Source organism: Nicotiana tomentosiformis, chromosome 11 (genome assembly GCF_000390325.3).
Source record: "Nicotiana tomentosiformis chromosome 11, ASM39032v3, whole genome shotgun sequence".
Taxonomy (NCBI): domain Eukaryota; kingdom Viridiplantae; phylum Streptophyta; class Magnoliopsida; order Solanales; family Solanaceae; genus Nicotiana; species Nicotiana tomentosiformis.
The window spans coordinates 7,898,321-7,970,409 of NC_090822.1; the positions used below are offsets into that span (position 1 = coordinate 7,898,321).

A 72,089-nucleotide genomic window follows, 5' to 3' on the forward strand; every position below is an offset into this window, starting at 1 on the left:
CACTAAACATACTAGCTAACTAGACTAGGGGCCCAACAGATCAGGCAGCACAACATCTGAAATACTAAGCTTGGACCGTAAGGTTATGACATGAATAACAATAAGCCATATAAACATAGGTAAACAAAGCCAAAATAATAAAATATTAGCTGGCCGACGAGGCCGCGACTGAAGACATACATTCCTACACACCTATAAATACATGCCAAGCCTATGGGCTGGAGACTGAAAGCAGCAAAAAAAGAAACCCAGAATATTGTGTCCACAATAGCCTCTAAGAGAGTCATAAGCACTGTCGGGATAAGGCCCCGACTATACCCAAACTGTACAACAAAAGTAACCATCCTATGAAAGCTCCAGGAAGAGGTGGAGCTTACCAACTCACAGCTGAACCTCGAAATCCTAGCGGAGGGGTCGATCAGAGTCCCTACCTGGACTTGCACGCACGAAACAAAAATGCAGTGTCCCCAGGCAACGGGGCATCAGTACGAATAAAAATGTACGGGTATGTAAGGCAGAAAGTAGAATCATACATAGCTGATGTAAAAAGGTAATAAAGATACCACCTGACACTGAAACTCTCATAGCCTCCATGGCCGACATCCGACCTCATAGTAATAAAATATGCATGGTATGCTCGTGTAATCGCATGTCGTGAGTACATATATATATATATATATATATATATATATATATATATATATATATATATATATATATATATATATATATATATATATATATATATATATATATATATAAATGCATGACATACCCAACCAAATGCTAGCAATGGCGGTCTCTCCCGGTAGCTAACCGGTATCATATTGCCAACCTGTGGCCATCTGTACAATATATATAGTCTTTCGGGCAAATAGGCCCCTTACCTCCGATTATAGCTCGAAGTCCATGCATAATATGTCATGTATGATATGAACTTTGAATGCACATAATAGGCCATAACAAGAACTTAGCCAACCTTGGCTCATTGGTACTCTTATTCTCATAATCTCATAATCACCTTCGTATCGCATACAAATGTCTCGTGGAACCTCATATCTTTTTTAATAAGTTTGAAAACTTAACTCGACTTTTAGAAAGATAACTTAACTCTGAATATGTTCATAAAAAGCTTAAGGTGCTTCACTTAGTCCTTATACCTGATTTCTTGATAATTAGTAAAAGAAAGTATTTAAAAAAAAAAATCAAATATTTTAGTAGTTTAAACATAAAAATTATATTTGAAAATTTTGAAATCGACGTGTCACTTTAGAGATTTTAAAATACTCTTTAACAAGGAAGAAGGACTGATCGCAAATACTAAATGCCTTTATTTTTAAGTCACACAACCCAAAGACGAATAAGAATTCATATATATGAACATATATTTAAGAAAGCCGACAAAATGACATATATAGATGTCGAATATCCTTTTTAACCGAACGAGTGGAATATCAACCTAATAGCATCATGAAAATACTTCAGCTACGATATCAATGCCTTTCACAGAAGGTCTTTCTAGCAACAGAATAGTAAAATATCACATTTGGCGTCTTAGGAATTTCCCAAAATTCGTGCTAAAAGGAAGGACAAAGCTTAGCCTTAACATACCTCTCCAACGAACGTCTGAATGCCTGTAGTTCCTTCACGAAAGTTGTTCCTTACATCCTAAGCTTCGAAACCACTATATATGTGCAGCTTATACGCACTTATAAATAGTTCATAAATGAGTTTAAATTGGCAGATTTGCCATATGACCCTAACTTGACGAAACGCCCGTAGAACTTTGTAAAAACGATCATAAAAGAGTCCCAAGATAATTACCTTGGCAAACCAATTATAAATCCTGAAAAATCAGCAAGAACAACAATTTCCTATCTTCCAAAAATAGGTCCAAACACAGCTAATAGAAGGGAAAAACGATTGCAAAGCGTAGAGATTGCGCTTCTAGGCACGGAGGCAAACTTTAACGATAGAAATCGTTAAAAACGCACCTTAATCACTCAAGAACACCATGAAACCCTCTCTTAAGCTTTCTCACTGTTTTGGGATGAAGATGAAATATTTTGGGGTCTTAAAAATCGGATTTTCCGACTTATACCACTTGTTTGACCCGACCCGGTTCGCGACCCGATTTCAGCCCGGACAGTCCGCGATAAAACAGTCATAACTTTTTACTTCAATGTCAGTTTGATGTGAGATTTCTTTGGTTGCAAACTAGACTCAGAGACCTTCGATTTGGTAGGTTGTGGGTCCCATAACTCTTTATATATTGGGAGAAATGATCTGATACATTTGACCCAAAGTTTAAAAAATTTATTAGAGAAGTTTACGATAACTTTTGCCGACCTTTATTTCGCAACTTGCTTGACTCCAAAACTTAACACGTGACCAGTCTGATATTATAATACCTCATAACACATTATTCTTAGCATATTATACACTCTTAGTCTTATCCCACAGGTGCAAGTTAACTTAAATCTTCCGAACGCGCGAGGTGCTACCCGAGCCATTTCTTTAACCATGAACCTTTGTTTAAGGGATTCCTTTGAATTAAAACTTTAGTTTAGTTCCTTGATATTACCACACATTTTCAGTCTTATTCTCCCAATGTGCTATACCCAATCATATATACCTAATATAACCACGTCACGTTACGTATATTATGTAAGAGAAGAGAGAAACACTTGGGGTCTCACAGTCTCCCCTCCTTAAGAACATTCGTCCGCGAATGGGTCAAGTCAATTCCTTGGTTTTATTTCTTGTCCGCTAATACATTGTTTGCGAGGCTATATTTGTTACATTTGCAAAGCATAAATCAAATTCTGAAGATTCCAACTACTAGGCTTCGTATAGCTATCTCGCAATAAAAAAAAATTAAAATTGCACTTTCAAGTCATTTAAAATCCAATTAAGTTGCTGTAAAGAAATAATTGGCAATTATTTAAATGCGACTCACCTTAAGTCGTAAATAGTTGGGGGTACTTCTTCCTCATTTCCTCCTCAGCTTCCCAGGTCATTTTCTCGATGTTGTTATTTCGCCATAACACTTTCACGGAAGCCACTTCTTTAGTTCGAAGCTTCCTTACCTGCCGATCTAAAATAACTACTGGTACCTCTGCTAAGATAAGTCTTCAACAATGTGAATATCCTCAATAAGCGTAATACGTGAAGGATCTCCAATGCACTTCTGCAATATAGATACATGAAACACAGGATGGACTGCTTCCAATTCTAAAGGCAAATCAAGCTCGTACGCCACCCTACCAATCCTCCGAATAATATTATACGGTCCAACGTACCTGGGGCTGAGCTTCCCCTTCTTTCCAAATCGCATGACACCCTTCATAGGTGATACTTTCAGGAAAACCCAATCTTCTACATCAAACTCTAAGTCTCGTCGTCAAACATCTGCATAAGACTTTTGTCGACTTTATGTTGTACGCAGCCGGTCTCTAATAAGTTTTACCTTTTCCATTGCTTGCTGGACTAAGTTAGGACCTAGAAACTCTGCTTCCCCGACCTCGAACCAACCGATCGGCGACCTACACTTCCGCCCGTATAGTGCTTCGTAAGGAGCCATCTGAATACTAGCTTGGAAGCTGTTATTATAAGCGAACTCAATAAGAGGTAGATGATCATCCCAACTTCCTTTAAAATCTAGCACGCATGCACGTAATATATCCTCAACTGTCTGAATAGTACGCTCTGACTGTCCATCAGTTTGTGGATGAAAAGCGGTGCTAAGATTTACCTGCGTGCCTAGACCCTTCTGAAAAGATTTCCAAAAATATGTTGTAAATTGAGCCCCTCGATCAGAGATAATAGATAATGGCACTCCGTGAAGGCGAACAATCTCTCGAATGTAAAGTTTGGCATAATCCTCGACTGAATATGTCGTCCTGACTGGCAGGAACTGAGCAGATTTTGTAAGCTTATCAATAATTACCCAAATAGAATCATACCTCCGTGGAGTGCGAGGCAAATCAGTGATGAGTCCATATTTATCATGTCCCATTTCCATAATGGAAGCTCAATACACTGAGTTAGGCCTCTGATGTTCGGCTTTAACCAGGGGCGGCTCAACGAAGTTGGTGGCCTAAAGCCAAATTGTATTAAGAGGCCTATTTTACAAAATTCATGTAACAGTTAGACACAAAAGAGCTTCTGTTCTAATTAATGAGTCAATTAAATATGAGAAAGTAGCTAAATCAAAGAAACAGAGTTTGAAATTGGAAAGAGAAATCTCAAAGTCATGTAAAAGAAAGGAGGAAAAATTAGAACGAAAGAGGAAAATAAGTATGCTACTAATAAGACGGATATTTATCGCTCTTTACTCACTCATTTTTACATTCTTAACCAAATAAACAAATATTAAAATTTGGTCTCTTAAGAGTAATCGCATAAGATATATAATACATAATAATATAGTATAATATTTTTGGGGCCCTCTAGAATTTGGGGCCCAATGCAATGGCTTAAGCAGCCTTACCCTCCAACCCGGCCCTGGCTTTAACTTGCTGGCAGTTGGGACATTGGGCTACCATCTCCGCGATATCTTTTTTCATTCCATTCCACCAATAGATCTGTCGAAGGTCCCGATACATCTTTGTCGCTCCGGGATGAACTGCATATCTAGAATAATGGGCCTCCGAAAGAATCTTGGCACGGAGCTCTCCTACTGACGGTACACATAAGCGGCCCTGGTATCTAAGGACTCCATCTCCAGTTAGCTCAAATAAAGGTTGTCGCTGCTGTGGAATACTTTCCCTCAGTTTTATAAGCTCAGGATCCTCGTGTTGTCGCTCTTTCACTTCAGTAACAAAAGAAGATTTTGCCGTATTCTGAACGAGAATGCGTCCACCCTCTGCATCTACCAAACACACCCACAAACTAGCTAGTTGGCATAGGTATTTGGTCATCTTGACCTTATCAGCTTCAACATGGCTTAGACTCCCCATGGACTTCCGGCTAAGGGCATCAACAACAATATTAGCTTTGCCGGGATGATATAAAATATCAATATCATAGTCCTTTAGTAATTCTAGCCATCTTCTTTGTCGTAGATTCAGCTCCCTCTGTTTAAATAAATACTGAAGGCTCTGGTGGTCGGTGAAAACATCAATATGAACCCCATATAGATAATGCCGCCAAATCTTTAGGGCAAATACAACTGCAGCTAACTCAAGATCGTGCGTAGGATAGTTCTGTTCATGTTTTCGCAACTGTCTGGAGGCGTACGCGATAACCTTACCATGCTGCATAAGAACACAACCTAGGCCAATTCTCGAGGCATCATAATATACAACATAACCCTCGGTGCCATCCGTAAGAGTCAAGACAGGTGTCGTAGTAAGCCTTTTCTTTAGTTCCTAAAAACTTTGTTCACATGCCTCAGTCCACTGAAACTTAGCTCCCTTATGTGTCAGTTTCGTCAATGGTGCAGAGATAGAGGAAAATCCCTCCACAAACCTTCGGCAATACCCTGCCAAGCCTAAAAAGCTACGAACCTCTGTCGGATTCAAGGGCCTCGGCCAAGTCATCACAGCTTCAATCTTTTGGCCATCAACCTTGATACCATCGTCGGTAATAACATGACCAAGAAAAGCTACATAAGTTAGCCAAAATTTACATTTAGAGAATTTAGCATATAACCTGTAGTCCTGGAGAGTATGCAATATAGCTCGCAAGTGGTCCGCATGCTCAGCTTCCGATCGCGAATATATCAGGATGTCGTCAATAAACACAATCACAAATTCATCCAAGAATGGTTTGAATACCCGGTTCATAAGATCCATAAAGGCTGCTGGGGCATTTGTAAGCCCGAAAGACATGACAAGGAATTCAAAATGGCCATACCTCGTCCTAAATGCTGTTTTTGGGATATCAATATCCCTGACTCGTAGCTGATGATAACCGGATCGCAAGTTGATCTTCGAAAAGCATTTGGCACCTTGTAACTGGTCGAACAAGTCATCAATCCGTGGAAGAGGATACTTATCCTTGATAGTGACTTTATTTAGTTGCTTGTAGTCAATGCACATCCGCAAGGACCCAACTTTCTTTCGAACAAAGAGCACCGGAGCACCCCATGGGGATGTACTTGGCCTAATCAAGCCTTTATCGAGCAAGTCCTTCAGTTGTTCCTTCAATTCCCTTAGCTCTACAGGAGCCATTCTGTAGGGAGGAATGGATATAGGCTGCGCATCAGGAAGCAAATCTATAGCGAAATCGATTTCCCTTTCGGGGGAATTCCTGGAAGCTCGTCAGGGAATACCGTCGGGAATTCATTCACAATAGGAACCGACTGAAGGGTCGCTGGCTCCTTATCTATATCCCTAACATGAACTAGATGGTATATACAACCTTTAACAATAAACTTCCGAGCCCTAAGGTATGAAATAAACTTACCATTGGGCGTGGTTGCATTACCTTTCCATTCAAGGACAGGCTCACCAGGAAAATGAAATCGGACCAACTTTGCACGACAATCAATATTAGCATAACAAGCTGTCAACTAATCCATACCCATAATGACATCGAAGTCTAGCATAACCAATTCAACTAAATCAACAGAGGTTGGACGGTCATTAATTAACACTGTACAATCTCGATAGACATGATTAGCTACAATAGAGTCGCCAACTGGCGTAGACACCTCAACTGGCTGTGGCAACAACTCAGATCTCATGTCAAGCTTACCAGCAATAAATGGAGTAATATATGAAAATGTAGAGCCGGGATCCATCAATGCATAAATGGCATGAGAATGTATTGTCAATATACCTGTGACAACATCTGGGGATGCCTCTGAATCTTGTCGGCCTGTGAGTGCATAAAAGCGGTTCTGGCCATTACTAGAACCTGAGGTGTCTCCTCCACCTCTCCCCCTACCACGGCCCAAAGTAGACTGTGGACCTGGTCGGGGAGCACGGACTGAGGGCGAAAAGGCTACTGTGAATCCTGAAGGCTGAGCTGGTGTACCTCTGCCTAACCCCGGGCACCGACTAATATAATGTCTTGTCTGCCCACAATGAAAACATGCACTCGAACCCTGTCTACATTGCCCGGTGTGCAGCTTACCGCACTGAGTACATGGAGGAGTAAGCTGTCTCATTTGTGCAGAACGCTCCTGTCGACGGCCCTCAGGCTGGCCTGAGCTCTGCCCCGGTCCTGACTGAATATAACGATCAAACCGCTGGCCCTACATCTGTGGTGGGAAACTACCTGCTGACCGAGGTGGATATCGATGGAGTGTGGGCCTAAAATCAACTCGTGGCTCCCTATAAGACCCCATAGTACGAGCTCTCTTATTCTGCTCCCTATCCCTACGAGTATCACGAATCCGACGGGAAAAGTCCTCTGTAGTCTGAGCGAAAGCCTGTATGCGGGAAATATCTACATCATCCGATAGGGATGCAACCCTACAGTCTCTAATCAGATGATCCCATAAACCATCCACATAATGATGAACTCTAGCCCTCATGGTACGTACTATATCTGGTGCATACCTTGCAAAAGAATTAAACTTATGGCTATAATCCCTCACACTCATATCCCCCTGCTTTAAGCTAAGAAACTGGTCAAGACGGGCCTCCCGAACCTCCCGTGGCAAATAATGGGATAAAAAAGCCTCAGAGAAGTCCTCCCACTCTGCTGGCGGAGCATCAGGTCCTCTAGATCTTTTCCATGCCTCATACCATAGGACGGCTACATCACGTAGTCGAAAAGAAGCCAACTCCACAGCCTCGGTGATGGAGGCATGCATCACCCTCAATACTCTATACATATGGTCTATAAAGTCCTGGGGATCCTCAGTGGAACTGGATCCTGTAAATAATGGAGGGGCCAAGTGAAGAAACTCTCGTACCGTCGAGCTTCCTATCCGATCTCTCCGGGCATCTACTCCTGACTCTTGCTGTCGCTCATGAATAGTAACCATCCTAGTCAGCAACTGAACAGCCTCCCTCATCCCCTGCTCCCCAGTCTCTAATGGGGGAGCAATAGGTGCTGGAGGTCCTGTGTCTCTAGCTGCCTCATGTACCAATGGAACTGGTGAGGCTGGGGGTACTGCATCTCCCTGGGCTCCAACAAGTGCTGGGGAAGCTGAAACTAGGGGTACTAGAGACTCACTGTGAGCCTCTAAGGGAAATCTATCCCTCTGACCCGGTGGGGAACGACTGGTACCTTCTCCCGGATCCATACCTATCTCTCGCTGTGCCATCTCCTGAGCGTAGGTAGCCTGTTAGATAGGAAACACAAAGCATGATTTAGATTTCATATGTTCTTATAACTTCGCTCTATAGCACGATCTATTAATTGAAAGAAATATAACCATTCCTAAATGCCTCATAGCCTCCTGATTATAAGTGTGGTGCACAACACACCCATAAGCAAGACTCTACTAGACACGGCTTGTGGACTCCCTGGGATACGACCTACTCTGATACCAAGTTTGTCACGCCCCAAACTAGGGGAGGCACGACTGGCACTCGATATTGTATTCAATCGAGTTAGCCACTAAACATACTAGCTAACTAGAGTGGGGGCCCAACAGATCAGGCAGCACAACATCTGAAGTACTAAGCCTGGACCGTAAGGTTATGACATGAATAACAATAAGCCATATAAACATAGGTAGACAAAGCCAAAATAATAAAATACTAGCTGGCCGACGAGGCCGCGACTGAAGACATACATTCCTACACACCTATAAATACATACCAAGCCTATGGGCTGGAGACTGAAAGCAGCAAAAAAAGAAACCCAGAATATTGTGTCCACAATAGCCTCTAAGAGTGTCATAAGCACTGTCGGGATAAGGCCCCGACTATACCCAAACTGTACAACAAAAGTAACCATCCTATGAAAGCTCCAAGAAGAGGTGGAGCTTACCAACTCACAGCTGAACCCCGAAATCCTAGCGGAAGGGTCGATCAGAGTCCCTACCTGGACTTGCACGCATGAAACAAAAATGCAGTGTCCCCAGGCAACGGGACATCAGTAGGAATAAAAATGTACTGGTATGTAAGGCAGAAAGTAGAATCATACATAGCTGATGTAAAAAGGTAATAAAGATACCACCTGACACTGAAACTCTCATAGCCTCCATGGCCGACATCCGACCTCATAGTAATAAAATATGCATGGTATGCTCGTGTAATCGTATGTCGTGAGTACATATATATATATATATATATATATGTCGTGAATACATATATATATATTGATGTAAATGCATGACATACCCAACCAAATGCTAGCAATGGCGGTCTCTCCCGGTACCTAACCGGTATCATATTGCCAACCTGTGGCCATCTGTACAATATATATAGTCTTTCGGGAAAATAGGCCCCTTACCTCTGATTATAGCTCGAAGTCCATGCATAATATGTCATGTATGATATGAACTTTGAATGCACATAATAGGCCATAACAAGAACTTAGCCAACCTTGGCTCATTGGTACTCTTATTCTCATAATCTCATAATCACCTTCGTATCGCATACAAATGTCTCGTGGAACCTCATATCTTTTTTAATAAGTTTGAAAACTTAACTCGACTTTTAAAAAAATAACTTAACTCTGAATATGTTCATAAAAAGCTTAAGGTGCTTCACTTAGTCCTTATACCTGATTTCTTGATAATTAGTAAAAGAAAGTATTTAAAAAAAATCAAATATTTTAGTAGTTTAAACATAAAAATTATATTTGAAAATTTTGAAATCGACGTGTCACTTTAGAGATTTTAAAATACACTTTAAGAAGGAAGAAGGACTGATCGCAAATACTAAATGCCTTTATTTTTAAGTCACATAACCCAAAGACGAATAAGAATTCATATATATGAACATATATTTAAGAAAGCCGACAAAATGACATATATAGATATCGAACACCCTTTTTAACCGAACGAGTGGAATATCAACCTAATAGCATCATGAAAATACTTCAGCTACGATACCAATGCCTTTCACAGAAGGTCTTTCCAGCAACAGAATAGTAAAATATCACATTTGGCGTCTTAGGAATTTTCCAAAATTCGTGCTAAAAGGAAGGACGAAGCTTAGCCTTAACATACCTCTCCAACGAACGTCTGAATGCCTGTAGTTCCTTCACGAAAGTTGTTCCTTACGTCCTAAGCTTCGAAACCACTATATATATGCAGCTTATACGCACCTATAAATAGTTCATAAATGAGTTTAAATTGGCAGATTTGCCATATGACCCTAACTTGACGAAACGCCCGTAGAACTTTGTAAAAACGATCATAAAAGAGTCCCAAGATGATTACCTTGGCAAACCAAGTATAAATCCTGAAGAACCAGCAAGAATAATAATTTCCTATCTTTAAAAAATAGGTCCAAACACATCTAATAGAAGGGAAAAACGATTGCAAAGCGTAGAGATTGCGCTTCTAGGCACGGGGGCAAACTTTAACGATAGAAATCGTTAAAAACGCACCTTAATCACTCAAGAATACCATGAAACCCTCTCTTAAGCTTTTTCACTGTTTTGGGACGAAGATGAAATATTTTGGGGTCTTAAAAGTCGGATTTTCCGACTTATACCACTTGTTTGACCCGACCCGGTTCGCGACCCGATTTCAGCCCGGACAGTCCGCGGTAAAACAGTCATAACATTTTATTTCAATATCGGTTTGATGTGAGATTTCTTTGGTTGCAAACTAGACTCGGAGACCTTCGATTTGGTAGGTTGTGGGTCCCATAACTCTTTATATATTGGGAGAAATGATCTGATACATTTGACCCAAAGTTTAGAAAATTTATTAGAGAAGTTTACGATAACTTTTGCCGACCTTTATTTCGCAACTTGCTTGACTCCAAAACTTAACACGTGACCAGTCTCATATTATAATACCTCATAACACATTATTCTTAGCATATTATACACTCTTAGTCTTATCCCACAGGTGCAAGTTAACTTAAACCTTTCGAATGCGCGGGGTGCTACCCGAGCCATTTCTTTAACCATGAACCTTTGTTTAAGGGATTCCTTTGACTTAAAGCTTTAGTTTAGTTCCTTGATATTACCACACATTTTCAGTCTTATTCTCCCAATGTGCTATACCCAATCATATATACCTAATATAATCACGCCACGTTACGTATATTACGTAAGAGAAGAGAGAAACACCTGGGGTCTCACACCTATATAGTGGATTTCCTTCTACCTTAGAAGGGTACAGTGATGCAAATTGGATCTCTGATTCAGATGAAACAAAATCTACTAGTGGTTATGCATTCACCCTTGGTGGTGGTGCAATATCGTGGAAATCAGCTAAACAGGCGATCATTGCTAGATCGACTATGGAATTAGAGTTTGTAGCTCTGGAGTTAGCTGGTTCTGAGGCTGAGTGGCTAAGAAACTTCTTAGCTAATATCCCTTTGATAAAGGACATATTGCCTCTTGTGTCTATACACTGTGATTGCCAAGCGGCAATAGCTATAGCAAAGAATAAACCTTATAATTGTAAAAGTAGACATATGAAATTGAGACATGATGTCATAAAACAACTGTTGAGTGATAGAATAATTTTCATTGACTTTGTGAAGTCAAAGATAAATTTGGCCGATCCTCTGACTAAACTTGTGGGAAGAAAATTAATTCTTCAAACCTCAAAAGAAATGGGGTTAAGACTAACATGTTGTCAATAGAGATGGTAACCCAACCTATGTGATTGGAGATTCCATAAAGTAGGTTCATGTGGGTAATAACAAGTTGATACTGACATTGAAGCACTAAAAGAGAGTGTTTGACTGCTACTAATTGAGAGTTTGAGTTATAACTCTTAAATGAATTCATATTCCTTATGGATGGTGTATTTAAAAGCAATATACACTTGATGAATTCACCTATATGAGAGTGGAGTGAGGCCGCTCCTATGAGATTTTGGCCCAGTCTGTAGAGCTCTCATGAATAACCATACACGCGCATGGCCTAGTGGCGCAAAACCGCGTTGAACAGCAAAATCGTGACAGTCGAAATGTGATTGATAAAATCTCTGACTTACAATATGAATTATTGGTTCATAAAAATATTATGTTTCACCAGTAATTCTGTGAGTTAAATTTTATCTGTCTAAGTTTGGTTCATAGTCCAAAAGACACCAAACCTATCGCATTTGGACCATACAAATTCAACAAGTTTATTTTTAAAAGTCTTTAAAATAGCGGGGGATTGTAGCAATATTTTAAAGCCTTTTGGACAAATATCTTAGCCATTCTAGAAGGTTATGTTAAGTGGCAAAAGAAGTGTAAAAAGTGGCAAATCCTCTGCCACGTTTTTGCCATGCAAAAATAAAGTTCCATGCAATTAAACTATAAATAACCACCATTGGTTACACAATTCTCAATCATCAGAAACAAAAAGCTCTTTCTACTTAGCTTTCTTCTCTTTCTTGCCTAGCTTCTCTTATTTCCAATTTTATTTATAAATTTTCTTTGTCCTTATTCTCTTTTCAATCTTGTTGGATTATTGTAATACAAATATTTTGTTGATTCTTGTATCCCCTAAATAAAATAAAGTTAAGTTTGTTTAATCATGGAGAAATATTTTACATCGTTAAAATAGTTTTTAGGACAGTACCCAACACGACTCAAGCTAATTCGTGTATTTGCTCACAAATAATATTATCGCAGTATTGTTGTTATTATTCAGTGTCATTTACCTACAGATATAAGTATATGTTGAAATTTCTCATGTTTTTTCATTGTTGAACTTCACCAACATAACCTTATGGAAAAAATAGAATTTTGCCAGAAAAAAAATCGGTCGAGTTAAAAATGTAATTGGTGTCTTTTGCAGTGGATGGGTTTAAGGAGAAAGAATGAAGAAGAAAAGAAAGGATTTCTTTTATATTAAAAAAATTATTCGCTTTGAAGTGTATTAAATAAGTATAACTTTTGAGTAGTGTAAGTGTTCAATAGGGACAAATCCAAACTCTAGTGTCGAAATAAAAAAATGGACAAATTTAGAGGATGCTTTAACTTTAGCCTAAGGTAAATAAATGATCTTTTAATTTGAGGGTGGAATTGCTCACCTAAATATGGATTAGGTCCATTTTGAATTAATCCATTTAATATCCAATCACTAGTGATAACATTTTATACCTAAATAATTAGTGATATGTCACTGTTTAAATTTTCCCATCTTGTTTAACTAGCAATAAACCAAATAAAGTGAAAGCATGTGAATAAGATTGAAATCGGGGGTTTTAAAATTTTAAACAAAACTTTAGGGGATAAAAAGAAAATTTGTCCTTCTTTCTTTCTTTACTTTCAATTGAGCGAAAAAATAAAATATAGCATGGTTTATAACTGCTAATTGAAAAATAGCTATAGTTTCAAAACTAATCGAAATTTAATAAATATTTTTTGCAAAAATAAAATCTGAACAAAAATACCCTTAAAAATCAGAAAATTCCAGCATAATATGCTGGAGTTCAATTTTTTTTTACATATGAGATTCCATCATAATATATTGGAGTTCCAACATAATATGTAGGAAGTTTATATGCAAGAGCTCCATAATCCAACATATTATGCTGGAACTTTTTGTGTTTTAGCTAAGGTATTTTTGTCTAGATTTTATCTCCGCATGAGATAGTGACTATTTTTCATTGACTTTGCAAATTCTGGCTATTTTTCAATTAGCAGTTTGAAAACTTGCTAGCCCATTCTATTTTCTATCCAAAGGCCCGGGCCATACAGCCCAATCCAATACCAATTTGTCTTTATTGGGCTTGGACCTTTGCACTGATCTAAGCCCAATTACTTCTATTTTGGCAGAAACTCTAAAACTTTCATTACTAGCCTGACTATTAGAAATATAATACAAAAGAATAGCATCGGTTAATGATTAACAAGTATGGCAGTAAAATATTTTTATATATAGCAGATTCCAATAAATTATGATATGATAATAATAAATTTCAAGCGACAATTAAGCTACTACTAAATATACTCCTAATACTTTCTAATATCTTTTCATATATCTTCTCTTGAAACCAATCCATTCCCTTAACACATTTAAATGGTTAGAAACTATTTCATTCCATAACGTAATATATTTTTCTATTTTTATGTTGAAAACTTTCCATAACAAATTTTCTACTTTCCATACATTGGAATGTTTACCAGTAAAAAAAAAAAATACATGGGCTATATATATAACATAACTCTAATGAAATTATATATCGTAGATTCTGAAAGAAATAAAATATATATATTATGTGAAAAATATAATGTATATTTGAGATATATGTACATTATAAATCATGTATTTTTTAAGGAAAATCATGTATATGTACATATGTTGCTTATACTCTTATTTATATTTAAATATATATCATCAATATTCATTTATATTTTTCACTAATATAACATATATATTTGTATACATTATGTTGTTGTAATAATTTCTATACACATATTTATGGCATATTAAAATTTTAGATTTTTTTTTGGTAAGGTATTTGCTAGTAATATACTTTGAATAATACAAGTTGTGTGAGAGAGAAAGAAATAAATGTCAAGATGAGAAAATAATTGAAAAGAAAAACTCAGTTGAAAAGATTTGGGAAAAGATTTATTGTAGATTCAATTATAATATTGAAGGCTCCACATGAGAGAAATTAGCTACTACTTAATTGTGATTTTTGAAAAAATCGAAAAGTCAAAGCCGTTACTCATCAATCATCAATCAATGCTAGATTAGAAGCACGAATGCCCTTAACGAAATGTCGTTCGCCTTTTTTACCCATTAAAAATAGAGCTCACATTGAATAAAATAGTTATTTTATTAATTTTCTAATATTTAGAATTTTGAAATCAACTAAAACTTTATTTATCATAGTAGAAAATCTCAATATTTAGGACATTTAAATAAACTAGAATTTTTTTTTATAATTCAAAATCCTAATATTTAGGAATCAAATCTAAGAACTATTTTTTTTTACGTTAAAATACATTTTAGGAATTCAAATTTCAAAGTTTAAATATGTCACCACTAAGCGTTAGATTTGGGTTCAAGACATACTACTTTTTAATTTAAAGTATTGATTCGTCCATTTTTTTTTTGTCCAGTACTATTAATTATCCTAAAAGTAAAGCTAGATGAGGAATTAGAGTTAAAAAAAGCCAATATACGACTAATATAAGGGAATTAATTTTTGCTTCCTCCGTCTCAAATTATTTATCGTAATTTCTAAAAATAGATAATTTAAATTATTTGTCATTTTAGAAGTTCAAGACAAAATTAATTAATTTTTTCCACTTTATCCTTAGTAGTAATTGTTCTTGAAGATGGAGATGGCACATAAATAAAGTAAATGTTCAATGAAGATAGATTATATTAAAGATATAAATAAGGGTAAAATAATTAAATTCCTTCTAACTAATTTTTTTAAGGGCATATCAAATAGAAATACGACAAATAATTTGAGATGGATGAGATATTTATTAGTAATCAAGAACCTTTAAATAGGTAGAAAGATGGTGAGTTTGTTAATGTTATGAAAGATTCATTTTAATAATAAGAACGTAACTCCAACCAAACAAATAATTGGTCAATGGCAGAAATTTCATCAATTGATAAATGATGATGAACGATTACAATTACATATTTATTAGTACAGAAGTTGCACTCATCTACAATGTCATTCGTCTTTTTTACCCTTTAAAAATAAATTTCGCATTGGACAAATATGTAATTTAAGTTACTTTTCCAATATTTAGGACTATAAAATCAAGTATTTTTTATTATTATTGCCTAATATTTAGGAGTTCGAGATCAACTAAATAAGAATAAAATACATTAAGAAAAAATAAGAGAATATAAAAAGTAAAAAGTAAGTTTCATTTCAACGAAAGACAAAAAATATTATATATTCGTGTAATTTTTTGTGCCTATATCGTACAAGGAAAATTTTATCGTGCAAGATTAATTTTGATCCTTTATTTTTATTTCCATACAAAAATATTTTCTTGATTGTTTAAATTATATTTTATTAAATTATTTCACACCTATAATTATTTCATGTGTTAATTTTCCTAATATTTACCTATTTATGATTTTCAAATCAGTTTTATTTATCGAATATGTATTGTTTGAACCATGTCAGAAGTCTTAATATGTAAAATTTAAAATCAATTAAAATTTTAATCATCTTTTACAAATTATTTCCTTAAGCAAATATTTAATTTATTTTGATATAAATTTCTATTTTTTTAATAATTTGTTCTTCTTACATATAAATATATTTATTAATTGACGCGACACACACATGTAACACACATACATTAAAACTAGTAAGGTTAAAAGTAGATCCCATAATTTATGTCTTCCGTTCACTCATTAATGCTGTGCATAAATTTTACAATATGCTAGTATTGGAAAAACAATTACTATTATTTATGGAATAAACTAAAATTAATGTTAGGCGTGTAAAAATCTCATCTCCGAGTAACCCCAGCCGAGTAGCTGCCAAAAAAAAAAAACAAAAAACTCTCTCAAAATAACCAGTAAAACCCCTGTCGAAAATCAAAGTCTCAAATTCTCAAAACCCTACACCGGGGCTACGTTGACGGGAATGGTCGGTTACTCCCCGCCGGCGAATTCATAGCTTGGTAATATGCTCTTGCTTTTCCCTTTTCGCAGCATTGAATAATGTTCGTGTCATTTTTTTAAATCTTCTTCATGCAGTTATGTCGTTTTTGAGGTTTGTATAACGAAATTGCTCATACATTTGTTCAATTTTTCTTTTAGGTGGAATTTTGAAATAAATCGAAAATTGAAGAAGGCATTGCCTATTGAAGATTGTGGGTGTTGTTACAAGTCACAAAAATGGTACTTACTACTCATGTTTCAGTTTATTGATACTTTTTTGTTTCAATTGACAATATTGTTTTGCATAATTTTAGTGGGTAAGATTTTACTATATGGAATTCTGTCCATTTCTTGATTATGTGCATGTCCATGTTAATCTTCTCTGTATTTTACCAATTTTAACTTTTCCCACATTTTAAAATACTCCCTTTGTTTCAATTTATATGACGGAGTTTGACTTGGTACCGAGTTTAAGAAGGAAAAAAAAGACTTTTGAAATTTGTGTGTCCTACAAGCTTAAAGAGTAAAAGCTTTGTGAGTTCATAACATTTGTTAGCTATAAAAGCTTCTCATTAAGGGTAAAATGGAAAGTGTAAAGTTAAATTATTTTCAAATATAGAAAAGTGTCATTTGATTTGAAGTGTGTTATATAAATTGAAGTGGAGGGAATATAAACAATTACTCCTCAGTCCCAAACAAGTTGAGGTTTGCTATATGAATACTCACTGTACATGTTCCATTGTATTATGAGGATTCATTGTGATTTGGCCAGTTTTATGCTGGCCGGTAGACCTACCATAACCCTCCTCCTTTATCCGGAATTGGGACCGCCGATAGAGTTTAAAATGCTTAAATAAATCAAAGTCAAAAAATTTCTCCACCAAAAATCTTCCCTTTATTATGAAGATTAATCATGATTTGGCTAGTTTTGTGCTGGCTGCTAGACTGCCGCAACCTTCTTCCTTTATCTGGGCTTGGGACCGGCAACAATGTGAGCAAGCTCACACTGGCAGAGTTTAAAATCCTTAATTAAATCAAATTAATTCTCCACCTAACTAACTATCGAAGTACTATTCAGCATTTTCATCCACTACTTATATAATAAATACTAGTATCTTAAACTCCATACACAATTATATTTTTGTACTTTGAGACAATTCAACTTGTCCTCAATACCAAGCACGTACTGTTGACACATACACAGTAGTAAAAGAACACACACTTAGCATATGGCAAGTGTTAAGTTGTAGTTTCTGGGATTTCCAGATTGAAGTATGTGATGAATTTTGTGCCTGTCAAATATTTGGAATTTGAGATGCATGGTTTTAAGGGTTTGATAGTATAGTTCTGTGTAATACAGTCAGATATCAGAAAATGGTTCATGAAGCAGCATGACAAAGGTACGGGTAATGGGAGCATGTCCAAGAATGCTCCAGAAAAGCCTTCAGCAGAAAAGCCTTCTCCAGAAAACCTGGTAAGTATTTTGTATCTAGATCATTCTTCCGATTTCACTTACTTTCTCGTTGCACTCTCGTATGGTTTAAGTGTTTGATAATGTTGTTACCTATTTCTTGTTTCTTGGAACCTGTTCCGATTGCCTGGAATGGTGGGGCTGGCTTGTTGCTTCTTTTTGAGATTTCCTGAGACTAATTTCTTTTCTATCGATTTCCTTGACCATGGCCTTCTACTTCAATTATTTAACGAGCAACCGAAAGAAAGAAATGGAATGGCGTCATTTGAGGGAGAAACAAATTACTAGTTAGAGTGGCTTTTTTGAAACATGAAAGCAACAAATCTATGAATCTAACAGATGAGTCAGAATAGATTTACTTTCCCCCTTACTTGGTATGTTTTTTTTTCTTCTTGTGGATTGGGTGCAAATAGCTAAACACGTTTAAAAGGGAAGAAAAAGGTGTAAAGCTTGGAAAAGACGGAAAGTGAAATATGATATCAAGTCTAGGTGTAATTTTTCATTTTAGCTGCCGCTCTTAACTTTGTTAAAACTTGAATAAGTTCATGTAATTTACCATCCTAGTGTCAGGAAAGGTCTGAAGCACTTTAAGACAAACATGAGCTATAAAGAAAGAGAATGAATGGTAACAATCCCTGTGGGGTTTGTCAAAATTTCAGGGGCAGTTAGTCACCAGAACTGAGACTGACACCAATTCGGGGTTTGGGACACCGCTAGTAGTTCCAGAAAATCATTGAAAGCTGACATTTTTTTACCTTTATAGCTTTTAACTCTACCCATCCATAACCAATATACATATCGAATAAAGAAATATACTTGATAAGGGGAAATAGTGGAAAGGAATCTACTCTAGAGAGTTTCTGTCTTTCTCTCTTATACTTGGGGCCTTTCTTATTAACTGCAATTCTGCTCCTTATGTATTTCTTCACGTTGTTGAATGATGGCTCCAACTATTTTGAGTTATGACTATAAAATCTGCAAATAATTTGCATATATGGCTGTATCTGCTGGCTTCAGCTCTTGAGCTCTTCCTTTTGTATGCACGTGATTTAGTTCATCGCTTACCTAACCATTTAAGATAGAGAAGGATATCTTGATTACTTATTTCTGGGAAAATCTTACATGTCAAGTGCTTGATAAAAACTTCAGCATCAAGACTCTTGGCAAATCTCGCCTTCTAGGTAGTGGCTCTTTCAGCTGCTCCTAGAACCATTAGGGTTATACAAAGTATGATAGAAAATTAGGGGGAGATGAACTAATCTGAAGATCATTCGGAACTACCATGAAAACTTAGTGTTTTCACCTATATTAAGAATTCTAAACTTCTGAACTTTAACTCCTTGTTTCTATCTTATGCAGTAAAATAAAAGTTGGTCACCATCAATAAGTCCTGTAGAATATTGTTGATCTTTAGCTTTTTATTGTTATTTTCTCATTGTTGGGGTTTTTAGCTAGTAGGTAGAGTTTTTGAGATGGTGGAATGTTTCTACTGGATTATCAAATGCAATTTCTGAACTTTGAGAACCTACGGACGACAACCTCTTTTGTTTTGTTAATCTTATTTATTGCATCTAATGGACACTAGGTACAAGAGGGACAAGAGACTGCCGGCAGAAGGAAAACTAGTAAATATTTTGCTACAGACAAGGTGAAGGCAAAAGAAGAAAAAGTAGAGGCAGTATCAGCAAAAAGAAAAGCTCAAAATGCTGGTGGAAGTTCATCAGTTAATGAGAAGCCACCAGCTGCGAAAAGAATTCACAAAGCTGAGGATGACGATGACTTTGTACTGCCTGCATCTGCAATGGGATCCAGAGGTGCCACTCCCACCAAAAAGTCGGCAAGTGGCTCTGGAAGGGGACCTGCACGGAAGTCTGTGATCAGTGATGAAAGTGACGATGATCTTAAGGATACAAAATCTGATCTCAAACCTACTGGAAGAGGGCGTGGTGGACGAGCAGCTCAGACTGGTGGAAAAGGCATCCCTCTTGATGAAAGTGATGATGATGCCTCAGCTGATAAGGACACCAAATCTGGTGGACGAGGCCGTGGTGGTAAAGGACCATCTGCAGCACCAAGTGGTGGACGAGGCAGAGGCGGTGGAGGACGGGGCGGTTTCATGAATTTTGGTGAAAGAAAAGACCCTCCTCACAAGGGGGAAAAGGTAGAAGCGTTGCTGAAGTTAATTTCTTTTACAAGAAGTTGTCTGAGTTAATAAAATTGTGGTCTTTCCACTTTGCAGGAAGTTCCTGAAGGTGCCTCAAACTGTTTAGCTGGTTTGACTTTTGTAATTAGTGGAACTCTGGACAGGTACCTCATTGAGTCTGTTTGTAAATTTTTGAAGAGATATTATGGGGATAAACCCAGGGATGTATTTGCATAAATATCTTTATTGCTTATAAGCATGTAAGACTCACTGCAACTGATGCACTATGTAGAAGGCCAAGTCTTTTCGTCTATATGTTACCTTTTTTAACTTCTCTCAGTATTGGATCTGTAAATATAAAGCTAGACATTCATTTGGTTCTCATGCTTTCAGTTTAGAAAGAGAAGAAGCTGAGGATTTGATTAAACGCCATGGTGGTCGTGTCACAGGATCTGTTAGCAAGAAAACGGTATTGTCCGTGCTTATAAATTTTTGCTAAACTTAATTGTTTTACGGTGTTTTTCACGCTGTTCTGTTGCAGAATTATCTTTTATGCGATGAAGACATCGAGGGACGGAAATCCTCTAAAGCCAAGGAACTCGGGTTTGTTTCCAATGTCAATGCATTTTCTCATTTTCCTTTTTCATTTGGTTCCTGAACTAATATTGGTATCCTATACTTTTGCAACTAGAACTGCATTTCTCACTGAGGATGGTTTGTTCAATATGATCCGGTCATCAAAGAAATCAAAACCAGCTACACAACCCGAGTCAAAGAAATCGGTGGACACTGTTGTTTCTCCTGCAAAGAGAAATTCACAAAATACAAGTAATTCTAAGACTCATTTGCTTTCCCTTTTCATTTTCAATGACTTGTTTATTTCTGGTGATGTACTCATTCTTAAATGAAAGATGAATGGGTTTATGCTATTTTTGAACAGTGCCTCTAAAGTTCTGTATGCACTTCAAAAAGAAGAGAAGTAGGAGAATGTTGGGTATATTGTGCCTATATATTGTGGACGGAACTCTTGAAAACAAGAATTACTTGGGAATGCCAAACAGTCTGAATGGCTTACAGAAAGAAATAATAGCATAATATTTTTCTTGATCCAAAAAAAATGAAAACAGTATCAGCAATTTCCATTGCCATATAAATGACTGGGACCATAAAAACCATCATTTACATTCTAATTAGGACTGTGCAAGTTAAGACTCTTAGAATTGATTCAATAAGAAAAGACAATGCTAGAAGCTTTTAGATGGCAATTTTTTTTTATTGATAAGTCAAGGCTTGCAAGGAAAAGGTGAAAGCTTGTTTTAAGTATTAATCCTTCAAAAGTGGCACGGAGATGTGCTGTCAGTTGTACTAAGGTACAAAAAGTATAATGTCACTAACTGATTTAAAAAAAAAGGTATAATGTTCCTACGACTACCAATCTTTTTTTGGGGTTGATCAATAGGTATATGTTATTAACAAAACCCCAGGGGTGCAAGGTTACGATGTTAGAAGAACGCTGGACTAACTCCATTTGGAAATCCACCTTTGCGTCCTAATGATTCAGTTTTCTATTTGGTCAGTAAGTTGGCAAGGTTAATTAATGATAATAGCCTGCCAGCACTAATATGGTGCCTGGTGTATACAAAAGTAGACTCTCCCTTTTACAAAAGAACAAAAGAAAGGACCTCCTCTATAAAGTTACTCCTTAATGAGCTAATGAAATCTATCATTTTATGCACATCATATACATCCTGTGGCCTACACCATAAAGCCAGTAAACACAAACATCTGTCCTTAAAATTGTATATTGAACTTGCTTTGCACACAAAGCACCTAGCATTCCTTTCATTGCCTTCCCAACGTGATAGCAAGTCTTTCAGTCTTTGGCATCACCCATTTAAGCCCAAAATAGCCCCAGAAGCAGATCCCAAAGTTGTTTAGCCATCATAAAAATGGATGAAAATATGATTTCATGTTTCTTCCTCTCTATTGCACAAAAAAGCCATCGCTTTGTCGCTTATACCGAAGAAGTGATGGCGGAGCGGGGGTTATCGTTTTCTGGATGAAGCCATGCGCTTTGGAAAAGTGTGGCTTTAAACTTGACACACTAAATGACCCAAATGAGAAGCGGTTGATTCTTTGAATCACAACTTTGAGTAGTTGGATTAATATCAACTTTATTGTATAGTGGATACTTGAAATTAGTTATTCTCATTGCAATTTGATTATTATAATACTAAATTCGTATATGTTTGGTATTGTTTCATCTTTAGTAAATTGTGCTCTTCTCTTCAAAGAAGCTTGCGCTTCACTTCTCGCTTTTCGCTTCAAGCTCGTGGACCTTGTCGCTTTTTTGCGCTTTTTGCTTTTAAAAACTCTGGATTTCTGCCACAAAATTTGTTTGTTACAAAGCACCAGAACTAAAAGTATTTCCTTCTAAAAAAAGTATATACATCAATTTAGGCTCCTGTATTGAAGGTAATAGGGATATAAGTGCTGAAAGTTAATATATAATCCCTCCATCTTATTTTGTGGGGGGCTGTTTGACCGAGCACAAAGTTTATGAAACAAAGGAAGATTGTTGAGACGTAAGCTGAAAGTACCTAAATTACCCGACTATCAAATAATTAAGTGAGGTGGTGAGAGATCCATTTGTCTTTTCATATTCCTCTCATAAATATTTGAACTTTATATCAACTGGGTCCCAACAAGTCATGCTATTAAGGGTAAAATGGTGATGATAAGATTTATGAGTTTCCAAATACAGAGATGTGATTTTTCAAGATAAATTAACATGGAAAGTGTGCCACACAAAATCGGATAGAAGAAACACTAAATAGCTGAGTGGTGTATGTAGAAACGGAAACGTGGTTGGCATCCTGGACGGGGAAGGGAGCAGCCTGTACATAGACTAGACATCTGAGTGATGTTAGCTTACTTCCATGTACAGTAGGAGAAAATGCATCTGATCTCTTTTTTTAGATTGGTGAAACCGTGAAAAATGGGGAATGTCAAGTCCGTTAGACAATTGAGCATTGTGTTTCTGGTGCCTCTTATACTGAAGTGATACTTTCACATTCTTGACTTTGAGCCTTCATGGCCTAAAATGTGGCAATGTCATTTTTTAGGTGATGGAACTGGAAGCACTGCCACAAAGATTTTAGCTGCCAAAGAATTGACACCTAGTGCATCTCCTGCCAAGAGGAAAGGCCAAGCTAAAGAGTCTTCACTACCATGGACAGAAAAATACAGGCCCAAAGCTATTGTAGACATAATAGGGAATAAGTCACTGGTATTCTTCTATGTTGCTTTCTTCTTTAATGGCTACACTTCTGAATTAAAAGATATCACCTGGAGTAACTTTACTTTCTATATGGTGCACGATCAGGTAGAACAGATTCAGCGTTGGCTGGAGAGCTGGGATGAGCATTTTCTAAATGCAGCTAGTAAGGGGAAGGGGAAAAAACAGAATGACTCTGGTGCTAAAAAGGCAGTTCTGTTGAGTGGTATGCCGGGTATAGGGAAGACTACATCAGCAAAGGTGGTTAGTCAGCTACTGGGTTTCCAAACTATCGAGGTATTTTCCTTTTAAATGGTGAAAATTCTCGAACTGTCATCTAATCATTTTTCACTTACTCTTTCTTTCCTGTTGGATGTTGGATTAATATAACAGTACCTTTATTTGTTTAGGTAAATGCTAGTGATAGTCGTGGAAAGGCTGATTCAAAAATTGAGAAAGGAATTGGTGGTAGTACTGCTAATTCCATAAAAGAACTAGTTAGCAATGAATCACTAGGTGCTAATATTGGCAGGTAAACCTCTACTCTCTTGAATGTTTGTATCAGAAGTATGATATGCCATAATCCATGTTGATGATTGCAGATCGCACCATCAGAAGACTGTTCTGATTATGGATGAGGTTGATGGCATGTCTGCTGGAGATAGAGGTGGTGTTGCCGATCTTATTGCTAGCATCAAGTTATCCAAAATTCCTATTATCTGCATTTGTAATGATCGCTACAGTCAGAAATTGAAGAGCCTTGTCAATTATTGCTTACCAATTGTCTTCCGAAAACCGACTAAACAGCAGGTCATTTCCACAGTTATTCTTGTCATCTAACAATTCCTTCTTTGGGTAAGAGCAATAATAGGATGGTATAAGTAAAGAAGGAATTGTTAGATGGCATATTCTTCTTGCACTTAGTTATCTTTACTTGATTTATATTTTAGTGCTGAATTTCTCCAAATTATGCAGTACACTAATGAATATATGCAATATACTTATGCTAGTCAGTGTACCTTCCACAGTGTCCTGTTATGGACAAGATCCAAGCTACCCTTAGCTCCAGTAATGTTTCTGGTGTTCCTTGCTGGATCTTTTATAGTAGATATAAGAGGTGAAATTTTTTGTTGAAATTATTACAGCTAATAGTGAGAGTATGTTTTGACAGATGGCAAAGAGGTTAAAGCAAGTGGCAAATGCTGAAGGCCTTCAAGTCAATGAGGTTTTATTCTCTTTCAACAACTTGCATAAGTTCTTCTTACATGTTGAAGAAAATGTATTTAGTAATATTTGGAACTATCCTATCGCATTCAAAAGCCATCATCCCCGATAAAATGTGAAAATTGGTTTCACTTGTCAACATTTGTGGACTGTTGTACTTAGTTTGATATGGCTGGTTTCTTGAAGTGCATGTAGTAAAGTAATCCAGATCTGAAACACCAAGATGAAGACCTATGAATTTTGTTGTGGAGAAAGTAAGAGTTCATTTTTTTCTGATCAAGTAAGGAATGTCCAAAAATATGAGTTGTTTTATGCAAGTAAATCCCTAGTTGTTCAATTAAAACATCTCAATTTCTATTTCTTGTGGAAATAGTGACGTGTATTTGTGTCAATATATATTTGTTTGAGTACTTTCCTGCTTAAATTTGTCGGTAGCATGTATAATTTGGTGGTGCACCTACAAAACATTCGGAAAACATGTCCTTTGTTGTTGTCAGTGTTTTGGATAGCGTGTGGCGACAAATAGCGACAAATAGCGACGAGGGCCCGCTTCACTGAGGCGATAGGCGCGCAGCGAAGCGCTCGCCTTTTTTATGTGAAGCGACAATTTATACAAAAAACTAAAATATTATATATATAACTAAAAACTCAATAACAATAATAGATTAATAAATATATCAATTCACAATATGCAATTAATTCTACTCTATAACTGAAAAAGGAGGAAATTTCAGGTTTGAAGTTAGAAGTTCTCTGCCTTTGCCTCTGCAAAAACAGGGTGCAGTACTGCTGCTCAATCAAAAACAGAGCCAAAAAAAATAAAGAGAAGATCAGAAGAAGAAGAAAGACGAAAAAATAAAACAGAGCATAAACATACTCTCTGTTTTGTTTTTTGCTACACTGTTGCTTGACAAAAAACAGAGCAAAAAAAATAGAAAGAAGAAGAGAAGGTCAGAAGAAGAAGAAAAACTAAAAAAAACAGAGCAACAGACTCTCTGCTCTGCACTGTTGCTCGACAAAAAACAGAGCAAAAAAAATAGTTAGAAGAAGAGAAGAAGAAGGAAAAGGAAGAAAGAAAGAAAGAAAGGAGAAAGAAGAAAGAAGAAAGAAGAAGAAGAAGAAGAAGAAGAAGAAGAAGAAGAAGAAGAAAGGAAGTCGAAGAAGAAGAGAAGCTTACCTGGGCTGGGTGGTCTTGGCTGCTCTGTTGTTAGAAGGTTGAAGAAGAAAGAAACATGAAATCGCTGCAAGCCCTAATGTTTTAAGTCGTTGGTCTTTTTTTTAAATATCTAAGCCTTTTTCTTTCTTTATTTTCAAAAAGCAACGCCAGCGCCTCTCGCTACGCAGGCAAAGGCGCTCGCCTTTTACAATCGCAACGCAACAGAACCAAAATAGCGCAGGCTGCTCGCCTCGCCTCGCCTCGCCTCACGCTATTAGTGCTGAGGCGAGCGCTATTTATAACACTGGTTGTTGTCTGGGCATCCATCTGCAAACTTTCTGAGATTCATGATTGATTTTCTTCTTCTATTTCTTTTTATAGATTGCTCTTGAGGAATTGGCAGAACGTGTTGGTGGCGATATGCGTATGGCTCTAAATCAATTGCAATACATGAGTCTCTCCAAGTCTGTGATCCAATACGATGATATAAGACAGCGCCTTCTAAGCAGTTCAAAGGATGAAGACATCTCACCCTTCAAAGCTGTCGAACTGTATGCATGTCTTCGATTCAACCTCTCTTTTAGCATTTTACCAAATTGATGTCTAATTTTTCCCCACATATGGATTGAACTACGTTGGATTTTGTAGTTGCTTTGTGTCCAAATATGTGGTAGTGACTATTCCACTACCTTATATGCTGTTGAGCAGCTTAATCAAAAATTAGTAATATTTGGAATAAAAGCACCTAAAACTAATCCGCAATATCATTTAATTAGCCACCTTCCTACTTGTTGTCCATAATTCATTACGGGATCCATATTTATATATCACCATAAGCCATAGCAGTGTAAATATTTGGTTATTGTTCTCTTTTTTCCCTTTTCACCTTTGATCTATGAATTTCTTTTACAACGTCAATGTATAACTCTGTCTCATGGGAAATAAGTTGAAAGAGGTGGATGTCAATTTTCCTTACTCAGCTTTATATGCGAATCTTCATTTTGACAGAGTGGGTGAGAATGGATTATGGGAAATAAGGAGTGAGGTTTAACAAAGAAGAAAGCAGAAGCATTTTCTTTTGCTTGCTTTCGAGGGTGGGAATGCGGAGGGCATTTAAGAAGATTCAGCATACCAGTATGCTTGAAACTAAGCAGTGATCCCCTATAACTTATCCTATGGGAGTATAGAGTTGAGTAGTCAGCTTCTTTGAACACTGTTCTCTGATAGAATTTGTATATTTGTCACTTGCTTTGGATATTGCAGTTTGTTACAAATTACACATTCTTGAGATATGGACTCCTCTTTTTTTTTATTGCTTTTACTTCAAATTCTGCCATAAAATAGCTTGCATTGCCTAGTGAATGATCTCACTAAAAAAAGAAAGGATCTCACTTTAGTACTTTCATCTGACTACAGCATTCACTGCTATCACATTGGATAATTACTTTCACGCTCAGGCCTCGACATAAATATGATTTTTTTACTGACCAGTTATGTTTGTTCCTGTGTTTATAGGCTGTTTGATTTTAATGCCAAGAACTTGAAAATAGATCGAAGAATTGATCTAAGTATGAGTGACCTAGATCTTGTCCCGCTTCTTATACAGGTACTCTAGATCCATAAGGTTACTATTTGTGCTTGAGATTTACTCTCGTCTGAGTTAATTTTCCTTTTATATGTCCCTGTCTATTTTTCTCTATATCACTTTGAGACCTTGCAGAATGGAGTGTATTCATTCAAGTAGAATAATATCAATTGGAACTGATCGCTTTGCTGTTTTCTTTTTTTCTTTTCAGTTTTCACACTCCATGTTTTATTTCCTAATTAATTTCTCTTTTGGATTAATTTTCCAAGTTTGGTACCTGATGATCTAACTTATAATGACATGCCCCGAAAAAACCATTATGCAGTAATCTTGTATCTTATTTTAAGCTAGTATATTTAAGCTCTCTTGGTTAGTTGTTCTTATCCTCTAGAAATTCTGCTTTATATGGTAGCTTTGGGATATGTGTTTACTTTAATGGTCTTGCTTCCATCCATAATTTATGTCTTACATGCTCATTTGTGTTCTTTAGATTGCTATATTTCCACATGTTGAGAACTTCATTGTGTTCGAGAGAAGACAGTTGCTTGAGAAGTGCTGAAGGGCTTTGTTTCTGTGTGATGTTTGGGTAGTGTTGCATTAGGATCTATGCTAAAAAGCTGACTGTATGCTTCAGATGGTTTACTTTATTTCTTTTCCTTTTTCCTTTTTTTTTTTGGGGCATGATCATGCTTGTCAGCAGTCTGTGTACCTCCTCTTTCTGTTACTTGATATTGTTCTTGGTTGTCGTTTATACCGTCTATGCCATATCAATTGCCTCATTAAACGAGTCATACACAACATAAGGCTAAAAATTGACTTTGTATCGATTTCACATTGGTATAGTAGGATTGAAAAGCTTCTGAGAAAGTATCAGTATGGTTTAAAATATTTTATGAGTAGGCCTCCATATTATTTGGTAAAATGATTTCCCCATGTGATGGCAGGAGAACTATCTCAATTACAAGCCAAGTTCTCTTGGCAAAGATGATGATGGTTTAAAGCGGATGAGCCTAATCGCGCGTGCTGCTGACTCTATTGCAAATGGTGATTTAATAAATGTACAGATTCGTAGATACCAGCAGTGGCAACTATCTCCAGCTGGTTGCCTTTCGTCTTGCATAATTCCGTAAGACAATTTCTAAGCTTCTCAAGTTCAGTTGCATTTAAGTTAAACTTTTTTCTTATAATGCTGGCTACTTATATAATTTCTTGTTTTTTTTCCTACCTCATTGTAGTGCTTCGTTGTTGCATGGACAGAGGCAGACTCTTGAGCAGGTGACTGGTGCTTCTTATTCTCCATCTCTAAGATCTGATGGCTGAGCAATGCATAGCTTTGCTTTCATTTTAAGCACAATATGTTGTGCCTTTCTCTCAAATCTGATGGCTGGATCTAAGTTTGTCTAGAGATCATCATGTTATACTAGTAGTTTTCTACATTAGATAATTACAGGTGGTTCAGTATTGGTATTAGATGTCGAAAAGTTGTGAGCTGTTTCCAGAGATGTGGTCTCAGTATATTTTACATCTTATGGTTTCTAATTCTTTGCCTGTCATTTATTAGCTTTCCAGGAGTTTTCACTTGAATATATTTTAATTTTCATCCAATCAGGACTTATTTGAGACGACTGAAATTAAAGTGAGGGTTAAATTTTGCAGGGAGAACGCAACTTTAATAGGTTTGGTGGCTGGCTAGGAAAGAACTCTACAATGGGAAAGAATTACCGAATTTTGGAGGACTTGCATGTTCACCTACTCGCTTCTCGTGAATCATATTTGGGAAGGTACTTTCCTTTCGTGTTCAGTTTGACATATTAGTTTTCTTCTCATTTTTCATCTAACCTGATACATGTTCATTTCATCGATCTGTATCTTGTAATCTTACATTAATTTTCAAAGACTGAGTGTCTTCAGTTATCCACTCAATTAGGGCATGTGTTTCTTTTATTGTTATGTATTCAGTATTTTCTTATTTTCTCCAGCTTATGATTCGTTTCTAATTCTTTGTTATTTCTCAGAATACAAATAATAAGATCTGGTATACAGCGCATGTCCTGATTTCAGACGATTGTTCTAGATTCAGAACTTGTGAAAATTCTTTTTCAATACCTGCATAAGTATAGATGAAGTCAACTGTGTACATAATCTTCTAAAGCGACTGGTGTTTCCACGATGCAATGTCTTGTCCTATTCCCCCTTTTCTGCCTGTGCCCCCTTCCGTGGTTAGTGTTAATCAATTGTTTAAGAATTAATAGTTGACAAAAAAACTATTGAAGTGTTACTATAGCAGGGTTCTCCTGTTTTGTGTACACTTTTTCTTCCAAAATTTGGAACTCAGTCAAAGTTTCAACCACTTCTTCCTGCACATTGCCTGTAAACAGTCTTTATGCATTCGTGGTAGCTGTGTAATATATCTTCTCATACATTTCAGGGCAAACCTGAGACTTGACTACTTTACTCTTCTTACAAAGAAGTTGACAGATCCATTAAAACTGCTACCTAAGGTGATTATTCATCCTTAACCCGAATTTCGTTGTGTATATCTGTTTGCATGGTTAACTATGAATGTTATTGCCAGGATGAAGCTGTCGAGAACGTTGTGGATTTCATGGATTCATACTCTATAAGCCAGGATGACTTCGATAATATTGTGGAGATATCAAAATTCAAGGTATACCATTGTTTTAATCTCTTCTCCTAATTCCTCTGATGCACTTTTAAAATCTGTTCATGTGTTGACTTGACTGCATTTGCACCAGGGACATCCAAATCCACTGGATGGTGTTCAGCCTGTTGTGAAAGCTGCACTGACAAGGGCATACAACAAAGGAAGCAAATCACGTGTTATTCGCACAGCAGATTTAATATCCCTTCCTGGAATTAAAAAAGCTCCCAAGAAGCGGGTTGCAGCGATGCTGGAGCCACTAGATGAAGGCTTAGCTGAAGAAAATGGTGAAGCAATTGCTGAAGATGAAGAGAACTCATCAGAGACAGAGGATATAGGTACACCCCTTCTCAAATTACCCCATTAAAAGGGAGGATGATAATGTGCCATTCAATAATTTTACCAGAGCAGTTGACTGGAAAATCTTAAAGATAGATAATTCCATCGATATGAGCTCCATAGTTAAGAAATGTTGTTCTACATTTGGTAGCAATAGCGGTTGCGAAGAAATCATGCACATTATAGTTTGTGTTTCCTATGTGCCTCTGCAGTAAACATTTTCTATTTGCTCTTATTTCAATGTTAGTACTTCTCATTAGGGAAAAGTGATGACATTTCTCTAATATAGAACGGTGTAATTCTTTTAGAATAATTTGGAGCAGTATTTGATGATGTTATTGCTTGTTTCGGTCAACTCTGCAGATGTTGAGAAAAAGTTGGAGTCAGATCTTCAGAGTCTCAATTTGAAGGGTTAGTGACGCTCAAGAACAATTGCGTTGCATGTATTTACCGTCTGACCGTCTTCTACCTACCTGTTAACACTCTTTCCCGTCTTTCCTTTTATCTGCTTTTGCTTTACAACAGGAATCCAAGTAAATGTAGATCTGAAGGGTGCTGGTGGAAAGAAGCCGTCTGCTGGAAGAGGAAGAGGAAGTTCTAGTAGCAGCAGGGAGAAAGGAGGCGCTGAATCCTCGGGCAAGAGAGGTGGCCGGGGTTCTGGAGCTACCAAGAGAAAGAGGTGAAACCCGAAAACATCTTCCTGACCTGACCTGACTTAATGTTGTCTGTTACAACCATCAGAAACTTTGTTTAGCTATTTGTGTAAAGAAAAGGGGGTCTTAAGTTGATCGGTGTACATTCAACCTACTTGAAACTAACGAGTAACTATTTTCTGTCTTTATTTTTGTTTTGTATTCAAATTTTGGCATCTCGTGTCAGTGTCGCGTTAATTCTGTTCCACTATCCTATGACACTTCGTTTACTGCTAAGTTACAACTTAGTAATTCTGCTGGGAATGCCAACTTCAAATCCCCGTATTGTTTTGGCAGCTGACTGCATGTTTTAATTCTTAACCCTGAATCAAAGGGGCCTGAAACGTCACTTGAAAAAGAGCAGCTCGGTACACTAAGCTCCCGGTATGCGCGGGGTCCGGGGAAGGGCCGGACTATAAGGGTACGTACAATCTTGCAAGATGCCGTTCTCACGGCTTGAACCATTGACCTCCTGGTCACATTGGCAAAATCGTCACTTGAAAGGCTTGATTAAATAGGTGCTGATATACATGTGAAAACAGCTAATATGGGGTTTGGATTTATTAAAAAACTAGAAAGCAGTTAGTTTTTACTTTACGATGATTCAAAATTAAATTTCGACGAATATTCTTAATACCTGAAGTTGTTAAGCTCTCGATAGCTAGTTTGCTTGGTTCTGGTATTTAGTAGGCCATATTCAAATGATAAAAATTTACACTTGGTATTTACATCAACCTAAGCGGTTACAGAGTCAGAATTTAAACAACAGGATTTAAAAGAATAAAAAAATGTCACATATGATATTTGATCTTGTGATCTAAAGCAGTACATGAATTCATTTGCCACTTTGCTAGACTTTTCCCTTGTATCAAAGGAATTCCACAACTTACATATAATAAATGAATCGTTGTGCTATTTGTACAATATAAATTTTCGATGAAGGAGATTGAATTGGATGCCCTTCCCTCCACTTAGCTCCGCCATTGAACCAAAGTAATATATGACACATATCTGCACGTACGCTTACAACTAACCATAGAAATTAATACACATTTCACCTTAGTTTTAACTAAATTATGATAGATTAGAATGATTTAGAGTAAACACCGAGTGCGGATATGCAAACTTTAGACTTGAGAGGGTCTTTGGGCGATCCAATGACCATTTCTATATTAGGCTAACTCACACAAGTCTATCAAGAGAAGATGAGAATATTCAAAACTAGAGAAAAACTGTAATAAGAAAAAAATGGTTACCCCTCATGAGAAATTCATTAAGTCCATTTTAATTAGATGTGCTTTTTTGGATGAAAAACTAGTTGAAGATACTATGGAGAGACAACAGATAAAATATTTTATAATATTGTAAAGAATATGGTTAAAATAATTTTAAAAATGTATATACGTTAGGGGGCAAATAAGTAATCATAGGACAAAGTGCATCTCAAAAAATGATGCAGATAGTAGTAAGTAATCATAAAAGCATAGTGTGTGAATCAGAAAATGATACACCCAAGAGTATAATGTGATGAGCTCAAAAGTGAAAGATAAACAAGTGATTTCTTCCATTTTGTAAACTTGATTTGCCCCTATGTTTTTTTTTTTTTTTTCTCTCCAAATTTTTGTAAGTTTAACTTCAACAGGATTATGTTCGAGATGTCAATTTGAAATCTCGATGAATCGAGGAGAAAAGCATCTACCCTTTCGAAAAAGGATGGAATGGCGACCTGTGGTAAGAGAGCCTTTAGCACAAGAGCTTTTTATGTGACACTACTATGGTGAAGAGTGAACCGAGACGACTAGAAGGGAAAGGCGAAGGTACAAAAGAGGTGTTTTGAGTGTGGGAGGAGGGCAAGGACTTCCTCTTCCGGGCCCTTCAAACTCCTCATCGGAAGATTTATTCGGGCTCCAGGTCCTGTCGGAGCGTCCGTCTGTTGATGGCTAGCTCGTACACGTAAATATTGGACCTAGGTTTGTTGATGGATCTGGTCTTGTCGAACAGGTCCGGATTCGAGGTTCGAACACAAAAGCCCACTGGCCGAGCCTTTGCTCCTCTGGGCGCTAGGCGCTCCCGTGGTTCGCGTCATCGATGGAAATCCGATAAACTTTTCTTTTTGCTCCTCGAGCAAGGAGCGAGCTAAGTAAATCTTTTATGAGGGTAGGGAGTTTGGGTTGGTGTTCAGTGTACCGCACTTTCGGCTTTTCTTCGGGAAATCGAGTTCGCTAGGCTGGTTCCTTGTCCCCGAATTCTCTTCCCACGTAGCGCTAAGAAGCAAGTTCCGACAGCCTATGATGAAATAGCACAAAAAAAAAGTGCAGGATAACCCCAAGGGGTTGTGGGCTTTTTTCTACCAATTAGGGCTCTCCCTTCACCACCCCCATGGGGATCAGTACCACGTCCAGGATCTTAGGAAAGGGAAAAATATTCTCATCACTGAGGCCATACAAATTGAACATTCCAGAAGCTTCTAGAGACCGGCGCCTGGGCTTACGCGGTGATAACAAAATGGTGACCATGTCTAGAAGGGCTTTTCCCTCCATGAGATCACCCCAATGCATATGAGATTGATGCTTCGAATGCCCAGTTTTCAGGGGTTATGATAGAAGGAGCTGTGGCACTTTCGGAAGGGGGAATCAGCCCTTAGTTTTTAAATTACCAGAATCTCACTGATAATTTGACTCATTCAAGACAGTGGATTCTTGTTCAAAAGAAAAAAAGACGTGGGTGGCATTATGACTGCCTGTATGAAAAAACAAACTTTGCAAAACCCTTTCACCGAATCGATCGTGGTGAAGTCAGCAATGGATTCGGCGGATCGGGAGGGAGGTGCGGCGGGGGAAGAAAAACGCTTTCGGAGATCGATATTTTTTTTTCATCGAAAACGAAGAAGGAAATCTACCAAAGCTAGGCAGATAGATAGACTCCGTCTCCTTGTCCTGGAGGCTCTCCGGCCGAGGAGACCTTCTTACCATTTAGCTATTTTTCCCATCGAGAAAGAGATCGAGGATAGGTCGGAAGCTTCTCTTTCATTACTTCATTCTTTCCATATCCCTCTCCTTTGCCACTCCGAAGTTTAGGATTTAGTTTCGAACCGCACTGCGAGGTGGGTAGTTTATCTGGGGCGGATACCTCCTAAGCGGGGAAACATCCTTTTTCTGTCTTCTCTCCACAGAGGAAGGAAAACACCTATTTATGTTTTCTTCTAGGTCGGCTGACCCTGGTCTTCTTTGAGTTTATGATATTCCCCACTCGTCCGAGTTATGTCCTTGATTTGAAGAAAACAGGGAACCTGTCACGAACTGGTTCAAAAAAGGACCTCGAACTACATGAAGTCTGATGCCCATTGTTCTGTTCCCGCCACGAGAAAGACGCACAGAAGAGGTATTCCCAGGGGGTGGAGGTCCCGTGGTTTGGTAGAATAGACACTTCCAAGGATAGTCTACACACACCCCCAATCTTCACTTTACGCCACGCCGACTCCCCTTTCGTCATAAGGCGTGGAATTAGACCAAGGTGGGAACCTCAAAGTGGCTCCCTTACATCCCTCATTTCAGAGGGAACCTCAAAGTGGCTCCACCTTGCGTCCCAACCTTCTCGACTTTCTTTGGTGCCAAAGACCTTCCCGAATAAATTCCTTTCTCTTCCCCGGACACCGAACAAAGGGAACCCTGGCTTCACTTATCGTAGTAAGACCACCCCTCTATAAGCTTTGTCGTACTTAGAAAAGGATGGTTCTAAAGTAGGTGTCAAGCTGAGAAGACGAGAAAATGAAAAGTGATCCTTCCGTGTGGAAGGGAAGGAAGAAAGAAGGCGAACCCAGTTCCTTCGGAATCGGTAGTCAATCCTATTTCCGATAGTTCGTGGATTATTGAATGAATCTGGGAATGTGTTAGAATTAAGAAATTCTATGGCTCGGATCTTTAGTTTGGTTGCACTTGGGCTTAAAAGTGACTTTCCAATCTTAAGGCTATTGGTATTGCTTCAACCCACTTGGTGAAGTAGTCTTACGTGGTGATAACAAAATGGTGACCACGACTAGAAGGGAAAGGCGGAGGTACGAAAGGCTTCCAGAGCTTATTCTTTATCAACTACAAATAGTACAAAGGAAAAGAAAAGGCTGCTCCCAGATCGACATGTCGGAGCCTTGGCCCCCGACTCACAATATAGCAAGTACGAAAGCCAGGATCTTTCAGAAAACGGATTCCTATTCCCATATGGAGTTCGGAACCCAAAGGCAATCGTTGAGTGAACTGTATCTTTTTTGTATAGAATTAGGTTATTTAAACAATTATAACTAATTTCACGGGTTCGAGTCGTAAAAATAGTCATTTATACTTGGTAAACTGTCTATATCATATCTCTTGGATACGGGACTTCTCTCGACCCTGCTTGGACGGGGCTGCCTTTTTTAAAAAAAAAATATTAATTGATAATTTTAAATAAATAATAAATAAGCTATTAAATTATAGTGGTATAAAAAATTTATTACAATACAATGAATTTATATTCCCTATCTATAATTCTCCCACTTTTGGGAAAATTTCTTCTACATAATCCGTATATAGTAAAACCAAAACCCCTTCTAAAACCCCCTCTCCCCACACAACCAACTCATCTTATCTCCTCCAACTCTTCAACCATGTACATGGCTTCTTTCAAAATCTCACTCCCTTCTAATTTTTCATTCTTGAACTCAAACCCCAAATTCACATTCCCAAAAATTAAATCTTTTCCACTTTTGTCAACCCCTTTTTGCATTAAATGTTCAAAGAGGGTAAAAAGAAGGGGAAAATTAAGGTACCCATCAGAGAAAAAGAAGCTGAAACAGCAACAAGAAGAAGCTCAAGTTGATGTTAAAAACAAATTTGAAGGGATTTGGAGGCTATCTAAGCTCAATGTTTCAGTTCATAAAGACCCTGGCAAAGATTTCTTGGGTCTTTCTGATGCTTTGCTACAAGAAATTGCTAAAGTTCTTGAATTTCCGGTAAAAAAAAAAAAAGTTAACTTTATAGTTATATTTTTGAGTGTTGTGTTAAGGGAAAGTAGTAGAAATTGCAAAATGAAAATTGGGTTTTTAATTTGTGTTCAATTAGTTTCACCGTAAATATAGCTTAATTTGATTTTGGTTGTCCATTTGACCAATCTGTTTAGTATGATTTTTTTTAGTGTTGTGGTAAGGGAAAGTAGTAAAATTGCAGAGCAAGAATTGGTTTTTGAGCTTGTGTTCAATTAGTCTCAACTTAAATAGTACTCCCTATGTTCCAATTTATGTAACATTCTTTCATTTTTAGTCGGTCCTAAAAATAATGACACTTTCTATATTTAGTAGTAATTTAACTTTAAAATGTCGATATTATAGCCACACAAATATTTATAGCTTATTTTTAGACCACAAGTTTCAAAATTATTCATTTCTTTCTTAAACTTCGTGTCTATTCAAATACCATCACATAAATTGGGATGGCGGGAGTACCAATCTGTTTAGTTAAATAGGATACATATAGGATCAATTATTTTTGCTTGAAAAAGTGGGACCATAAGTGAAAATAATGTTTGCTTTATGAAGAATGTGGACTTTTCCAGAGTAAAATATTAGTATTACAATTTTATTGGAAGTGTAAATAATAGGCTACCTTATAGAAAGCGAACAATGTAAGAGATTTTAAATTCAAAGGCAGAGTTAGGATTTTAAGTTTGTGGATTCTTGATTATAGAAAAGGCGGCATACTGGGTTCTGTGATAAATTATTTATACATATTAAGTGGATTTTTTTAACGAAATATAGGATTTGAGCCAAAGCTACTGGGTTATGTCGAACCCGTACGCAGTACACTAGCTCCGCCCCTGACTTTAATGTTCATAGACTGTAAACATTCACCAATCTGATACAAAACTCTGTTATATGAGTTTAGGATCATTTAGCATCACGATGTTGACAATATGCATAATATGAATCAGTTATTTAGAAGAGCATACTTGATCCATGATGATTCTTGAGTCGACATTCAATAACATCGCCTTTTTACTTGCAAATCTGTGTAATTTTGACCAATCAATATATAATTAGACCAATTAAAAAATGAGCCAAAAATAGAGATAAGTCTAGTTCAAAAGCTCTAAACATGGGGCACAACTACAAATATGATGTTGCACAATTCAAAAAGAGAAGGAACACTATTAATTTTAGCTAGACGGAGTAATCTGCATTTATTATATTCAAGCTTAGAAATTTTCGGAGTATGTTCTCTGCATTTATGTTAAAATGTGCTCTTCTTTTCTATTTTGTAGGTTGCTTCAATGTTGCCACAAGAAGCATTTAAAGTTGTTAGAAAATCTTTTGATGCTCGGAAGGTTTGTTTCCCTAGCAATTCTTTTGAAACATTCCCTCTGTGTCAGGGTTGGGTAGCTTGGGTTGTGTTGTTTGCTTCTGTATCAAATAATCTGCATGTCAATTTTGTAATATTAGATGTTCAACCATCTTAAGTTCCAATATAACCACCATTTGGTGCTCTAGATAACTTATTAGCTTTACAATTTGTTCTAAAGTTTAAGACGAAGACCATACTTAAGCGACATATCTGGATTATGAATATGTAAGAGCCAAAAGTATTAGGGTCACTCTGTTCATTGTAAAAATGTTCATAATCAGGAATGTGATTTGGTACGGATTTTCAATCCGAAGAAGTCATGATCACATTGACAATTGGAGCACCAAAACTGTCAATGCATCCTATGGAGTAGGGCCCTGGAAGTATATTAGCAAACTGGGGAATGGATTTTTTCAGAATATTCATTTCAAGCCAGGCAGTGGAAGTCACATTAAGTTTTGGAAGGATAAATGGCTAAGCAACACTGCTCTCATGAAGGACTATCCTAGCTTATTCAACATTGCCTTGGACAAGAATTCTTCAATTGCTCATAACAGGGCAAATAATAATTGGGATGTGCATCTCAGGAGATCTGTTCAAGACTGGGAGATGGAAGACTTGATGGAAGTGCTAGCAAGATTAGAGTCCTACAACATTGATGAGAATGTCCCAGACAGCATGAGATGGGGTTGTAAAGGTCTTTATACTGTTAAAGATTGCTACAAGCAATTTAACAATCAGAACCAGGTATTGCATTCATGGCCTTGGAAACTGATATGGAGGACAAAATTACGTGTGAAGGTGACATGCTTCAATTGGATTGCCCTTCATGAAGCCTGCTTAACACAAGATAACCTACGCAGAAGGGGATTTCAGCTGGTCAACAGGGAGACACCAGGAAACAGTTAATCACCTACTTCTACAATGCCCATACCTATGGAACATGTTCTTTTGTATTTTTGGCCTAAGCTGGGTCATGCCACAGAGCCTGAGAGAGGCACATATGAGCTGGAGTTTTTGGGAGGTTGATAAGGCCATCAAGAAGATCTGGCTTATGATCCCTGCAACTATTTTTTGGTGTTTATGGAACGAGAGGAATAGAAGATGCTTTGATGATACCTCAAACCCAAACCACTTGCTCAAATCTAAATGCCTGCTCAATATTTTTTGTTGGACAAAGTTGTCCCCCGCAAATAGTACAGGACACCTGTTGGACTTTATTAGCTTTCTTGTCCTAGATTGAGACTTCGTTTTGGGGCAAACATTGTTCTCCTGTATTTTTTTGTTTATTTAGCAAATATGCCTCTTGTAACTTTGCATCTTCTTGATGCCTTCTTAATGAAACATATACTTCATCATAAAAAAAAAGTCATGATCACATTGGAAAAAAAGTTATCCAAATGTCCAACCATCTATCCGTTCATTTATTTATAGCAGTTCAAGCTTGTGATTGGGAAAAGAGAACATATCCAAATCTAAAGCTACTTGTACTGAGAAACATGCATGTATCTACTTTAATTTCCGAATACATTATGCTACCTGTTTAATACTCAATATGCAATTGAGCTTACTATGGTATGTGTTCTTGAAGATAGTGTTGGGTCTACTTGGTAACTTGGTAGCACTGGCATTCAAATAAAACTTGTAATAGCTACAGTTGAACACCATGGGTGTATCATGTATGTATTTAACTGCTTCGTTAACCTTATTGCAGTTGCAAAAGGAACCGAAGTTTGTGTATTCAGTGGATATGGATGTCCAAAAACTAATAAATTTAGAGCCTCGTACTTGGGAATTCATCTCTGAATTGGAACCCAAGGTTGGCCTAATTGAACATTTGCCTCATGACAGAACTTCTGGTGATATAATGAGCATAGTACACGATTGCCGAAAGTTGGGTGAGAATGCAACTACTTCAGAAAGGGGAGATACGAATCTCTGCAACGGATCACATATGTATCCAAATTATAGAAAACCAAAAGTTGCAGTTGTTGGTAGTGGGCCTGCGGGGTTGTTTGCTTCACTTGTGCTTGCTGAATTTGGAGCAGATGTTACACTGATGGAAAGGGGACAAGCCGTTGAGAAAAGGGGCCGTGATATTGGTGCGCTAGTTGTTCGACGGATATTGCAAGAGGAGAGCAACTTTTGCTTTGGGGAGGTTATATCCCGATTCACTTATTTCCTTCAAAGGTTTTTCCAGCTTCTTGAGATCAATTTCTGCAATCTGCCTCTGTTTGTTTTGTGCATCTATCTGTCTGAAGCAATTCTTGACTTATATTGTTTGCGGCGCATGGAAGTATCTATGACATTAGAAATGTATAATGGGCAAATATTTTTGGGCAAGAATACCAAATAAAGTTGATAACTGATTTTGATCTTACTGATTTGAAAATACTATTCCAGAACTAATTTTCATCGTTGGAATGGCAGTATTCAGATATGCAATTTGAAAGCTGACTCTCACTTAATGATTTGGAAAGAGATGTTTTAGTGCTAGAATTAAGTAACTTCTTTCATTGATTTAGATTTGTATGCAGGTTTCAGCATCTTACTGGTTCTTTGTTTCTGGTTTATGAGGTCAAATAGATTGTAGATGTTACAGCCATTGGGTTTCCTTAGCTACTTATTTACAAAGGACTTATGTGTGACAGGGTGGTGCAGGTACTTGGAGCGATGGGAAGCTAGTTACTAGAATTGGAAGAAACAGCGGTAGTGTTTTAGCAGTAAGTTGCTTAATCCTGGAAGATTATACTCTGATTTCTTACCTATGCATTCTATAGTTCTCTATGTGTTCATTAATATGTGTTCCTTCATACGCGTTAGTTGTGTCAGTTATCCTTGTCATTTCACCCTTCATCTTGAATTCCAGGTTTTGGAAACACTGGTCCATTTTGGAGCTCCACAGAAAATTTTGGTTGATGGAAAACCTCATCTAGGAACTGATAAATTGGTTCCACTTCTTCAGAACTTCCGGCGTTACCTGGAAGAGTTGGGTGTAAGTTATTTGCAACTTATGCCTCTAAGAAAAGAAATGTGAGAGTTTTAGGGTTGTGAGAAATTCTGTTTTCTTATTGGTATGGTCAGGTCAATATCATGTTTGGAACAAGGGTAGATGATTTACTTGTCAAAGATGAACATGTGGTGGGAGTCAAGGTTTCTGACTCAAGCAATAACAGCTCACACTTCACGAGCCAGAAGTTGGGGTATGATGCAGTGGTTCTCGCAGTTGGGCATTCTGCACGTGATACATATCAGATGCTTCTTTCTCATGGTGTCAACCTGGTTGAGAAAGATTTTGCTGTGAGCTCCAGTCCGCATGAATTATTTACTAGTTTATATCTTCCTTCTCCTTCCTTTAATAAGAATATTTGTATCTCTGTATACATATGCATAATGCTATATGGCTTGGCTTGCTGCTTTATATTTTCAATTACAAGGCATTAGACCTCTTCTCTGGGCTGAGACAGGAATTTGGAAGGGAGAGGGTTTACTAACTGGTGCTCTAGTGGTCTTACTAATGGCAGAAAATTAATTTGCTACATTTGTGATAACACCAATTTTGTTTTTCAAAAAAAGAAAATTGTGGTGAGAAGTGGCGATATTATCCAGATGTGGGTATTAAGTATTATTCCTAAGTCCTAACTGTTAACTTTATTGAAAAGCATCAACGTAGTCGAATTTGATTGTATAAATTTAGTTTTCAGATATTGAATAAATTGATACCATTTTATATGGATATCTGATCATTCTACAACGTCCTACATAAAGATTTGGATATGCTTATAAAATGGAACTCCCATACAAGAAGTAGAATTTTACGATCGATGTTTGTTGGTCAGTCCAAATGGATTCACTAATGGAGTTAATTCCACAATGCAGAGTATTCATCTTATCCTATTATCCTAAAGACCTAAACCCTCACTTTGATCAACAATTTTTTCTTTTTTCCTTTCTTTTTGAGTCTTACGATAGGTGCAAAATCCACCATGAAATCAAAATTTCACGGACTGCTTTATTGTCTTGTAAATAGTAGAGTACCGCATGTTGCGGATGTCATCCCGTCTCTGTGTTGTGTATGAGCTTGTCTGTTCTTTTCTCTCCTTGATGTCTTTCGCTTTTTTTTGGTTCATTAGTATTGACTCTCGTGGTATTGATTTTTGCTATAACCTTGTTGGTATCTCATCATTGGCAAAGATACTTACGTTCTTCTAATAACTTGTATTAACTACAGGTTGGCCTGCGGGTTGAGCATCCTCAAGAATTAATCAACAGCATACAGGTTATTCACTACATACAATTCAATCGTTAATCTACTAGTGATAAAGTGTATTTGTTTTTCCTGTTGTATCATGATGACGAGATGTTTGGTTGATTATATTTTCCTATAACAACATTAGAAACGCTCGGTGTTGCCAGTCCCTTGTATTAATGTCGAGTAAAGAAACCCTTGTTTCTTAAATGATGCAACAGTAGTGATTCAGCGGGCAATAGCTTATTTTGTATTATAGTGTTTACAAACTAAGGGTAATTCAAGAGTTTGCCGTGGTGTACTTGCGACCTTAAAGTTCCTCTTTTAGATGAAGTCAACATAACAAAATATGATGCTTTGTTCTTCAATTTCCTATGCTTATTCATTGTCTATGAGCAAGTACATGAGTTACATTTTCCCCTCTTAGATGAAGTATATTTTCGCAATTTATCATGAAATTAATTTGTTTTTGGTCCAAATATTTTCAGTATTCTGGATTAGCCAATGAAGTTCTAAGTGGACGTGGAAAAGTGCCTGTCGCTGATTACAAGGTCGTTGAATATGTGAATGCTGAAGATACTGCTTTGACTTCAAATTCTGGACCAATAAATCGCAGTTGTTACTCCTTTTGTATGTGTCCTGGTGGACAGGTACAACAATTGCTCTTGTTCATAATTACTGAATGAAATATTATAGTTGCTTTTCCAACTTTCTAATTAGTAATTACATTGAATTTTCGTTTCTTGCACCACAAATCCATTTTTCAATTGACTTCAATGTACATTTCGATATAATTTACTGGACAAGATTTTGGCAGGTTGTTCTAACTAGTACAGATCCATCAGAGCTCTGTATAAATGGCATGTCCTTTTCTCGACGGTCATCTAAATGGGCAAATGCTGCACTTGTTGTTACTGTCTCGTCAAAGGATTTTGGTGCTTTGGACTTGCACGGACCTCTCGCTGGTGTTGAATTTCAGGTACTTCTTAAGTGTCCATACTAGTCGTTTAGACATAAAAATGTTATGCAGGAACTATTTTGGATTCCCGGATGGTCACATTAAATTTGTGAGAATTAACGAAGCAAATAATTACTAACATTTTGGGAACAACAATCAACCTAAAAATCATTTGTCTCAAAGGAGAAGCTATTGAGCTGATTGCATAATTACTTCGTGTACTTTGATTTGTTTGGCATGCACTAGTTAGGATGAGAATGGAAGGTTTTTGTATTGCATGTGAAAGTGAGTTCGAAAGCAGGTTCCACTTATCCGTTACGTTGAGAAAGAAATGAAATCAACTTTTTTGTGTGTGGAATAATAGGCATTATCTTGATATGTGAGAAAATAGAAACCATAACATTATTTGAAAAAGAAAGTATATAAACTACAGTTTTCGTCTTTGAGAACTTAGTTCAATCGGTGGATTGTCACCTTTGGTTGGACATTGGTTTTCTATATTCTTTCCTTGCAAAGTAACTGTTTTATTACCCCTAAGCCACTAGTCTAATGTAACCTTTTCCTTTTGCCATTTAAAATGCTACTCATGTATTTTGATTTCGGTTGTATAATTGCAGAGAATGTTTGAACGCAAAGCGGCTGCAATGGGCGGGGGCAATTTCGTGCTACCTGTTCAAACGGTGACTGATTTTCTTGACAACAAATTATCAGGTAGACCTCTTTGTTGGTGGTGAGAGGATTGGTGGGGTAGATATTTCGTATAAAATACTTATGTGGCTTAAAATTTGTTTTACAGTGACATCATTGCCGGCTTCCAGTTATAGATTAGGAGTAAGAGCAGCGAATCTCCACGAATTATTCCCTACTCACATAACCAGCTCTCTGCAACAATCACTTTTAAAGTTTGACAAAGAGGTATTTTCCTGTCTTGAGCATATGATGTCTCGTATATATAATGTCCGTCTCTGAAAATTAACGCCATATCTGTTGATCTTGGAACTACAGTTACCGGGATTTATTTCCAGTAGTGCTCTTCTTCATGGAGTAGAGGTAATGCACGCCTTTCTTCGTAAAATCATTAAGCATCAAATCCAATCTTACATCCCGATGTTTGGACTAAGCATTCGAGTTAATAACTTGCACATTTTCTTGATTCTGGAACCAAAGTTGTAATTTTGTTTCCTCCTCATTGCAGACAAGAACTAGTTCACCTGTCCAGATTTCTCGAAGCGCTGATACTTACGAGTGCACATCACTAAAAGGACTTTACCCTATCGGAGAAGGAGCGGGTTATGCTGGTGGGATAGTAAGTGCAGCAGTTGATGGCATGTACAGTGGATTTGCATTAGCGAAAAGTTTAGGTCTTTTTCATGGCAGCATCGAGTCGGTTTTAGGGAAGGCTCAGAGTGCTGGAGTTGCAAAGTACTAACAAGTGACACCATTATTTTGTTTTCACACTCACATTGTTTAAATCACAGGGCGCTTACCGCGATCTTGCAAGTTGCGGTGCTTCATTTTTAGTCGATATGTAAAAGGGCAGCTCGGTGTATTAAGCTCTCGCTAAAGTTCCTTTTCTCCTTGGGCATTTGTTCTAAATTGATAATTGCTAGGAGCAACATAGACAGTAGACAGTAGACAGGTGATAGTTTTAGCGGGCATTTGGACATAAGAATTGTGAAATTCCGAAAAAAGCCAAAACAAATTTAAAGTGTATTTGAAAATTAGAGTTGTGCTTGGACATGAATACAATTTGAAGCTATTTTTGAATCTTTGTGGGTGAGTTGAAAAGAAAATTTTTTAAAAATAGTTTTTTGGAGTTTTTCAAATTTTCGAAAAAATTTGAAATTCAACTTAAGTGAAATTTAAAATTTTCATGGCTTAACATTGATTACGAAAAAAGTGAAACTTTTTCCCAAAAAAAAGTAAATTTTTTCTTATGGTCAAATGGGCCCTTAGATGATTCTGCTCTAATGGAGATAAAAAGTGAAATAAATGTATGCTCTCTTTTGAAATGTATCGAATATTGTTGTTCGTTTGTGCAATTAATGAACATCTGTACTGTTACATGAAATAAAAGCACACCACAATATTCTGAATAGAACCAACCAATTTACAACCTCTGTTCAGCAATAATTCTACCTTTCGTTGATTCATTTCAAAATTTGTGTTAGTTTTACTTGATATTTAATTTTATAAGTATAATCATTACTCTACATCCCTAGGCATTTAAAAAAAAAATGTAAAATATACATGACAGCAGGAATTGCGATGTTTCTTAGTGCTCATTAATACGAGAGATAATGAATAATTAATTTCGGGAGTAAATTTGAGATGAGTTTATCCCACGTTCGGTTGAGATAAAATTGCGGTATAACTAATTTCGGAATTAATTATTCCGAAATTATAGTATTATTTTTATCCTTATATGAGGATGTGATAACAATTTAGGGATAATTTATCTTGGATAACTTGTTTCCCAACTAAACGACACGGTAGGAATCAAACAAAGTTCATCAATTAGAATCTAGTAATATCATCTCTAATAGACAAATATAAACATGATAAGGAAGCCACATGCATAAAACATCAAATATATATTGTGGGTTGGAATTTTCTTGAACATAATGACATAATAAAACAATATAAACAACAAAATAAAAAGAAGATTTAAAAATAAGCAAAGTCGGTCAAAGTGGTAAAGTACTAAAACCGAAAAGGCAACCGCTAAAACAAAGTTGGCACATGAATGCCAATTATTTGGGCTCATATTTTAGTCTAAGAACGACTAACATTTGGCTAAGTACAAAATCTTTAATATTAGTATCGTTCCATTTTTATCGGACAGCTGATCTCAAGATTATTTGAACAAAATTCTGGATATTATTCTAAACTTTTTCTTTTTTTTCTGAAAAGTTGTGTCCACACTTTCGTTTATGCATAGTGCGAAAATGCAAAGTACATTCATTATGTCTAGTAAATTTCCACCATATCTCTAAACTTATAAGTTTGATTCTACGTATCCCGGGACGGGCGAAGCTAGGTGGGCGAAACGGGGTTCCTACGTGTCTCGGGGCAAAGTTAGGTGGGCGGAAGGGGGTTCGTACGTGTCCCCGAGCAAAGTTATGTGGCGAAAGGAGGTTCAGTCGAACTTCCTTCGCCCCAAAATTATATTGCTTATATAAGGTTAAATTTTTTTCATATACATATATTAGATGTTGTCTCCTTAACTTTTTTGCGTATTTATATTTTTAATTTTTTAAATTTCCTTGGTAAAAATCCTCCTTCCGCCACTACGTGTCCGTTGTACATTTTTTGAAGTAACAAGACTGGTGATTGAAAATGCTACAAGCGAAAATGAATACTTTATTCATGGAAACAAATTCCTCCCATGAAAACGTTAAACTTATAAATTGTCCGAACAATTCACTACAAAATATTAGAACAATCTCAAGGTTGACACAACCGAATTGATTGAGAAAAAGGAAACTCCAGCGAACAAAAAAGAAAAGGGGAAAATTTACTACTTTGTGAGTGATGACAGATACGATCCGTTGTGAATTTATACATCCATCATTTTATAATTTATATAGGAATGAATTGGTTCTATTTCATTGCTCTTTGACCATAAAGTAAAACCATCTTTTTCTTCTTTCTTTTTGCACAAATTTGGGAAAAGTACAATTAATTATACTTTGCAAGTTGTATGCAATCATTAAAATAGGTATAAAATGTAAGTTGTTAGCCATGGACGATCATCATGGTTTTGGACCAATTACTTTTCGAAGTGTCTTTTAACCTAAAGTTTTCATACTTTTTTTATTTATTTATCCATATAGGATTCGAAAGTTGTTGGTCGGATTAATTAAGATTGGCGTCTCAAAAGACATATTTAAGGGGGAAAATATGCTCCTATAATAAATTTTTCATTTGCAAAATTCGAACCTTAGACCTCCGGTCAAGAGTGGAGTATTACCACCAATTGCAGATCCACCTTATGCTAAGGGAAAAATTATTTATATTCCTGGTTGATACATTATATATTGACTTTTCTTATTTTTTTTGTGCGTTACTTTTTTATATTTTAACATATTTTAATAAAATTCCCGATTCCGCCACTAATTACTACTCATATCACCATATCTCCTGATGATAAAGTTTTCATACCCAGAGAACAGCTGAAAAAGATTATTTTCATTGGAGAAAGTATTTTCTGCAATATGGTACTAAATGGGTATTAGTGCATATATATATATATATATATATATCATTGATCGTACCATGGGGGTGGGTGAATAAATTGATAGATTGTACTTTATCAGCTGAAAGTTACATTACTTATGATATGTCTTGGTCATATATAACAAATTGTGGACATCAAGCCAATTCTTTTTGACAAAAGAACAAATAAATTGGCAATTATTAAGGTCAATAGGCAAATGGTTCAAATGTATATATATGTTGTTCTTTTGCTATATGTTCGTTGTACATTAATAACATCAAGAACGGGCCTTCTGATACTACTAGAAATTCGGTCAAAACCGACCGATTTCGATCGGTATTTTAAAATATTTTATTTTTTAATTTTTTTTTACAAAATCGATCAACTTCGATCGTTTTTTTTTTTTGGCGCAAAAATGCGGGAAACTATTTTGGCGTCCCACGAAATTTATTTTTTAAGAAACCGATCAACTTCGATCGGTTTTTCATATAAAATAAATTTAAAATGAATATTCAAAAACCGACCAAAATAGGTTGGTTTTCGTGCGAAAATGCAATTAAAGAATACAAATAAAATAAAAGATAGTCTTAAACTAAAATATACCAATAGTCTAGTGGTAGAATATTATCTTGCCATGGTACATACCCTGGTTCGATTCACAAACGGTGCATTTTTTAATTGTATAATTAAAATACCGACCGACCGACTTCAATTGATTTTTTCGGCAAATTTTTTCTTTTTTGTTCGCTTGTGAAATTTTATTGACCGACCGAAATCGGTCAAAAACTGCGACCGACTTCGATCGCTATTTATTACCGATCAACCTAATTTCGACGAATTAAAGTCGGTCGAAAATCAGTCGGTTTTTTCAGTTTTCCGACCAATTTCGGTCGGTATTTATGAACAGTTTTAGACAGTTTTCTAGTAGTGTGAATGTCTTTGGCACTACTAGAAAATCCCACTTGGATGGGATAATAAACATGATAATTATAGAAAATTAATGCAAAAATTGTGGTTGAACTTTATTTTTGATTTGATAAGAGGGTGTGGAGGTCAAGAATTAAGGTAGAAGGTGAGTAGGTAGTCGAGGTTTTCTCGTTTACTTTCCATTAGTATTAGTACTATTCTTGTATTTTCCTATTTCTAGATCTCTATTACTATCTCTTGTTTCGTTCATTTCAGTATCGTATTATTCTGTTGTTGTTACCGCTTCTTCTTTTTTTTCCTTTTTTGAGCCGAGGATCTAGTGGAAACAAGATCTCTATCTTCACCAGTTAGGGGTAAGGTCTGCATACACACTACCCTTTTCAGATTCCATATGTGATTATACTGATATTTGTTTTGGGTTAAGTAGGGGACTATATTATAAAAATAACATGAGACTAGGAAATATATTGCAAAGTACTGTCTAAATTGGGGTACTGCAGTTCTCCTAAGATGACCATATTTTGTTCAATTGTATCAATATTACATGCTCAAAAATTCCTTACTTCAGTTCCTATGATGTCTGCCCAAAATACATCATTTGCAAACATCAGAGAAATTTCTAGTATGGTAGTTCTACCAAAAAAACTTGAATTTGCTACCTCCTTTGCTAGTACATCGGCCACCCTATTCTGCTCTCTGTAGCTGTGCCTCACCATCATTTTATCTATCCTTTGCATTAATAACCCGCATTCACAAATCATAGGATCGTTAGTTGTGTTTCCTGTGAGTAGCATTTTTATTACTTCAGTCGAAGATGTATTTATTTCTAGTGGAATCCAGCCTTTTTGTTGTGCTAGTTGGAGTCCCTTTAGCAGTGGTTTTAGTTCTGCCATGGTGTTGGTGGTATGTGATAAATTTTCCATGTACCACATAATCCTATCCCCACTATGATTCCTAAATACACCACTAATTAACCCAATGCCTGGGTTGCCCTTGGCAGCCCCATCCATATTTAGTTTATAGTAACCCCTCCACGGGGGGTTCCCATTTAACTATGGTATGGAATGGCCTCCTGATAGCACCATTTTGTACTAATATGTAGTACTCTGTTGCTTTGGAGATGATGTGGTTAGCACTGATATTATCTCTTTTATTATTGAATAGGTTAGGGTTTCTTGCTAGCTAGATGTTCCAAAAAACAAAAAGGGATGATGTTCTCCCAAGGAATGATGTTGTTGAAGGAGAGCTTCTTCACCTTATTCCATGTTAATAGTCATAGTTGAGCTGAGAATATGGGATTAAACTGCTGGCTTTCAATGGATCCCTTGGATAGAATTTCGTGCCAGAAGTGAGTTGTATTGGGGCATTCAAAGAAGATGTGGCCACTGGTTTCAAGACTAGCTGAGCAAAAACAACATTGAGGGTTACAATTATCCCCAATTTTGTGCAGGAAAGCTCTAGTCGACAAACCTATCCTGTGCGAAGAGCAAGGTAAGGTTTTTTTATTTTGTTAGGGACTTTTAACTTTTATATCCAAGTGAAGTTGCCTTTCTCTTCTTTCTACGAACTTCTAAGAAGGGTATAGGCTGATTTGGTGGTGAAAGACCCACTTGGGGTCAACTCCCATATTAACATGTCTTCCTTGACAGAGTTGGTAGGTATGAAAGTTGATTTGAGATGTTCTCAGGAATGTCTATAGAGATGAAAGAGAAATCCCAATTCCCAGAATTGTAGACAGAGTCCACTTTGGCAGCTATGTCATTAGTGGTTAGAGGGCCCTCAACCATGTCCCTAATTGCTGGCTGATTTGGGATCCATGCATCATTCATGAAGCTCACCCTATTATCTTTGTGGACAACCTATCTACTGGCCTTATTACATGTATCCCAGCCCTTGAGAATACATTGTCAGATTGAAGATTTTGGCTTCTTGGGGGTATGGTTCCAATTACAGTGCTTAGAGATCAGGACTCTAGCCCATAACCTGGAGGTGTTATGGTAGATCCTCAAAGCCAGCCCAACATGTGAAGCTTTATTTTTTTGCTCAGCTTTTTGCAAACCCAGCCCTCCATAGGACTTCTGCCTAGTGACTTTGTCCCAACTAACCAGGTGCAACTTTTTCCTGTTTGGAGTTGTACACCAGATAAAATTCCTCTGAATGCTATCAATTTGCTTGGTAGTCTTGGTAGGCAATTTGATGTATTGCATGATGTGGCTTGGGATACTACTGAGTGAGGCCTTGGAAAGGATTATTTTTCCAGTAATATTTAGACAATTTATTTTCCAGCCAGCCAGCTTGGATTGCATATTATCTATTATGAACTGGAAGTCAGTACTAGCTAGTATCTTATGGAACATAGGGAATCCTAGGTATTTTCCAAAAGATATTGTAGCTTGGATGGACATAGCAATTGTATAGCATTCCATAGTGTCCTTCTTTGTGTTAGATCAGAAAAGAACCCTGGACTTTGTGAGATTGATATTTTGGCCAAAATCCTCATTGAATACCTGCGGGATAGAGTAGATTGTGGTGCAGTTCCTAATATTTTTTGTTTGCAAAGAGAGTAAGGTCATCTGCAAAGAAGAGGTGAAAATATTTTGGGCCAGACCTACTGATACTGATAGGGAGCCATTATTTGTCCTAAAGAGCCTCTACATACACATAATGAACAGGTAAGGAGAGATTGGGTTCCCTTGTCTGATGCCCCTAGAGGGCTTGAAGGTATCTGTTTTTTCCCCATTCACTAGGATGGAAATGTTAGATGAGCTAATGTAGGACATGATTAACTTAGTTAGCTTAGGAGGGAAGTTGAAGGCATGCAAGTGTGTCCCTAATGAAGGACCACTCCAGCCTGTCAAAAGCCTTTTCTAAGTCAATTTTGAGCATCATATGAGCCTGGCTCCCTTTTATTTTTCCAAAATGAGTAATATATTCTTGAACAATGATTGCATTATCAGATTCTCTTATATTTGATAGGAAACTAGCATGGCTAGGGCTAATTATAGCAGATAAAAGGAGATTGATCCTATTGACAATGATCTTAGTGATAGTCTTGTAGATGGTGTTACAAAACCTTATTGGTCTGAAATTTTTGAGCATGGTGGCTTGGGGACACTTGGGAATGAGACATATGAGAGTTTGATTCATGGTCTCATCCATGGAGTGAGTGTTGAAGCATTATTTGCATAAATCAATTACTGAGTTTCCCACAATGCTCCAACACCTTTGGTAAAAGAAAGGGTGGAGCCCATCCGGGCCTAGTGCCTTGAAAGGCTTAAGGGATAAGATGGCCATTTTGATTTCACTAACCTCAAGGGACCTATCCAAGCTGTCTCTTTGACAATATGATAGGATACGGGTCATGTCCAGATGATTAGTAGTGGAAATGAGAGCTTGAGTGTGTGGGGAAGTGAATAGGCTCTTAAAGAAGTGCATTATAGAGGCCTTAATGCCCGCTTGGTCATAGAGCCAATTTCCACTTTCTTCTTTGAGGGACATGATCATGTTTATTCTTCTCCTATTAAGAGTGGAGGTGTGGAAGAATCTAGTGTTGCCATCATCTTAGGTTAGCCAATTAACCCTTGACCTGGGTTTCCAGAAGTCTTCCTCATTCTTGAGGATGGAGTCAAGATCTATGGTCAGGTTACTTTCTAAGTTTAGAAGGTAATTGCTGAACTGGTAATTTGATGATTTTTGGATCCCAGCAATTCTGGCTAAGATCCTTCTCTTTTTGTGAAAGATGTTGCCAAATGTGTGCATGTTCCACTAGGTCACAATGCTTTTGAATGTTTTATCGATTGGATTAGGGGTGAGTTATTAGTGAAGGTCTCATTGATGATACTATGGAAGGAGGGGTGGCTAGTCCACATTGATTCAAACCTCAAAGGTCTGTTTGAATTATTGAAGGAGTCCCCCTTCAACATTATTTGACCAGGACAGTGATCTGAGTGGGTCTTAGGGAGGTGATTAACAATAGCCTTGGGGTACTGGAAAATTCAGCAGTCATTGGCAAAGCACCTATCTATCTTTTCCAAAATCACACTACTCATATTCTTGTATCTTTTGTTAGTCCAGGTAAATTTACTGCCTTTGTAACCTAAGCCAACTAGTTTACATTCATTAAGGCAGTTCCAAAATAGATTACTACGACTTAAGTTAATGGGGTTACCCCCAAATTTTTCCCTAGCTTTTAAGACTTCATTGAAGTTTTCACCTACAAACCAGTTCTCAGTATTGCTTTTAGATATAGTAACTAGACTTTCCCATTACAATTTCCTATCAACTAAAATGTTGCTAGCATAAATAGTTGAAAATAACCAAGGGGTATGGGAAGGGAGTACCTTAACCATGGCATGGATGCCCTGAGGGTTAGTGTATACATCATCGAAAGTGACACAATCTTCTTTCCATATCATAACAATCCCACCAGACAAGCCAACTGTCGGAGACTGGATAAGCATATCATAATGTAGCTCCTCCGCTAGTTATTTATGATCAACCATCTTCGTTTCTAACAAAACCAACAGAGCTGGCTTGTGAAGACGAACCATGTCGCTACAGTGTCTCCTAAAATCCACACTATTTTCACCCCTAACATTCCATATGATGTAGTTCATCAGGGGTGGTTGGCGGTTGAAGGACTGGTTTCTGTGAGGCTTCTCCATTCCCTGAGGAGACCTTGTTGGTTTCTTTGGGTTCTTTTTATTCATGCTTAAAACTAGGGTCAAATTGAGGAGTGGTTTAGTCACACCCTGGGTGTGGTGAGAGACTAGGCTCAGACCACACTTGGCCATGGCTCTGGGATATATAAGCACAAGCACTTCACTACTCTCCACACTGAACTTGATTGCTCTAACTAAGTCCAGTTGGAGAGAGTCTGTGCATATGGGGCCGTAAGTTGTTCCTTCTATTTTAGGAGGGCTTTTCCTTTTCATAAGGTCTTGTTGATTTCCCTTGTGATGTTTCCCAATATTGATGACTGGTTCTTCTCTATTGGAGCAGAAGTTGATAGAGTTTGATGGGTTTGGGGATCGATAGTCATAAATACTGGAGACGTTGTTGGGCCCTCCATTCCTGGGTCTAAGAAGAAGGTGATTGACTGGAATGCTTGGGAGATTAGGGTGTTGTGCATTGGTGGGTCCAGATTAGGTTGCATGTTACCATTGTTTGTCATCGCCTGCCACAAGCATGGTCCAAAGGCTGCCAAGACCCTGTTGAGGGCTTCCACCGTTACCCTCACCAGATGCGCAGGATTTTGCACAATTAGGTTACTGGTTGATTTTCCAGGGTGAAATTGTAGGCTAGTCCTTGTCCTTGAAGCGCAACTTCCATCCATGATGCCGGTGAGTGGTCCGGTGGCAGTGGAAGCGATGTCACGATGGTGTGTGGAGGCTGTGTTTTTTCCATTTTTATGTTTTTTGTTCTTCTTGTTTGGGTAATGGTGGGGTTATGTTAACGAGCCTGCTCATAATAGTGTTTGGTGTCAAATCTAGGTCTGTGGAAAGGTCATCCGTTAATGCATCTGGAGAAAATGATTCGGAATTAATGTGGTATCTGTTTGAGTGGACGGAATGTGTCATATCACATAAGATTGGGTGGGTTCTCAGGTGAGGTACTTGAGTATTTAATGAGTGTGGTGAGTTTTCTCCATTAGAGTACTCCGCTGGGAGAGGAGTAAGGGACGTGTAGGTATTTGGGTTGGATAGTTCTAATTGGGTATGGACCCTAGTTGTTGAAATGGTATTGGCTTGGTTGCCCAATGCCACAGTTTTAGTAGTGTATGCATATGAGGTTGGGCTATTGGTGGGGGTCTCCTTGTAGGCATCATTAACGAGCCCAGTTTGATTTGTGGTGTCAGCTCCATCAGGCCCCATTCCCGCCTTGCGTTTGGCACTGTGTTGGGGCTGGGGCTAGGGTCGGGGCCTCGTGTGTTGGGCTACTGGGGAGTGAGGGATGGGATTTTGTTTATTCACAGGGCCGCTGGGCCTATTGTAATTATTGGATAGCATATTATTGGACTTAGAATTATATTGAAAGGTTTTGGTTTCGAGAAACTTACCAGAGTTTGCATCAAACATTTTTACCTGGATCTTTTTTGATTTTAATGCATGAGACTGATTGTTTTCGTTTCCGTTGTTACTCCCCTTCATCGTTTGTTGACTTATTTTCTTTCGTCTAGGAAAGGTGACTGTCTTCCATCCATCGTCCTCCCCTTCCTGGTGTTTATCCCTGTATTTTCAGGGGCATCTTGTGATAGCGGTGGTTGGAAGTTTTAAAATTGTAACTTTTTGTTGTGCGACCAATTCTTCCACATGATGTACATAACGTACCTTCACCTTCATAAATCACTGCTTGCTTATGGTCACCAATGATTATTGATGTTTCCACTGGGGTTTCCAGGTGTACTTGGATACAGATGCGTGCATGGCTTCCTCTCAACGTGGAAGAGGTGCACGAATCAATTTTGAGTAATTTGCCTAGTTTCCTACCAACCTTTTTCAATATTTATTTGTCATAAAATTCTATTGGTAGTTGGGGTAGGCGAATCCATATGGCTGTAAAAGAGAGGATAGCTTCTTGTGGGACGAATTTTGGTTCCCATTTACGTACTGATAGGAAATTTCCAGAGACGAACCATGACCCTAGGTGTAGTGCCTTAGCCATATTTTCCTCTAGACCTAATTTGACAATGAAGAAGTCTCATCCTAGGTCAATCAAGATTAACTATTCGGATGATTTCCATAGGTCAATTAGTTTAGATCGAAATTCGAAGGTAATGGTGAGGCATTCTACGACCAAAAATCTTTATGATAACTGAGAAGCGCCATGGATGATATAGGCGGTTCTTGTCGTCTTGTGAGAGGGCGATTGAGCCTTCAATATTTTTTCTTTTATCATCTTTGATGACTGGGGGGGGGGTCCTCATCGTAGTACTCCGTTTGGTTTATTTCCTGCTTGTCGAGTAGCATTTCCTTATAGGAGTGTGGTGTTGTTTCTTCCATATCAATTTGGTTGTTCTTGTCCGGTGGTATAATTGGTGGTGTAGTGGTTGTATCCATGTAGGTATTTTTAGAGAGAGGTGAGAGAAGCTTTTAGCTTTTTCGAGCAGTACTTGGGTGGGTTTGTTGTTGTTGTTGTTATTGTTGTTCATGGAGTATTCGAAACTCACTTACCTATTAATTCAAATTCGCATAGGATAGGCTTATCCTAAGGGTAAGACGTTTTTAATCAAGAATTTTTTCGTTCTCAGAGCTTGAACCCGAAATCTTTAATTATCAATAGAGGATTTTCAACTTATCTCACCACATTCTTGGTGATTATTGTAGTTAAACATTAGATTATTACGATTATAAACCTTAAACTACATTTAATTACTTGTAGTTTCCTTGAATATAGGACTATATATTTTTTATTAAAAAATCTGTAATCTTGGAAGTTTCACGGGACACAACTGAATCCAACAACATAGAACTGTACAGTGATTCATTTTCAATAAGTTACTATTTTGGGAAAATTCACGAGTGTGACGACTAAAAGGGAACACAGCAGTGATAAGTGTAACCTTAAAACTAGACAAAGCTGTAACTCTTAACTCCACCTCTTTCTCTTCTTTCCCTGTGCAGTCAACAAAGCAAAAAAACTTGTTTTGAAGTTAAATTACACATTATTATTATTTTAAATATTTTAAGAACCTTAAAAATATCCTAAGGTTGCTCTTCCTTTTCTATGTCAAATTAATGTAAATGATATGTTGATGTTCTTTTAGCCAAATGTTTCTTTTGCAAGATAATAATGGTATACTCTTTATAATATCAGTTTAAAATCAAGTGCATAGCAAGTTGTTATGCATAATTTTTATATATTTGGCCAGCGGAATGTAATTATTTTTGGCTGACGGGCTAAATATATAACTTATCCAAAAGAAATCGGTAGAAGATAAAATCAGTTTCAAAAGTACTTAAAATTTAGCTACTTTTTCATGTACAGATAAAATCAGAACAAAAACATCCTTAAAAATCCAAAAATATTCCGGCATAATATGCTGGAGTTCGAATTTTTTACATATGAGCTTCCAGTATAATGTGCTGGAGTTCCAACATAATATGCAGGAGCTCCATAATCCCGCATATTATGCTGGAACTTTCCGTGCGTTGGAGTTCCAACATAATATGCTGGAAATTTATACGCAGGAGCTCCATAAACCCGCATATTATGCTGGAACTTTTCGTGTTTCAGCAAAACAATGACTATTTTTTAATGACTTTGCAAACACTAGCTATTTTTTGATTATCAATCCAAAAACTGGCTAGCTCGTACTATTTTTACGAGAAAATCTGCTGGCCGGCCCAGATTAACAAAGCCCAATGGAATCGACTTATTTTTTTCTCTTTCTTCTTTTTGGGGGTTTATTTTTCATTCACAAGTCAATTTTTATATACGCTACTAACTCTTTGTCTGGTCCTATTTTTAATATATTGACTACTAAAAAGGAAGGAGAAAACTCATAGCCAATACATATATATATAGAAACTATAATTGAAGAGTATCGTATTAACGTGGATATAATGATTATATATTTGACTGTACGGAAACACTTTTTATGCCATGAACTCTCATCCTCACTTGTACCGAAATATCGTTGTATCAATAATAATAACGTAAAGAAGTACGAAAAGTGTCATAAACTTTCATCCTCGCTTGCACCGTAATATTTTTCGTGCCAATATGGTGCAAAAAAAAAGAGCATAACGCTATGTAGTTTCCTCACAACTTAAGCATATGGACCAAGGCATATAAAATGGACAACAATAATCTTCAAAGAACCAAAATAAAATTAGTAGAACGGCGGGAATCAATAATTAACAATTACTTATAAGACAACAAGACAAGCATTTTCTTTAATTTTTCCTTTAAAGAAACAAACTCCACATGATAATTCTCATATGAAACCATTCTAATTTTATATATTACAAATTCATTCATTATTTATTGTCTTCCTCATACCAGACGAGTATTACTGGTGGGGTCTGAGAAGGGTAGTTTGTACGCAAAACTTACCTCTACCCTGGGGTAGAGAGGCTGTTTCCGATAGACCCTCGACTCCCTCCCTCCAAGAACTCCCCACCTTGCTCTTGGGGTGACTCGAACTCACAACCTCTTGGTTGGAAGTGGAGGGTGCTCACCACTAGAGCAATCACTCTTGTCTACGAGCTCTATCTAATAAAAAAATAAAATTCAATGAGGATTTGGTTCATCCGACACATTTACGTCATGGACATCCTGCCTTTCTACGTCCACTTCCAAGAATCCTTCCGTTCTCGAGTCCTGAAAAGATACCAATCATAGACGAAAATAACACTGGAGTTCAGGCTTTTTTAAGAAGCTCACAAACAATAGACTAAAAGACGGAACATATAAAAGAGAATTCATTATGTAGATATTTTTATTTATCTATAATTGTCATTACATCCATCTAGCCTTCAAATGATGTGAAGTAGGACAAAGTAGAAGCTTTTTTTATTTTAAATAAGTTATAATTTTAAAGAAGCCATTGAACATGTTTGAGGCAGTAAAGAGACATGCAAAAGCATTGGAAAAATATAAGTTAAATTGATTTGGTCATTCATAATTGAGTTGAAATCATCAAAGCACATGACTGCCCATCATTTTGTCTATTTGGATCATTTTACTACTCTTTTATATATTTGAAAAGTTGATTATTTATGATTTTCTCATAATATACAGTGTACATTACTTGTATCTTTATCCATTGCTTTATCCACTTTCAAGTATTGTTAGTTTAAATAGTTTTTTAGCTAGTAAAAGTGAAGTGGTAGGTGTTGGAGTAGTTGTCAAAATTCCCTTTGAAGAACTTCCTTTGGATCTTTCCTCAACTGCCAGAGGACTAATTTTAATTTATTAACTTTTAATTTCCTTTTTGCGTGGAAGTTGCATCTTTTAATCGCTTTGATTAAAAACGCAAATTAAAGAGCACTTTAGAAAAAAGGGTTTTAGCACGTTATTTAAAGTATACATATAAAGAGTTTAGTTTTTTAGTCATGCATGTATATAATGGTGGCAAAATGGATAAAAACATATAGTTATTCATTCATATTATTCATTAAAAAATGGGTTGGATAATAATTTTTTTGAAAATGGGTCAAATATGAATAAAATTCATATTATCCACTTAAAAATGAATGACTAATGAGTTTAACTTTTACATTTGTATCAAGGGTTCCTCATAATAAGTGATCTTTTAATCTTTTTATTTTGATTCAAAATAAGTGTCCTTTTTACATAAACAAGAATGAATTAACTTTAGTTTTTCAAATTTGCTCTTATTTACATATCCTAGTATGTCTAGTTAACAATATGCTAATTTTAATTAGGGATAATTTAATCAAAATACTTTTTTTAGGAGTTATGTGATGACCCAAAATGTCATCTTTAAATTTAATAAGTAATTCTGTGTTCTAAGACCTCGAAAAGCACTATTTATCATTCCTCGACTTACATGCGCAGTCTGTACAATTTTTCAAAAAGTTTTTATGAGAAAAATGGATTAAAATGTGAAATAGAGCTTTAAAACTCAACCGAGTTGACTTTGGTCAACATTTTGAGCAAACGGACTCGGATCAGTATTTTGACAATTACGGTAGGTCCGTATCGTTATTTGGGATTTGGACGTATACCCGAAATCGAATTCTGAGGTCCCTAGATCGAGATATAGAATTTTTATGAAAAATTAAAAGCTTGAAAGCTTAATAATTTTTAAGAAATTACTGATGTTGGATTTATTGATATCAGGTCCGTATTTTAATTTCGGAGCCCGGTATAGGTCCACTATAATATTTATGACTTGTCTGCCAAATTTGGTGAGAATGGGAGTTGATTTGACGTGATTCAGACGTCTGGTTGTAAAAATATAAGTTTTAAAGTTTTGTTGAAAATTTACTTTAATTTGGTGTCCGATTCGTAGTTCTTGGTGTAATTTTGGTGATTTTATCGCGCGGGCAAGTTCGTATGATGTTTTACGACTTGGGTGCATGTTTGTTTTGGAGCCCCGAGGGATCGATTTGGTTTCAGGTGATTAACGGATCATTTTTGGACTTGGGAAAAACTGCAGAAATCTGCTTCTGGTATCCTTCTTCGCGTTCGCGAGATGAGGGCTCGCATTCGCGAAGAAGAAACTGGAGGCAGATGAAAATTACTCTTCGCGTTCGCGAAGGGAAGAGGGCAGTGTTCATCGCGAACGCATGGAAGTGTTCGCGTTTGTCACGATCCAATTTTACCTATTGGTCGTGATGGCGCCCAACACTACAGCTAGGCAAGCCAACTTAATAAATTAAGCATATATTGACAAAATTTAAAACCAAAAAAATAATAAAACACCAAATTCTACCAATGTGTGTGCCAAGACCTGGTGCCACAAGTGTATGAGCATCTAGTAGATTATACAAAACCTCAAAAACTGTCTGAAATAAAAATAGACAGAATGAAAAAATACAAGGAGAGACACTACTAGCTGCAGAACGGCTTAGAAAGTGCAGCTCACCACTATACTCCTGGATAACGTGGGTGTAAGACGATAGGTCCCTCACTAGTACTTGCCTAAGGTCCTGCACAAAAAGTGCAGCAAGTGTAGTATGAGTACGTAAACAACGTGTACCAAGTAAGTATCAAGCCTAATCTCAAAGTGGTAGAGACGAGATGACCGACTTTGACACTCACTATGTGTCAATAATAATAATTGAAATACAACTAGGATATATAAATTAGCATGATTTATAAAATTTACAATAATTTATTTAAGCAGCGGAAATAATCAAATTCCTTCAAATGCAAAAATTTTTAATATATTAATTAAATTCCTTAAATTCAAATAATTTCTAATTTATCAATTAATTTCATTTACAGGAATAACAATTAACTCCTTAACAAGCATGAATAATAATTCATTAAATTTCAAGGATTCTCCAATTTATCAATTAACTTCGCAAGCTGAAATAACTATTAAAGTATCGTGTAATTATTATTATTAAGCACGATTTCTGCCGAGGACGTACAACCCGATCCAGAGTGTCGTGTACACTGCCGAGGGACGTGCGACACGATCCTTAGATGCATCTATCCTGCCGAGGCGTTCGGCCCGCTCCACAAGAAAAGTAGACATTTTCTTATGTACCTCCAGAAGGAGAGTATATTTATTATAGATAAATTCGGGAGGAAGGACTATTTCTTTTAATAATTAATTAATTTAAATAGAAAATCAATCATATGAGATTTTCATCCTTTAATATCTTTATCTAACAATTCACAATATATTCATATATATCAATTAATATTAATTAAACAAAGAATACAATTTACACAAGTAATTCATGCTTTGAGTCCTATACTACCCGAACTTTAGCATTAATAGTAGCTACGCATGGACTCTCGTCACCTCGTGCGTACGTAGCCCCCGCAATTAGCAACAATAATTCAATTTAATTCCTATGGGATAATTTTCCCCTCACAAGATTAGACAAGAGACTTACCTCGTCTCAAAGTCCACTTTCTGATTATCGCGTCGCGTAAAATTCTCGATTCGATACGAAAAATCCGAAACTATCCAAAAGTTGTATAAAATAATTAAAATATGTTCAATAATTCGAAATTCATCTATTAAATAAATTACCCTATCCAAAATGGTAAAATTTCTAAAATTTACCCCGGGCCCACGTGCCCGGATTCCAAAAATTTTCGGATGAAAACATTGCCCATAATCTCAAGAACTCAAATATAAAATTTCTATCCAATTTCATAACTATTTTTGTGGTTAAAATCCCATTTTTATAAAAATCTAAGTTTTTTTATCTAAACCCTTGATTTCTAAGATTTACTAGTTATGATCTACCCATAATCTATGTATTTAACTCAAAGGGTGTAGAATTAACTTACCTCCAAGTTGTTAGTTGAAAACTCCTATCAAAAAGCTTCAAAATCGCCCAAGAAATGAAGAAAATGGGCTCAAAATAACTGATCCTCGATTTTAACACATTCTGTCGAATAATCATTTTCGCACCCACGGAAGGTGTACCGCATCTGCGGAAAAACCTCGCAGGTGCGAGTCTCACTAGCCTTGGCCAAACTCGCATCTGCGCACACTTCTTCGCACATGCGCGATCGCAGGTGCGCCAAAATTCCGCATCTTCGGCGATGCCCCCCCCTCGCTTTTCGCTTCTGCGAAGAAATCTCGTATCTGCGAGAGCCGCGCCTGCGAGCTTTTGTTGCATCTGCGAATGTCACACCTGCGACTGGCCAAGCGCATGTGCGATTCTGACAGTTGCTGGGAGCTTCAGTTTTGGCTCCCAACTTCCAACTTGGTCCGAGCCTCGTCCGATTGACACTCGGGACCCCCGGGACCCCGCCCGAACATACCAATAGGTTTGAAATCATAAAACGGACTCGCTCGAACTCTTGGAATACGTAAAACAACATCAAATCTAAGAATCATATCTTAAACCAAATTATTCAAACTTACGAATTTCAAGTTCTTCAATTTACTTCCAATGCGCCGAAATATACTTAAACTACTCGGAATGACACGAAATTTTGCATGCAAGTCTTAAATAACTATACGGAACTATTCCCAAACTCTGAATTCCAAACGGACTTCAATTATCAAAAACCTACCCCAAACCAAATTTAAAGAATTTTAAACCTTAAAATAGTTGATTTTTACTATTAAGCGTCAAAATGCTCCCGGGTTATCCAAAACCCGATTCAGACATATGCCCAAGTCCAAAATCATCATGCGAACCTATTGGAACCGTCAAATCCCAATTCCGGGGTCGTTTTCTCAAAATGTTGACCGAAGTCAAACTTGTCCATTTAAAGCTAACTTAAGGAACCAAGTGTTCCGATTTCAACTCACACACTTCCAAATTCCGAACCAACCATCTCCACAAGTCATAAATTAATAAAAGCATGTTTGGGGAGTTTTATTTTAGGGAACGGGTTTCTAATAGTTAAAATGACCGGTTGGGTCATTACATTCTCCACCTCTTAAACAAACGTTCGTCCTTGTGATGACCTAAAAAGTCATCTTATGTTTTAGAATTCGAATATGTGCTCTTAAGACTTAAAAATCTCATTTTTACCCTCCTCAATTTGCGTGCACAGTACGGGAATGTTTTCGAAAAGCTTTTATGTTGAAAATTGATAAAAATAAGAATTTATGCCTTAAAAATTAATTTTAGTTGACTGCGGTCAACATTTTTGGTAAATGGGACCGGATCCTTATTTTGGCAGTCCCGGTGAGTCCGTATCGAATTATGGGACCTGGGCGTATGCCCGAAATTGAATTCGGAGGTCCCTAGCTTGAGTTATGAATTTTTGATGAAAATTAAAAGTTTGAAAATTAATTATTTTTAAGAATTGATTGATATTTGGCATTGTTAGTATCGGGTACGTATTTTGATTCCGGGGCCCGGTACAAGTTCATTATGATATTTAAGACTTGTTGGTGAAATTTGGTGAGAAACGGAGTTGATTTGACGTGATTCGGACGTCCAGTTGAGAAAATAGAAATTTTAAAGTGTTCTTGAGATTTTTATTTGATTTGGTACTAAATTTGTAGTTCTAGGTACTATTTTGGTCATTTGATCACGCGAGCAAGTTCGTATGATGTTTTTAGACTTGCGTACATGTTTGGTTTGGAGCCCTGAGGGCTCGGGTGAGTTTCGGATAGGCCAAAGGATGTTTTGAACTTAGAAACGTTTGCTGGTATAACTGAACCTGTTGGAGGCCTTTGATCTCGCAATTGCGAGATCAGGCATCGCAAATGCGAACCAAGCAGGTATGGCAATTGCGAGGTTTTTATCGTAATTGCGAAGAAAAGCCTAGGCCAGCGGTTCTCGCAATTGTGAGTTTTCTTTCGCATTTGCGAAGGGAGTCGGGGAAGGGCAGTGATCGCAAATGTGATCATTTAGTCGCATTTGCGAAGAATCAGTGGTCGCAAATGCGACACTTTCCTCGCATTTGCGAAGGCAGCGGGACTGTGAAGGGATTCACAATTGTGAGTGTTCCTTCGCATTTGCGAAGCTCAGGTCGCAATTGCGACACCTGCAGCTGAGTAAAAGGGTATTAGACAGGATTTTTCATCCATTTTTCATATTTTCAAAACCCTAAACCGTAAGAGGCGATTTTCCAAAGTACAAATCTCCCCCAAATCATAGGTAAGTGATTCCTAACTCTTTTCTTTCAATCTTTTACATCTTATAACAAGATTTCAACCTAGAATCTAGAAATTTTATGGTGAAATTAGGATTTTGGGTTAGAGCTTAGCAATTTCGAAATTTGAGGATTTAGACCTCAATTTGAGGCCGGATTCCAAAACTAATTACATATTCGGGCTCGGGGGTGAATGGGTAAAAGGATTTTGGTCCGAACCTCGAGTTTTGACTAAGTGGGCTCACGGTCGATTTTTCAACTTCTTGGAGGAAAATTTGGGAAAATGTAATTTATGTAATATAATTGATTTCTTAAGCAATATTTGATATTATTGAGTCATTTTTGAATAGATAAGAGTGGTTTGGAGGTGAATTTCAAAGAAAAAACTATGATTGAGAATTAAGTGGCCTTCAAAGCAAGGTAAGTGTTGTGTCTAACCCTGACTTGAGGGAATAAGGAACCTTAGATTACTTGCTAAGTAAAATTCATGTGAGCGGTGTATATGTGAGGTGTCGAGTACTTATGCGCCGCCAATTTACCTGTTTTTTCATGTTTCTTAGTTTTTCTTATATTGTCTCATTCCTATGTCTAATTGCTATGTGTTATACTAGTGTTGTTCAATTTATCGTTCTTATCATGTTTACGAATTTTCTGGTGATAATTGAGTTTTTGTTTCAAAGTTGAGATTGAGGTTATGGAACCAAATGTTGAAGTAAGGTTTGTACTTGTTATTCTATCTCTCTTTTGTTATTTATGCATTGTATTATGGTAAGGGAGAGTGTTAATGCACGAAAGGTGATGTCGTGCCATATTGTGAGTGTTAATGTACGAAGGGTAATGCCATTCCATATCATGAGTGTTAATGCACGAAGGGTGATGCCGTGCCATATTGTGAGTGTTAATACATGAAGGATGATGTCGTGCCATGTTGTGAGTATTAATGCACGAAGGGTGATGTCATGCCATATTGTGAGTGTTAATGCACGAAGGGTGATGTCGTGCCATGGTATGAGAGTTAATGCACGAAGGGTGATGCCATGCCGTTACTATTAATTTTATGGTGAGATTGAGAGTAAAAGCACGAAGGGTGATGCCGTGCATTTTTCTTTACTGTATTCACTATTCCTGTTGATTCATGGTATATTGACTGCTCCGGTAATCATTCTATTGTAGTTCTTCATCTCTTATTCCACTCAGTATGTTCCCCTCCCGACATTTCCTGTTTAGTTCTTCATTTATGTTATTTGTATATACACTTAAATTGTACAAGTTGATTTGTAGGTGCCTTACCTTATCCTCGTCACTACTTCGTCGAGGTTAGGCTCTACACTTACTAGTACATGGGGTCGGTTGTACTGATACTGCACTTTGCACTTTCTGTGCAAATTTTGATACCGGCTCGGGTTGACCGAGATTTTACTATTGGTCCGATGTACGGAGACTAAAGGTAGATCTGTCGGCATTCACAGACCTTGAAGTCCCCGACTATCTTTTATGTTCTACTGTTTCTTTCATTTAGACAGTTGTATTTATTTCAGACTATTACTTGTAGTAAATTCTAGAATGCTCGTGAATTGTGACTCCAGATCCGGGTGGTAGTAATTGATACAGTTTTATGATATTTCGCACTTAATATATATCATCTTAGTTAATTATTATTAATTACTGAATGGAAATAAGGAATAGGTTAATGATTCTCTAACATTGGCTTACTTAGCAAGTGAAATGTTAGGCGCTATTACGGTCCCGTCAGTGGGAAATTTCGGGGCGTGACAGTTGCTATCAGAGCACTAGGTTGCCTAGGTCTCACGATTCACGAACAAGCTTAGTAGAGTCTGGAGGATCGGTACAGAGACGTCTGTGCTTATCTTCCATAGGCTATGAAGTTTAGGAACAAGTTTCACTTCTATTCTTCTCTGTCATGTGAATTTACTTTCTCAATAATAATTGAACTCTTATACTCTTATTCTCTCGCAGATGGCGAGAACACGTATCGCTTCCTCAGCTGAGCAGCAGCTAGAGCCTCCAGTGGCAGCTCCTACGCGGGGTAGAGGTCGAGGCTGAGGCCGAGGCAGGGGCAGGGCTCAGTCTTAGGACCGAGAAGCAGCCCCAGCAGTGGAGCCTCAGATAGAGCTTGACAAGGAGGTTCCAGCCCAGACTGTTACTGCCAGACCAGCTCAGGTTCGGGAGGGGTTCATTGCTACACCAGTACTTCAGGACGCTTTGGTCCGTTTGGTGGGCCTTATGGAGAGTGTGGCCCAGACTGGCATATTTCCCATGGCACCAACAGTCTCTCAGGCTGGAGGAGGAGCCCAGACTCCTACCACTCCCGCTCCGGAGTAGATAGCTCCCCAGTATCAGGCTCAAGCAGCTCAACCAGTCGGATTAGTTCAGCTGGTTATTGCGGCAGAGGTAGGAGATGGGCTAGCTATATCTTCTGAGGCTTTATGGAGATTAGACAGGTTTACCAAGCTCTTTCATGTTCACTTCAGTGATGCTCCTTCAGAGGACCCCCAGGAATATCTTGACAGCTGTCATGAGGTTCTACGAAACATGGGTATAGTGGAGACCAATGGGGTCGATTTTGTTGCATTTTAGATGACTGGTTCCGCCAAGAAATGGTGGAGAGATTACTTGTTGACCAGACCAGCTGGGTCGCCTGCTCTTACTTGGGACCAGTTCTCTCAACTCTTCATAGAGAAGTTTCTGCCTATCACATTTTGCCGTCAGTTTGAGCGTCTCCAGCAGGGCAGTATGACTGTTACTCAGTATGAGACCCGTTTTATGGATTTGGCCCGTCATGCCATTCTTCTGCTTCCCACCAAGAGAGAGAGGGGGTGAGGAGGTTTATTGATGGACGTGCTCGGCCTATCAGATTGCAGATGGCTAAGGAAACTGGGAGTGAGATTTCTTTTTAGGCGGCTGCTAATGTCGCTAGACGAGTCGAAATGATTCTTACTTAGGGAGGTCAGGGGTCTGACAAGAGACCTCGTCATTCCGGTGAGTTCAGCAGTGCCTCATCTAGAGGCAGGAGTAATTTTAGTAGAGGCCATCCTCCCAGGCCGTTTCATTCAGCACTTCGGGCATCCCACAGTGCCTCAGGTGGTTGTGGCCCTCAAATGAATTATTCCGACCAGCTAGCCTACAGTGCACCACCAGCTCCTATTAGTGCACCTCGACTCCAGAGTTATCAAGGTGGTTATTCGGGTCGACATGGTTAGTTTTAGGGTCGGCAAACACATCAGCCAAGGTTATGTTATACTTGTGGTGATCCGAGGCACATTGCTAGATTTTGCCCTCGAAAAACGGGCAACTGACAGCCTGAGAGTTCTCGTGCCATGGTTCCGGCACCAGTTGCTGCACCACCTACTCAGTCAGCCAGAGGCAGGGGTCAGGCAGCCAAAGGTAGAGGCCATACAATTAGAGGTGGAGGTCAGGCCGTCCCAGGGACGTAGTTCAGGGTGGTGGGGCCTAGCCCCAGTGTTATGCTTTCCCAGTAAGGCCTGAGGCTGAGTCATCTGACGTTGTTATCACATGTACTGTTTCAGTTTGCAGTAGAGATGCTTCAGTTCTATTTGATCCGGGATCTACTTACTCTTATGTCTCATCCTATTTTGCTTCCTATTTGGTTGTGCCTCGTGATTGTTTGAGTGTTCCTGTGTATGTGTCTACACCAGTGGGAGATGCTATTGTTGTAGATCGTGTTTATCGTTCGTGTGTGGTCACCATTTGGAGTCTTGAGACTCATGTAGATCTTCTACTTCTTGACATGGTTGATTTTGATGTCATACTAGGTATGGATTGGCTATCACCTTATCATGCTATATTAGATTATTACGCCAAGATGGTGACCTTAGCCTTGCAGGGGTTGCATCGATTAGAGTGGAGAGGGAATCTTGGCCATTCTACCAGCAGGGTTATCTCTTATGTGAAGGCTCGACATATGGTCGAGAAGGGGTGTCTAGCTTATTTGGCTTATGTCCTTGATTCTAGTGCGGAGGTTCCTTCCATAGATTCGGTGCCGGTTGTTCATGAGTTTCCAGAGGTGTTTCCTGCAGACCTGCCGTGAATGTCACCCGGTAGGGATATTGATTTCTGCATTGATTTGGCTCCGGGCACTCAACCTATTTCCATTCCGCCATATCGCATGGCCCCGCCAGAGTTGAAAGAATTGAAGAAGAAGTTGCAAGATTTGCTTGATAAGGGCTTCATTAGACCTAGTGTCTCGCCCTAGGGTGCACCTGTGTTGTTGTGAAGAAGAAAGATGGATCGATGAGGATGTGTATAGATTATCGGCAGTTGAACAAGTATTCATTGCCGAGGATTGATGATTTATTTGATCAGCTTCAGGGTGCCAAGGTGTTTTCAAAGATTGATTTGAGATCTGTCTACCATTAGTTGAGGATTAGGGCATCCGATGTTCCTAAGACAACTTTTCGGACTCGGTATGGGCATTATGAATTTCTAGTGATGTCATTTGGGCTGACAAATGCCCCAGTAGCATTCATGGATTTGATGAACCGGGTGTTCGAACCCTACTTGGATTCCTTTATGGTTGTGTTTATTGATGATATCTTGATCTACTCCCACAGTCGAGAGTAGCATGATCAGCACCTTTGGATCGTTCTTCAGACTCTGAAAGACGACCAGTTATATGTTAAGTTCTCAAAATACGAGTTTTGGTTGAGTTTAGTTGCTTTCTTGGGTCACGTTATATCAGCAGAGGGTATTCAGGTGGATCCTAAGAAGATTGAGGCAGTTCAGAACTGGCCTAGACTCACATCAGTTACAGAGATACATAGTTTCCTGGGTTTGGCGGGCTATTACCGTCAATTTGTAGAGGGTTTTTCATCCATAGCAGCCCCGTTAACCAGATTGACCCATAAGGGTGCCCCATTCAGGTGGTCAGATGAGTGTGAAGCAAGCTTTCAAAAGCTCAAGACTGCCTTGACCATAGCACCGGTATTGGTATTACCCACAGGTTCAAGATCTTATACCGTATATTATGACGCTTCTTGTGTTGGTTTGGGTGCGGTATTGATATAGGGTGGCAAGGTTATTGCATATGCTTCGCGGCAGCTGAAGGTTCACGAGAAGAATTATCCTGTTCATGATCTAGAACTGGCAGCCATTGTTCCAGCGCTGAAGATTTGGAGGCACTATCTTTACGGCGTACCATGTGAGGTATTCACTGATCATCGGAGCTTGCAGTATTTGTTCAAGCAGAAGGAACTCAATTTGAGGCAGCGGAGATGGCTGGAGCTATTGAAAGACTATGATATCACCATATTGTATCATTCCGGGAAGGCTAATGTGGTGGCTGATGCTTTGAGTAGAAAGTCAGTCAGTATGGGTAGCCTTGCAAATATTCCAGTTAGTGAGAGACCGCTTGCATTGGATGTTCAGGCCTAAGCCAACCAGTTCGTGTAGGTTGGATATTTCTGAGCCCAACCGCATTCTAGCAGGTACTGTTGCTCGGTCTTCTTTGTTTGAGCGCATCAGAGATCAACAAGATGACGATTCTCATTTACTTATCCTTAGAGACACAGTGCGACACGGTGGTGCCAAGCAGGTTACTGTTGGAGATGACGGAGTTTTGAGGATGCAGGGTCGTATTTGTGTGCCTAATGTGGATGGACTTCGTGAATTAATTCTTGAAGAAGCACACAATTTCAGGTATTCTATTCATCCAGGTACCGCCAAAATGTATCAAGATTTGCGGCAACATTATTGGTGAAGGAGAATGAAAAAGGATATAGTTGCCTATGTAGCTCGGTGCCTAAATTGCCAGCAGGTAAAATGTGAGCATCAGAGACTTGGTGGTTTGCTTCAGAGGTTAGATATTCTTGAGTGGAAGTGGGAGCGTATCACTATGGATTTTGTTGTTGGACTCCCACGGACTTAGAGGAAGTTTGATGCAGTTTGGGTTATTATGGACAGGCTCACTAAGTCAGTGCACTTCATTCCTGTGGCAGTTACCTATTACTTGGAGCGGTTAACAAAGATTTATATTCGTGAGATCGTCCATCTTCACGGTGTACCCATGTCTATTATTTCTGATCGAGGTACGCAGTTTACCTCGCATTTTTGGAGGGCAGTACAGCGTGAGTTGGGTATGCGGGTTGAGTTGAGCACAACATTCCATCCTCAGACGGACGGGCAGTCCGAGCGTACTATTCAAATCTTGGAGGATATGCTCCGCACTTGTGTTATAGACTTCGGAGGATCGTGGGATTAGTTCTTGCCCCTTGCAGAGTTCGCCTACAACAACATCTACCAGTCGAGCATTTAGATAGCTCCCTATGAGGCATTATTTGGTAGGCAGTGTCGGTCGCCAGTTGGGTGGTTTGAGCCGGGAGAGGCTCGGTTGTTGGGCACAGACTTAGTACAGGATGCCTTGGATAAGGTCAAGATTATTCAGGATTGATTTCGCACAACTCAGTCCAGGCAGAAGAGTTATGCCGACCGTAGAGTTCGTGATGTTGCATTCATGGTCGTAGAGAGAGTGTTACTTCGGGTATCACCCATGAAGGGTGTAATGAGGTTCGGAAAGAAGGGCAAGTTGAGCCCTAGGTATATCAGACCTTTTGAGATTCTGGAGAGAGTGGGAGAGGTGGCTTACAGGCTTGCGTTGCCACCTAGTTTAGCAGTTGTTCATCCGGTATTCCATGTGTCCATGCTTCGAAAGTATCACGGCGATCCGTCCCATGTGTTAGATTTCAGCTCTGTCTAGTTGGAAAGGATTTGACTTACGAGGAGGAGCCGGTGGCAATTCTAGCCCGGCAAGTTCACCAGTTGAGATCAAAGAGTTACCCTTCAATTCGAGTGTAGTGGAGAGGTCATTGTTGCGACCAAACACACTCACGCAAGTATACGCGGTCGTCAAGTAATAAAGTGACTAAAAGTCGGATGTCGAACCCACGAGGACTTATGATTAGCTATTAACTAAATTAGACTATCCTAATTATCTAAACAAGAATTAAACCTAAAAATATTTTATTCCAACTAATTAAATAAGAAAAATATAAATAATAAACTTTGAACAGAGAAAGAGCAGATTTTAATGATATCAATGTAATGAAAACGATCTAGGTTTATGGGCTATCTAACAATCCTATTGTATTCTTCAATTGAATTGACCGACTAATTTATCTAGCTTATTGGTTGACAGGGTTAATGCTCATAAGAATCTGTCGAGTTCTTACTTGCCTATTCAAGCTAACCTAACGCCTATATGTCTATGGAGTTAGAATCAACAAGAACGCATTTATAATTCCTGTAAATCAACCAAGCAAGGCAATTAGGTATATGTCTATCCTAACCACGAATCCGTTCCCCGATGCCCGAGTTCAAGAACTTGCCCTACTCAATCCTATATGCAATATAGAATTCCCACTTTCGAGTTCAATTCTAGATTCGTAGATAATATTCAATTGGTGATCAAGCAATTAAATAATTAAGTGCAAGATTGAATAAATAAACTAATATGATAAATCAAGAAGTCAAAATCAATATCCGAATAACAATAGTCATGAAAGAACCACAACCCTAGAACGTGAAGTTTAGCTCCACATAGACATGGTAGCCAAACAACAAATCATATAAAGAAACATAAAAATTACTAAGTTTGGTGGGAGAAAGAAGAAACTTGATGAATTCCGGCCTCCACAGCTTTTTCGTGGCTTTTTTTCCTCTTCCCAATATGTTAGATAACCTAAAAGAGGCGTTTTTAGCTTATATATTGCGTACAAAAGTCGTGGGCCAAAGCTCTCCTATTCCTAGTCCAAATCGGCTTCAGGGATTGATGCTAAGGTGGATGCGACGCATCCACCTCGTCCTCCATTTTAATTTTGCCTGCGAAGGTGGATGCGACGCATCCACCTTGTCCTCTATTTCTCAGCTTTGCATGCGAGGGTGGATGCGACGCATCCACCCCTAGTTCCTCCATCTCAGCTTTGCCCAGGTGCGGATGCTATGGCGGATGCTATGGGCTGACTTCACTGCTAAGGGTGCGCGAACTGATCTTTTTCTAGATTGGATGCGACGCATCCAATCTCTCTTCCTCTACCTAGAGCACCTTTTCTTCATATTTTTGCACTCCACACACCCTAATTCACCACACACAACTCAATTAGTTATCAAACCAATAATTAAACCATGTTGGGCATTTTAAAGATCAAATAGCATCAAAAAGCGGTTAAAACATGGGTAAAGTAACATCAACACATATCGAAATATGCCCAACATCACCACCCCACACTTAAACCTTTGTTCGTCCTCGAACAAACCATCACTATAGTAGACGAAACAAAATTAAGCTCTTATCATTCAAAGCATACTACACCTATGACCATGGTCATTTGCCACAACTAGGCTCTAGAATATGCATCATATGCACTTACCTTTACTTGTGTCATTCTTTTAAAAATATTCAAACAAAGACAACATGCTCACAACAATCCTAACCTCAAAAACCGACTCAATGTCACAATGCACTCATGGCTTGAACACCCAACATCATAGAGAAGTCTAATAACGTTACCTATCCCTCGTGAAACCATGTGCCCTCACAACAAAAGCAGAGAGAGTGAAATCAATCCACACATTCGAATCTCATGCTCACAAAGAAAATCGCTCACTCTCACAAAAGAAGTCACATGCATGTAGTTGGTACCATAGGCTTGCCCTTAATGTAAATCTCTACTAATGTAAGCTCGCTCGATCTAAAATCAATTAGGACTTTTTCATGGTTGTAATGTGGGCTAAGGGACGGGTAGGATATATTTAAGGAATAGTGACTCACCCTCCTAAGCACTTTAATACATCACAAAATTACTTTAAGCATTTTTTTTCTTCAACCCCACTTCAATTTCACAAACAATATCACCCCCAAAACAGTCCCTTTTTCTTTAAGCACTACTTTAGTTCATACCCACTAGCAAGAACAAGATAACAATTTATTCATTTATAT

The 72,089-nt window shown here is 37.8% G+C and overlaps 3 protein-coding genes across 4 annotated transcripts; 2 read left to right on the top strand and 1 right to left on the bottom strand.

Moving 5' to 3' along the window:
* Positions 1 to 6,517: 6,517 nt before the first annotated feature.
* LOC138901020 (uncharacterized) lies at positions 6,518 to 7,117 on the bottom strand. Its single transcript, XM_070188745.1, has one exon. The coding sequence runs from the start codon at positions 7,115 to 7,117 to the stop codon at positions 6,518 to 6,520; it is 600 nt and encodes a 199-aa protein (XP_070044846.1).
* A 9,373-nt stretch (positions 7,118 to 16,490) lies between these two features.
* On the top strand, positions 16,491 to 31,346 carry LOC104117534 (replication factor C subunit 1). 2 transcript variants are annotated; one of them, XM_009628594.4, is made up of 24 exons: positions 16,491 to 16,649; positions 16,789 to 16,869; positions 17,990 to 18,103; positions 19,686 to 20,261; positions 20,340 to 20,407; positions 20,637 to 20,712; positions 20,785 to 20,846; positions 20,935 to 21,071; positions 23,369 to 23,532; positions 23,629 to 23,817; positions 23,931 to 24,052; positions 24,123 to 24,330; positions 24,496 to 24,588; positions 24,692 to 24,745; positions 26,282 to 26,451; positions 27,416 to 27,506; positions 28,430 to 28,611; positions 28,721 to 28,760; positions 29,142 to 29,266; positions 29,914 to 29,986; positions 30,061 to 30,153; positions 30,242 to 30,485; positions 30,850 to 30,897; positions 31,012 to 31,346. In XM_009628594.4, the coding sequence occupies exons 2-24, from the start codon at positions 16,867 to 16,869 to the stop codon at positions 31,167 to 31,169; spliced, it is 3,090 nt and encodes a 1,029-aa protein (XP_009626889.1). In that variant the 5' UTR covers positions 16,491 to 16,649; positions 16,789 to 16,866; the 3' UTR covers positions 31,170 to 31,346. The 2 variants fall into 2 exon arrangements, with proteins under 2 accessions (XP_009626889.1, XP_009626890.1); XM_009628595.4 differs by lacking the exon at positions 24,496 to 24,588 and having other exon boundaries at positions 16,492 to 16,649.
* Positions 31,347 to 35,751: 4,405 nt separating this feature from the next.
* On the top strand, positions 35,752 to 44,517 carry LOC104117535 (uncharacterized). Its single transcript, XM_009628596.3, has 13 exons — positions 35,752 to 36,162; positions 37,467 to 37,529; positions 39,261 to 39,704; positions 40,198 to 40,269; positions 40,416 to 40,541; positions 40,631 to 40,846; positions 41,778 to 41,825; positions 42,284 to 42,445; positions 42,613 to 42,774; positions 43,371 to 43,464; positions 43,550 to 43,668; positions 43,759 to 43,803; positions 43,949 to 44,517. Exons 1-13 carry the CDS (start codon positions 35,818 to 35,820, stop codon positions 44,180 to 44,182), a joined length of 2,130 nt encoding a protein of 709 aa, XP_009626891.1. The 5' UTR covers positions 35,752 to 35,817; the 3' UTR covers positions 44,183 to 44,517.
* The last annotated feature ends 27,572 nt before the right edge of the window (positions 44,518 to 72,089 follow it).

What these genes read in the sequence shown, in the direction of transcription:
- LOC138901020 (XM_070188745.1), bottom strand. Translation starts at nt 7,117, where the DNA reads ATGAGACAGCTTACTCCTCCATGTACTCAGTGCGGTAAGCTGCACACC.
- LOC104117535 (XM_009628596.3), top strand. Translation starts at nt 35,818, where the DNA reads ATGTACATGGCTTCTTTCAAAATCTCACTCCCTTCTAATTTTTCATTC. An exon ending in GCAACTTTTGCTTTGGGGAG is followed by an intron (nt 39,705 to 40,197) that starts GTTATATCCCGA and finishes TATGTGTGACAG; the next exon opens with GGTGGTGCAGGTACTTGGAG. An exon ending in TGGTTGAGAAAGATTTTGCT is followed by an intron (nt 40,847 to 41,777) that starts GTGAGCTCCAGT and finishes TATTAACTACAG; the next exon opens with GTTGGCCTGCGGGTTGAGCA.
- LOC104117534 (XM_009628594.4), top strand. An exon ending in AGCCTTCTCCAGAAAACCTG is followed by an intron (nt 18,104 to 19,685) that starts GTAAGTATTTTG and finishes AATGGACACTAG; the next exon opens with GTACAAGAGGGACAAGAGAC. An exon ending in TGGAGATATCAAAATTCAAG is followed by an intron (nt 30,154 to 30,241) that starts GTATACCATTGT and finishes CATTTGCACCAG; the next exon opens with GGACATCCAAATCCACTGGA.